Consider the following 72089-nt stretch of genomic DNA (forward strand, 5'->3'; position numbering starts at 1 on the left):
GCACGGATGGGAGTACCGAATGGGAGTACCGTCGGTTGATGATAATTATTTTCTTAATATAAGAGTGTTTTTGACACTATTATGGGACAGAGGGAGTATTTTTTCAAGTTGTATCCATCGAGGCGCACAAGCAACCGGGAAGGCGGGAACAGAGAAACTCCATGTCGTTCGGAATATGCATTGTAAATACTAGTACTTGGTCAATTGTTGAGTGCTGAAAACTGAAAAACACGTCTTTCACTTCAAAAACTTGACATGAAAGCTTTCTTTTCTTTTTCCCCAGAACAGCCAAAACCAGCTCCCTTCCTACGGGGCATCTCAATCCAGTCAAAACGGGCGTTTTGAAAAAAGAAACGGAACGGATAGTGACGCCGCGGTGTCTCCCCCTCGCCAAGTTTCATCCGTGACAAAACGTGCGAGCAATGGCAACGTGGGAAACTCCACTCCTGCAAAACAACCGTGCGTAGCCCAGACGCGCCGCTCCTTCCGGCGAGCCAACCGCCTCCTCCTCCACCCTATAAATCTCACGCGCCACCACGCGGCAGCCTCGTCCATATCCAAGTTCCAACCGCACCATTCCAGCTCCACCACGCGGTCAACAGCGAGAACACATCGGGAGATCCAAAGTTCCCACGGCTCCATCCCCATCGTTTCCATCGATTCATCTCGCCGTCTCGTGATCTCTTGGCGCGTGTGGGTACATACAGCCATGGCCACCAGAGGGGGAGTAGTGCTCAACCTGCGCGTCCCGTCGGCTTCAGTGGCGCCGGCGCGGCGGTGTGGGACGGCGTCGTCGTCGGTGAGATGCGGGAGCGCGCGCGGGGCGGCGCCGGCGAGGCATACGGGCGGGGCGCTGGAGGAGGACCACTACCGGACTCTGAGGCTGCAGCCGGGCGCCACCAGGGGCGAGGTCAAGAAGGCCTTCCACCGCCTCGCGCTGCAGTACCACCCGGACGTCGTGCGCCAAGAAAACAGCGTGGACTTCGAGCGGATCAACGCGGCGTACCAGAGGGTGATGAGCAACATGCGGGAGGCGGAGGCGACGCTCGAGTACTGGCGCCGCCGCTACGGCCTCGCGGACAAGGACCTCGACCGCTACCGCCACTACCCCAACGAGGAGGACGAGGACGACTGGTTCGCCGACCTCTGAAATCTGAAATGTGACGGAGGCAGCACTGTAAATAATTTCTGAAATGTGACTCTCTGCTTCTCTCCACTGTTTTTTGTGAAGGGGAGCTTAGAGACGCAGGGTTCTAGAGATTGTAATCTGAACATTATTATTTTGATTGTGAATATAACAAAACATAGCAGGAATTAATCTTGATCTGTGGCTCATGATTAACGCCTCTTCCCTTTGGATTTCGAAAGGAAGGGGCGCCTCTTTCGTTTTCAGTGATAGCGTCACACTGGCACCGACTGCTGAATGCTTTTAGGCGAATTGTTTTCAGTTTTGTAGTGTGAAATTTCAGCCATTTGTTTTGCTGCATCCTCCTTGCGTTTTCTTCCACATCAACTGTTCTCTTCTTCTCGTGAAACTCACTCTGCCTTGTGCAAGCTCAGCATGTGTTGCACAAAGATGGCATTTGAAATGCTTGTCATCTGCTGTTAGCCTGTTACACTATATGGGTAGAGAATTTCTGGAACATGCTTCGATTTAGATCTAAGAAGGCATATTGTTACTCGAATATGCATTTTTATTAAGGGAAAAGTATATTTTTCGTCCCTCAACTCTTTCGAAAGTTTAGATTCTGTCTTTCAACTTCAAAACCGGCAATGCTTAGTCCCTCAACTCTTCAAACCGGGTAAGTTTAATCCCTCAACTCTTCAAACCGGGTAAGTTTAGTCCCTCATCTCAGCCAAGCCAGTATTGCTGCTGACTTTGACCGTGTCTTCACTGACGTGGCAAAAGTTCTCTCTTCTATTCATCATATCTCTTCTTCCTCTCATCTCCCTCTAGTGGGAATTTGATCGAACAACTCGTGTGCGCGCCTGCACTTACACCACCGGCACCACTTCGTCGTCCGACTAGGCAAGACCAGCTAGGAACGCTGACGACACCGCCGACCAAACCTACACGCTCATGATACGACGACCATTAATATACTCCTTCTGTATCAAAATATAATACGAAGGGAGTGCATACCTAAATGCTCACAAACTATCATTATGGTCCTCCCAAATTCATATAAATTATTAATACTTATGACATGATAACCCTGATAGGACCTTAGATCAGAGTGGGCTAGGAGATCCGGTGAACCTACCTTCTCCTGGTGCAGATGAACTCGATCCAGCACCGGCCATGGTGGTGTGGAGACGGCGGCGATGTGGGCTGAGATGGTGGCGGCGGAGCTTCCCGTCACTATCAGCGCTAGACCTAGATCGGGTCGGGGTTTTCGGTGGGGAGCCTGGCAACGCGGTGAACCTCGTACTGTGTGCCGGCGGCCCCCACCTCTTTATGTAGCGCTGCGTGACAGGGGCCCGTCAACCATATTGTGGTTGGGCGCCCCCGATCAGGGCGCGGATCAGGGGGTCCATTGGGCCGTTGGGCCCACACGGGAGAGATCAACCTAACATTCTCCCCCTTGATCTCAACTTTACTTTTAACCTTATACTTTCTAGTTTATTTGTTTCATCACATATTGGTACATAGAGGTTTCATCGTCACAGCTTAAATGCCGGTAGAATCATACAGCTACAACATACGTTTTGTTCAGAAACAAATTCTGTTCCTTTTGGGCCTATCCAGGAATCATAAGGCTTTCCCTTAAACCCATGCCGGCTAAGTGTTCCTTGAACACATTGGGTGGTAAGCCTTTCGTTAGCGGATCCGCAAGCATATCTTTTGTCTTTATATGCTCGAGACTTATAGTTTGATCCTGGATTTCATCTTTCACAACATAATACTTTATCTCTATTGTTTTGGCAGCATTACTCGACTTGTTGTTGTGAGCGTAAAATACCGCGGGCTGATTGTCGCAGTACATCTTTAGTGGTTTGTGAATACAATCTACCACTTTCAAGTCGGGTACAAATTTCTTTAGCCATATCGCCTGCCCCATGGCTTCGAAGCATGCTATGAATTCTGCATACATCGTGGATGATGCAACTGTCGACTGTTTGGAGCTTTTCCACGAAATAGCTCCCCCAGCGATGGTGAATACATATCCTGACGTGGATTTTCTATCATCTTTGTCCCCCGCAAAATCTGCGTCTGAATACCCTTTTATCTGTAGGGAATCAGATCTCCTGTATGTTAGCATGTAGTCCTTCGTGCCTTGCGCATAACGCAATGCTTTCTTTACCATCTTCCAGTGCTCTATGCCTGGATTCTCTTGATATCTACCGAGTACCCCGGTGATAAAGGCTAAGTCAGGGCGAGTGCACACTTGTGCATACTGTAAGCTGCCAACTGCCGAAGCATATGGTACTCCTTTCATTTGATCGATCTCATACTGATTCTTGGGACATTGAAATTTCCCAAAATTATCGCCCTTAACTATAGGAGCAGGTGTGGCTTTACTCGCATGCATCTTATACTTTTTAAGAACCTTCTCCAAATATGCTTTCTGCGATAGTCCTAAGACTCCATTGTTTCTATCTCGGTGAATTTCTATGCCCAAAACATATGATGCTTCACCAAGATCTGTTATGTCGAAATTCGAGGATCAGAACTTCTTTGTTTCTTGTAGTAGACTAACATCACTGCTAGCAAGCAGAATGTCATCCACATACAAGATTAGGAAAATATATTTCCCATTTTTAAACTTTGCATAAATGCAGTTATCCTCAATATTTTCTTTAAATCCAAAACTTTTAATCGTTTGATTAAACTTTAAATACCACTGCCTAGAGGCTTGCTTTAATCCATAAATGGATTTCTTTAGGCGGCATCCCATATTTTCCTTGCCTTTCATGATAAAACCCTTGGGCTGTTTCATGTAGACATTTTCTTTTAAATCTCCGTTGAGAAATGCCGTCTTTACATCCATTTGATGTAACTCTAAATCAAAATGAGCAACTAATGCCATTATGATTCTGAAGGAATCCTTACATGAGACCGGAGAAAATGTCTCTTTGTAATCTATCCCTTCTCTTTGTGTAAATCCTTTTGCCAGGAGTCGTGCTTTATATTTTTCTATATTCCCTTTAGAGTCATACTTAATTTTGTAGACCCATTTGCAGCCTACTGATTTGGCTCCTTTAGGAATTTCCTCTAAGTCCCAAACATCTTTGGAACTCATTGATTTCATCTCGTCTTCCATTGCCTTCATCCACATCGATGAATGAGGGCTTCTCATGGCTTCTTCATATGAGGTGGGATCTTTTTCCATATGAACCATTTCTGTGTTATAAACTTTAAAGTCAGTAGAAATAGCTGACTTGGTCTTGTAGACCTTCTAAGGGCCTCAGTTTCTGGCACATTCTGTGCCTCAACTTCTGGCACTTCTTCTAAAATTTGCTGTTGCACCTCTCTTTCATGCCCAACAACGGGTTCAATCGGCTCCTGACGGACAGGTTTCGGGTCTGCCCCCATAGTTGTCATGGGTGGAGTTGCAACTGGTAGTGAGAAAAATGGCTCCTAGATCATCGGATTAGGTGCATGCACCCTCTTCTCCTCAAGATCAATTTTCCGAGCTACCAAGCTCCCCCTCATCATTTCGTCCTCTAAGAAGACTGCATGTCTCGTTTCTACAAACTTTGTATATCTGTTTGGGCAGTAGAAACGAAAACCCTTTGATTTGTCTGGATAGCCAATGAAGTGGCAACTCACTGTTTTGGGATCTAACTTTCCAATGTTTGGATTAAACATTTTGGCCTCAGTAGGGCACCCCCACACCCTAAAGTGTTGTAGGGATGGAACCCTTCCTGTCCATAGCTCGTACGGTGTTTTGGGCACCGACTTGCTTGGTAATCTATTGAGAATGTGAATGGCGGTTTTAAGCGCCTCCATCCATAATCCCAATGGCAAGTTGGAATAACTCATCATGCTGCACCATATCCATAAGTGTACGGTTGCGCCTTTCAGCTACTCCATTTTGCTGAGGTTCGCCCGGCATTGAATACTGGGCAACTATGCCAGTCTCCTGCAAGAACTTTGCAAAAGGTCCAGGGACTTGGCCATATGAAGTGTGCCGACCGTAGTACTCTCCCCCACGGTCGGACCTAACTATCTTTATTCTTTTATCATGCTGATTTTCAACTTTAGCTTTGAATATTTTAAATTTATCCAACGCTTCAGATCTTTCTTTGATTGGATAAATATATCCATAGCGAGAGTAATCATCTGTGAATGTTATGAACGAGTCATATCCATCCACACTCTTCACCGGAAATGGTCCACAAATATCAGTGTGGATGATTTCTAGTGTGCCTGTGCTATGGATTGCACCTTTTTTGATTTATTTTACGTACTTTCCTTTAACGCAATCTATGCATTGTTCTAAGTCTGAAAATTCTAACGCAGGAAGAATTTCACTTTTGACTAATCTTTCTATTCTCCCCTTCGAAATATGGCCCAGACGACAGTGCCATAGTTTCGATGAGTCGGATGTTCTTTTTCTTTTCTTTTGCTCTTTATTCGACGCGAAAACATTTTCTTTCACATTGCAAACGGAATAAACTTTTTCACGAAGTGATAACAAATAAAGCTCATCATGGAGTAAAGCATCACCCACATAAGCATTATTATACCAAATGGCACACTTGCCATGTCCAAAATGACATTCATAATTATCTTTGTCCAAACAAGAAACACTAATTAAGTTTCTATGACATGATGGAAAAAATAAAACATCTCTAAGTAGAAGATTGAATCCGCCAGCTAACTCCAAGGAGATGTCACCGACAGCTTCAACTTCTGCTTCAACTCCGTTTGCCACTTCAATGCGTCTTTCGCTTCTTAGCGTAGTTCGCGTCGAATGGAATCCCTGTAAAGTATTCGCAACATGAATAGTTGCTCCTGAATCAATCCACCAAGTGGATTTTGAAAACTGTGTATACAAGGATTCATTTACAAATGAAACTATATTGTTACCTCTTTTTGCCATGACTGACTTCAGCCAAGCAGCGCAGTCTTTCTTGTAATGCCCTTTCTGCTTGCAGTGGAGACACGTGTCTTTGTCCACTGAGAAAGGTTGTTGCTGATGCTGATGCTGATAGGGGCTTTTCCATTCTTTGAAGGAGAACTTTTGTTGTTTTGATTGTAGTTCTTTTTCATCCAATCCTTCACATAGTTGATTGAACCACCGTGTGCGGCTTTGAGTCTGTCCTCTTCTTGAACACACATTGCTATTGTCTTTTCAATGTCCCATGTTCTAGGTGACATATTATAGTTTACAACAAAAGTTGCAAACTCCTATGGCAGTGAAGCCATGACCAGGTGGACCAGGAGTGCTGGTTTGATCTCTAGATCCGCACCCATGGGCTTGAGCTTTGCTGCCATATTGCTCATCCTGAGGATGTGCTCTCTTATTCCACGACTACCACCTGTGTAGCGTTCTGTCACCAGTTGCTCTAACACCTGGGTGGCATAGATCTTTGAAGAGCCAGTGAACTGGCTCTTTATCTTTGTAAGCAACTCCCCTGCGGAAGTGCACTCTGGAATGGAGCCCACAATGGCACTCTCAATTGTATTCTTTATAAAAGCCATGCACTTTTTGTTTGCATTGACCCACTTTTGGTTATCTATGAGGTAGGACTGCTCCAAAAGAGCATAGTCCCCCTTCTTTTTAGCCCATGCAGCATCATCATCAGTGGCCTCTCTTACTGGCTCTGTGGGTCTGACCGGCTATGGTTTCACCACAACCCAGTCAAGATCAGCACAAATAAATGCCAGTTCAACTTTCTTCCTCCACTCAGTGTGGTTGTCACCTCTGAGTGTCGGAACTTCTTTTAGGCAACTCATCAAGTGAAAGCCTCCTGAAATCACAATTTAAGTGACATCAATAAAACAATCATATGCAATAATCTAACGTTGGTCAAATTAAACATACAATTGTCTATGCAATTAAATCTATATTACCGTTGGGCAAAATATTAGAAATAAATGCACCTTTAAATTTCAATTATAAAACACAATCATGTTATTAACAACGTTGGTCATAAAAATAACATAATCATATTCATTTCAATAATTACTTTAACATGCTCTTAAAACATAATTCTATCTAAACTTTTATTTTCTGTTAAAAGAGCACTAATAATTATTTACGCAGCGGAAAAACGTGAATAAAAAATTCACGAACTTTTTACTTTTACAGAAACTTTTCTTTGATAAAAAATAAAAATAAAAATTCATGAACGTTTTATTATCTCTGTAAAATTCATGAACATTTCTTTTTCTGAAATTTTTTTTTTCATTTTCAGAACTTTTTCTGTTTACTTTTCTATTTTCTAAACAAAAAAATTCGTTGGAAAAAATTGCATAGAAAACACTATTTGAAATCTGCCAAAAAACTGGACAAATAACAAAAACCTTAAAATAAAAACGAGCAGCACAGCGCCGGCCTGCCCTCTTGCCCGGTCCACGGCCTGCCGCAGCACGCTCGCGCGGGCCGACCTGGCCGCAGCGCAGTCCAGCCGCCCGGCGGGCCTCGGCCTTGCACCGCCCAGCCAGCCCAGTAGGCCCGCTTGGCTCTAGGTTTTGCATCTAAGCCGTCCATCGCGATCCAACGGCCATGCGCGTAGATCGGGGAAACAAAAATGGCACCGAGGGAAACCCTCGGTCACTTTCCTCCCGCGCGCGCCGCTCGCACCCCTCTCGCTCGCTGTCCCGACCGAGTCAGGGCCACCGCGCCACGGCACCAGGGCAGCCGCCGGCGACGAGCGCCACCGCACCACCGCGCGTCCGCTCCTCTGTTTCCCTTCCCCAAATTCTCTTTCCTCCTTCTTGCGATAGAGAGAGCGAGAGAGAGACGCGAGCAAGCCATCTACTCCCCTTCGCGCCCGCTCTTGCCCTTTTTGTGGACATCTACGGCAACGGCCCGGCGGACGGCGACGGCGCCGAAGGCCACCGCGCCGCCCCGCGCGGCCTTTCTCTTTCTGTTTCAATCCTCTTCATCCACCACCTCCCCTGAGAGAAGAGAGAGGCAGATGCCGACCGACGGCGACCTAGATGGACGGAGCAGCTGCGCCCCTGCTAATCCTTTCGCCGGTCGCGCGTTCCCCTTGCGGTGAGCGCGCCGCCGTTGAATGGATCGGTGGTGGTGCACTTTGCCCCTGTGGGGTTGGTTCTTCGTCCGACGCCTCGGCTTGCCGATGCGCGTCCGGATCGAGAGGAACAGGCGCGGCCGTGCGGCGGCGCTCTTTGCCGGTGAGGCCCAAGGCCAAAATCCGGTGGTTTACTTTGCCCTGTCTAGGGTTCTTGGGGGAGGGGATCTCTTTTTCTTTTTCTGTTTTTGTTTCTTTGTACCGAAATCATCTACTAGCCCGATCTGGCTAGCTCTCATACCATTGATAGGACCTTAGATCGGAGTGGGCTGGGAGATCCGGTGAACCTACCTTCTCCTGGTGCAGATGAACTCGATCCAGCGCCGGCCATGGTGGTGTGGAGACGGCGGCGATGTGGGCTGAGATGGTAGCGGCGGAGCTTCCCGTCACTGTCAGCACTAGACCTAGATCGGGTCGGGGTTTTCGGTGGGGAGCCTGGCAACGCGGTGAACCTCGTACTGCGTGCCACCGGCCCCCACCTCTTTATGTAGCGCTGCGTGACAGGGGCCCATCAACCATATTGTGGTTGGGCGCCCCCGATCAGGGCGCGGATCAGGGGTCAGTTGGGCCGTTGGGCCCACACGGGAGAGATCAACCTAACAAACGCTTGATCCACACAATTCAGTATTTCGAGGGTGATGTGACTTTAAATATGAAAGCGCTATGCGTCGACCGGCTAATAGCTCCTCATCCATGGTTGAATGAGGTAAATCAGAGCCATCCGTCCGTCTCCATTCGCTGCAACAATAGCCATGCTACAAAGCTGCGTTCACAACATCAACCATGTTGCAAAGGTTGCTGATGTTGCCGCACGCCAGCCGGACAATCTTTGCAACATGCGCTCTTGCATTGCAGCCGTGACATAATCCCCTTTATGGCTGCAACCGTGCTTGTAGATGCTCTAAGTGCTCGCAAGTTATTCAATTCTCCTCCTCCCAAGTTCACATCAATGATCAATGCTTATTCCCCGCAAAATAAAAAATGGTCAATGCTTATGACATGTCAAAAGCCTTGATCGACACAGTTGAGTATGTCGAGGGTGATCTAACTTCAAAAGAAAACTCATTTCCTTCTTTCTTTCTCCATTTCTCACGGTGGTTTATAGGGGCTCTTTTTTTTACACGCTATCCCATAACAAAAATGCTACACGTACAGGGCTTTACAGGCTCTTACAGACTCCTTCCAAACATAAAAACCACCCCCCTGATTTACATGGGGGTGGGCCCGCGTCCTCCCCTTACACCCAATGAAAAACTGCCACATCAAATCAATCCTGTAAAAATCTGTATGTTTAGCATTGCCGGTCCCATAATATAAGAACGTTTTGACACTACAGTAGTGTCAATCGCTGCGAACATAACTGTACGTGAGAGCCTGACAGTGGGGACGCACCACGCCCATGGACGCATGCATGCAACGGAACTCGGCATGGTCAACGTGGTCAAGGAACGACTTCCATCGGAAGTATACTATACATGGAGAGGCTGACAGCTGGGCCCACTAAGTTGACGGGGACGAAGGGCTTTGTCAACTTAGTCAATATGAACGATTCTAGCTGCAGTGATCGTACGATGTCCATCCAACGGCCATCGTGCTTCTTCAACCTCTGGTCTTCTTGCTCCAGCCGCCCAAAGCAGTGCCGGTCGTGTCGCCTGCTCCTGCCTCCCGTGGCCGGCTGTGATGCCGCGGAGGCCTCACCGCCCCCGACTACTCCCGCCGCTGGCCAGGCCACCTCTCCACTCACCCACACCCCCTGTTATTCTATGGCGACGGCAGCCTCACACCGCAGCCGAACGAGTGAACCCTCATACTCGGGCATCCACTGCCGCGTTTTCCCCGGCTCCACGTTGTCCCCTTCCTAGGCCTCGCCGTCGTCCACCGCCGTGGTGCTCTCGGCGCGGCGCGGTCAATGTGGTCAACGACCGACTTCCATCGGAAGAGTATTGTACGTGGAGAGGCTGACAGCTGGGTCCACAGCCACAGCCCAGTTTTTTTGTGATTTGCCAAGTAAGTTGCTTTGTCAGGCCTATTGGGCTGCAAATCTTTCAAGACGAGGAGAGCTTCATCCGGCTGGCCGAGAAAATGGCCTATCAGTAATGAGAAATGGGATGTACATTTTTAAAACACATCAAACCGGCAATTAGTTTCAAATTTCTTTTTTTCATTTCGAGATTTCAAATTGCATTGATTTTTATGCGTGGACAATTTGTTGGACTTTATATTGATATAAGTTTATTTTTAAAATTAGTTTGAATGTGACTCAAAATTTCGGGATTAAAAACAGTTCGGACCACACCGAAATATGCAAAATTTCGTATAATTTTTTAACCGTGGCCACAATATGGGTTGTAATGCTAACAAAAAGAATATGGGCTCCAAAAAAACCTTAAGAATTAGCAAATGGGCTGTAAATTATTAAAAATAATGGCAGATGGGTTGTATGCTGTTTTCCATAGATTTGAGGCTTTCCTAAAAAAAAGGTTGACGCACAAGTAGTGACTGTTGGATTTCCATCCAACGGCCATCGTGCTTCTTCAATCTCTGCTCTTCCTGCTCCAGTCGCTCAAACAAGTGCCGGCGGGACTGTCTGCTCCCTCCTCCCCACGGCCGGTTATGCTGCTACGCAGGCCTCACCGCCCCACCGTACTCCCATCGTTGCCCTAGCCATCCCTCTACTCACCCACACCTGCTGTTATTCTCCGGCGACGGCAGACGAACCAGTAAACCCTCATACAGTCGTACTCCCCTCCGCGTGGGAAACAACTGCCACGTCTTCCCTGCCTCCGTCTCGTTCCCTTCCTAGGCCTCGCCGTCGTCCACCACCCTGGTGCTCTCGGCGCGTCCTGGTCAACATGGTCAACGACCGACATGCGTCTGAAGTGGACTGTACGTGGAGAGGCTGACAGCTGGGTCCACGGCCGCAGCAAGGAAGTGCCTCCTTATTACGCGCAAAATAATTATTCCTCCACCTGACAGCAGGGACCCACCGGACGGGCCACCTTATTTCGCGAAAAAAACATTTCTTCCCTGACTGCTGGGACCCACCAGCTACATCTTCGCACACAAGGAAGTGCGTCCGGGCAAAAAAACGATTTGCCCCCCTAACTGCTAGGACCCACCACCTACATCTTCGCACGCAAGGAAGTGCCTGACAGTCGGGACCCACCTGGTCGAAGCGTACGTAGCATTGTCATTCTGGTCACGAACGTGTACATACATATATACTGGTCGATGTAGAGGCGCGCACGTGTCGTAGTAGAGGCGCGCACATAGCATGTACACATACGTACAGCGGCCAGTGCGCAAGAAAGAAAATATGGCCACGTATGTGTACATACGGGCGGGGTCTCGAACACCTACTCGCGCATATATACGTACGGCCAGGGCTCGTGTACATGGCTGGGTCGGAACGGAGAAACAGTGTCGTCGTCGTGTTCATGGGGAGCCAACCGGCTGGGTCGGAACGGAATGCGTGGTCGTGTTCATCGGGAGGGCTTGGACGGAACAGGCGATGGAAACAAGGCCTGGCGTACCGCAGAACAGAGAAAACGGCCTTGTGTTCGGCTGGCCACGTTCGGAACGGGATCCTGTTCATCGGGAGGGGTGTGGCATACCGCAAAACGGAGGAAATGGACCTCCTACGATCGTAACGGGGATCCTGTTGATCGGGAGTGGTGTGGCGTACCGCAAAACGGAGGAAACGGACCTCCTACGATCGAAACGGGGGTCTTGTTGATCGGGAGTGGTGTGGCGTATCGCAAAACGTACGAAACGGACTTGTGTTGGAGCGCTACGGTCAAAACGAGGGTCCTGTTCATCAGGAGGGGTGTGGCATACCGCAAAACGGACTCCACGGGATACTGTTCATCTCCATCGTCGACCTCCTCCAGCCTCCACGGGCTACTGTTCATCCATCGTCGACCTCCTCCAGCCTCCATGGGCTCCTGTTCATCCACGAGCTCCTGTTCATCCAGCCTCCACCGCGCGCTACTCCATCGGCTACTGTTCAATCACCCCTCTCCACGGGCTCCTGTTCAACCACCCCTCCACAGGCTACTGTTCATCCACCCCTCCACCATCTACTGTTCATCCAGCCCTCCATGGGGTCGTCCTATTCATCCAGCCCTCCACGGGGTCCTGTTCATCCAGCCCCAACCGGCTTGATCGATCGGGGTCCTCTTCATCCAGAGGCAATGCCACGGGTCCTGTTCATCCACTCCCACTGCTCACTGTTCATCCTACCCCCCCCCCCCGCAATGCTCACTGTTCATCCAGAGAGGCAGCATCGATCGGCTTCAGTTAGCAGCAGTAGCGAAGGAATCGATTGCTCGGGTTCAGTAACGCGTAGCCTGCAGTGCAATCGCTCGGGTTCAGTTAGAGCCCAACGCCTCGCTCGGGTTCAGTTAGAGCTAACGCCTCACACACACGCGCGTACGTGTACGAGAGAAACACGCATCGCTCGGCCCCCAACCACCCACCGTAACCGGGAACTCCCCGAAGTTTTCCTCGCCCTCGCTTCTACCACGGTTTTTTCCATCATGGACGGCCCAAAGAATGTCATGCAGCTGTGTCTCCGGCCCGCCCAGGATAAAAAGCCCATTTTCTTTCATGTTTTTTTATCATAGAAGTAGGAGCCCACCACATCTATGATGATACCGGGTTTTTTCACAATTATCATCATAGAAGTGGCATATGTATGATAGAGAAAATTTTCGTTCGACCCAAAATGTCACGGATGTGTCTTTTTTTTGTAGTGCATGGCTCCCCATAAGCCGTCCTCGTCTCCGATGCCGGTAAGCAGCACCCCCTCCCCCCTTTGTTAGCTCAGTGGTTAGGCCGTTAGGCTAGGTGTAGGATCGATTTCCCACTGAACGAACCATCTATCACTACTAGGGAAAAGCCTAGCAGTAGCGCAGATTTTAGGTATATCAGTAGCGCGGGTGCCCGTGCTACTGATACGGTGCTACAACTAACTGTTAGTAGTAGCGCAGGTGCCACCCGCGCTACTGCTACATTCGTTAGTAGTAGCGTGGGTCTGGACCCTCGCTACTGCTAACTAATTAGGAATTAAAAAAATCCAGCCATGGCTGCTGCTGCTAGCTAGGCGTCATCGTCCCATTCATCCATGGTCGATGTTGATCCTGGAGGGGATGAAGTCGTCCATGGTGATGGTGCTTCCCCATCCAACTCTTCTCCACACCTCCCATTTGTTGCCGCTACAAAGAAAGAGATAATGATTAGAAGAGGAAGTGAGAGATAGAGAGGAGTAGGTGCAGCAACTCACTAGTGGCCATTGGAGTTGCAGCTGAAACCCTAGATGAAGCCATGGGTTGCAACCATTAGAGATCTGGCCATTCTCATGGGTGGCGCTCTGTTGGATCTTCCTCTCCTTCCAGCAGCGGAGGAGGAGGAGGAGGAAGGAGGGGCGGCGGAGGAGGAGGAAGGAGGGGCTATGGTTGAAGAGGAGGTCGCCGGATTTGAGGGAGACGTCGAGGTGCGAGGCCGGCAGTTGCGGTGGGCGAGGAAGGGCGTCGCAGGTGGGAGGGAGAAGTGAAATCGAGAGAGTGTGTGGGTCTGGGATTGGGCCTCCGTGTGCTATGTTTATACATGTGTCGGTGGTTTGATAATAGTAGCGCTGGGTTTATACCCACGCTACTACTATGGCATGTCCCGGGGTGCATGGTGGAGACCGCTTAGTAGTAGCGTGGGGTTTATAACCCGTGCTACTATTATTAACTTAGTAGTAGCATGGGTTTATAACTCGCGCTACTACTATGGCTGGTCCCAGGAGGCACGGTGGAAATCACTTGGTAGTAGCGAGGGGTAAAAACTCGCGCTACTACTATCAACTTAGTAGTAGCGAGGGGTAAAAACCCGTGCTACTAGTAAGTAGCAGTAGCGAGGGGTATAAACCCGCGCTACTAGTAAGCGTCTGCCTATAAGCTTTTCCCTAGTAGTGGATGTCGACTAGGTTATGGACGCACGGATGAGGCTGGTAATCCAGGCAGCAACACTGATTAGTGTGATTCAGGCATGGTACATGTTCATGAACCAGAGAGCTGTTCGTTGTGCTGGGAGACCTTTGATCCGCTATGGTCCATTGTTTCCCCGGGAAAAGGAGAGGATCCAAAATCTGAACTACATCTACAACTGCAATGACGTCGAGGCTCTGTGGATGCTTCGAATGAAAAGAGCACCATTTGCCAGGCTTGTCGAGACTTCAGGAGCAGGGGGCTGCTACAAGATAGCATCAACACCAGTGTCGAATAGCAAGTGGCCATGTTCATCCATGTTGTTGGCCATAACCAGAGGTTCAGGGTCATTCACAACACGTTCAGGAGATCAATGGAGACCATCTCTAGGTACTTCAAGGAAGTGCTTTTTGCTATTGGGGAGCTTAGAGGAGAGATGATCAGGAGACCATCTGGTCAGACTCCATCCAAGATTCGCGGAAGCCCAAGATGATATCCATACTTCAAGGTGAGCATTGACAATGTACACTATTCATGGCTTGATATGCTTGTATTGTTCAAGTTGAGCACTAACACAGACTTGTGATGCCATTTTCAGGATTGCATTGGAGCAATAGATGGTATTCATGTCACTGCCAGAGTTCCTAGGTCACAGTCTGCAGCATACAGGGGGAGGAAGCACTACACAAGCCAGAATGTGCTTGATGCAGTTGACTTTGATCTGAAGTTCACGTATGTGGTGGCTGGCTGGGAGGGGCCAGCGCATGATGCTAACATTCTCACTGACAGCATGAGTCGACCTGATGGGATCAACATCCCCGACGGCAAGTTCTACCTTGGAGATGTTGGCTATGCATGTCGGCCGGGTATTCTTCCACCCTTCAGGAAAACCAGGTACCATCTCAACAAGTTCTCTGGTAGGAACTATCCTAGGACTGCACAGGAGCTGTTTAATCTCAGACACTCCAGCCTTAGAGTAACTGTTGAGAGGGCATTTGGAGCTCTGAAGAATAGGTTTAAGATCCTGGATCAGAAGTCATTCCACCCATACTCCACTCAGGTTAAGCTAGTTCTTGCTTGTTGCATTCTGCATAACTGGATCCTCTAGTGGGGCTTTGAAGAACACGTGCCTGAGGAGAAAGAGGTCAAGCCTGACGATGTTGTTAGCTCCGGCCGTGGTGTGGAGGCATTTGACAATGACGCTTGGAAGAACAAAAGGTTGGAGTGGGCAGAGGCGATGTGGCTTAACAAAGGTCAGTGCAGGGTTTGAAGAAGATGGAAGAAGAAGAAGAAGAAGAAGAAGAAGCAGTAGCAGAAGCACCAGCAGAAGCAGAAGAAGAAGAAGAGGAAGAGGAAGATCTGGTAGCAGCAATACCGATGAACTATCCCCTATTTAGACAATGGCTCTTAATAATTTGAACTATCATTTGATAGTAGTTAGGATGAACTGTCATTTGTTTAAGTAGCTGGCACTACATGTTCAAATTTTGTGGTAAGCTCACCACTAGTTAGAAGTGGTGACAACACCTTATGCAGGTTGCAACCAAACACCATGTCATATGTGCGCCTAATGCAATGCGGGCAACCAAGCGACGGTTCAAAAATTGTTGTCTCATGCAACTAGGGGCATGCAGGCAACCAAACTATGTGCATCTGAGTTTTTTTGGCCTGCATCCCCTCAAACCAGCTCAATAGAGCCAGGCTCGCCAGGCCAGGCTGGATTGGCAATGTAACCAAACACGCCCGTAGTTCCTTCCTGCTGAAATACAAATCCAGCACGAAGGGACAGTAATGTAGGTAGCTGTTGCATTATGTGCGTGTTTGGTTGCCTGCATGAGGCCCGTTCTGGCTCGCGCGGGACGCAAACGGGCCGTTTGGTTGCCTGCTTTTACTGTTCGGCCCGCATGGCATGAACCTTACAGTAGATCCGAGCCAGGCCCGCTGGAAACTACCGAATCGGCAGTTTCTCGCGAGTCAGGCCGAGCAGAAGCGCAGCGAGCAGGCCCCTGCATGAGGAGAAACGGGAGGGATGCGAGGTGATTACTTGGTGTCTTCTTCAACCTCGAGTGACCTTCTCTCTAATCTGCTCTCTCTCTCTCTTGCCCCTCTAATCTACACAACGATGCTTTGATTCGAGGTAACTCTACACGAAAGAAATGCACATCGATGCTACGGTTCCATTCAGGCGATCGGTTTGTAGTTTCGTGAAATGTACATGCTCAATTTCTTGTTCCCATTTGCAGCTATTTTGGATGAATTTTGTCAGATTCATCGCGCACAATCGATCGTTTGAAATTTCCTTTGACCAGCAGCCTACTCTCGCAGTTCCGCACAACATTCGTGTTGCAAGTTTCATGTTTCGACAATCGTAGACGAGAAAATCTACATATTTCTCATGGATGTACATATGGATATGTGTGCTGTGATTTAAGACACTGCTTAATCATTCCTCTAGCCGGCGTGGTTTCTCTTGGTCTCCTCTCTTGCATCTTGTTGCGGTAGCATCATCATCGCCGTCATTCATCTCGGCCTTCTCTCCATGATCCTATTGCAGTTAAGCCGCCATGGCGCGCACACTGACGGGGTTCTTCTCCTCTGTTCTCTGCCACCGACGGGGTCGATCATCTTGGCCTCCTCTCGGCCTCCTCTCTCGTCCCACTACACTAGAGTCATTTCCGGCGTCGATCATCTCGGCCTCCTCTCTTGTCCTACTGCACAGACGATATCATGGCGCGAGCACTGCATTCTCCTCCTCTGTCCACTGTCTTTGCGCGAGGACACCAACTAGTTCACCGACGGGGTTGCTCACCCATGACTTCGTGCTCGTCATGTCGGACACGGCGCCACGGTCACTGTCCACCGCAGTCGTCATGGTCCGGCGCACACTGCATTTCTTCTGCCCCTTCCTCTGCTAGCTCTTAACCCTGTGTGCTAAGTGCACGTGCTAGCTCTTAATCATACCCCATGCGGGCAACCAAACAATGTGTAGTTGTATGCGCCGAGACAATGTAGGCAACCAAACAACGTGCCAAAGTTGATCCCCTAATGCAGGAAGTCCATATGCAGGCAACCAAACAACTTGCAGATGTCGCATATGAGGCTATTTTTGCAGAGCCAGGCTGGATTGAGATGTGTATGCAATGCAGCTATTGTTCACTACTGCAACAGAACACGCCCTATGTGTGCATCCGGTGTGTTTGGAGCAATCCCGCTACACCTATGTACTGCTCCATACGGGAACAACGGGTAAGCTTTGGTGGAACTATTTGATTGGGATGGATGGAAATTAGGAGAGGGGACCCATCCAGTTGAATTCAAGGGCTGGGTAGTTAGGAGGATTTCAAAGCAATTCAGTAAATCACACGTAGGTGTAGCATTTTTTTTCTGCTCCTGTATCAATGATTTTCCTAATCATGTGCACATTTTAGGTAATTGTGTTGTGAGCTACGTTTAGTGGATACTTGGATACATATCAGATACGTGATACGGGGATACGTCCAACAAGACAACTTAAATCCATTTGTAAGAATGATATGTAGTAGACCCCCCCCCCCCCCCCCCCCCCCCACACACACACACAAAACCATGCATTTTCAAAAAGAATTATATCATCCAAACAATTAAGACATAAAAAAGTACGGAAATTTCATGATACTTGAGGGAGACATCATTTTGTTGTTGTTGTTTACTTTAAATCAAGTTTTTCTGAATCAACATCACCAACATTTTTATCTACATAATTCTCACTTCATGATGTGAGAGATCTTCTGGGGGGTTTCTAGAACTTCTCACATAACTGGAATTGATTATTTTGGTCATTTATCTTTCACATATTTTTAAATTTTTATTACATTTTTAATATTTACAAAAAACAAAAGGAAATGCATTTTCCTTGGACTTCAAAAATCTGACCTTTGTTTTTTCATCTTTCTTAATTGGTGTGGAAATAATGTAGCCATCATGACGTCAATTTGAACCTTTAAAGTTCTGGAAAATTCAAAAAGGAAAACAGTCCAGTAGGTAACACTTGTATCTAGCAGGTGGCAAAAAATCAAATGAAAATTCATAAGACACGGCGATAAAAAGATAAATATTTGGCAATACATAGTATTTAGTGTAAGTTGGGCTTTGTACTTGGCCCATTATCAGCATTGATGCCAATTTGTCATTTTTATTTTCAGTTATATTTTAAATTTTGACTTGAACTTTTTATATTATATATTGATGTTTTTCTATATTGCATGTATTTTTAAAATTTGGAACTTCTAAAAAATCAGAGCCATATGCACGAGTAGTTCTAATGCACCAGACGGGGGAGAGTTGTATTTATCCGGTTTTACAGAATAAAGAAGTAACTCATCCAGTTTTGGAGTTGAGGTTTGTAATATCGGAAGTACCATTATGCTCCCGGGTGCAAATGCAGCCGAGTGAACAGTAAATCCTGAAAATATTAAAAAACTCTGTTTTTTTTTTGTTGACAAACATTCTTGTGTATTCTCCCTAACGTTTAAATTTTCATGAAGTGGCCACATTCCTGATGCTTTAGGTAGCAAAACCAAAAACTGGCAGCCCAAAATGTTTAAAAAAGAGCTTTTTTAAGAGTACTGGTTTTGTTTTTTTGCCCTGAGCACATCAAATGTTGTTTCTTCACAAAATTTTGCACGGATGTAGAACATTCAAACATGTGCGCTGTAAAAAATAAAATTCAGAACTTTTAGATTTTTTTCTATTTTTTCGAATTGTACTGTTCATCAAGGTGCGCATGCAACCGGGCAGGCGGGAACAGAGAAACTCCATGTCGTTCGGAATATGCATTGTACTCCCTCCGTTCCAAAATAGATGACTCAACTTTGTACTAACTTTAGTATAAAGTTGAGTCATCTATTTTGAAACGGGGGAGTATATACTACTACTTGGTCAATTGTTGAGTGCTGAAGGCTGAAAAACACGTCTTTCACTTCAAAAACTTGACATGAAATATTTCTTTTCTTTTTTCCCCGAACAGCCAAAAACAGCTCCCTTCCTACGGGGTATCTCAATCCAGTCAAAACGGGGGATGAAAAAAACGGAACGGAACGGATAGTGACGCCGCGGTGTCTCCCCCTCGCCAAGTTTCGTTTCGTCCGTGCCAAAACGTGCGAGCAATGGCAACGTGGGAAACTCCGGCAAGACAAGACAAGCGTGGCCCAGACGCGCCGCTCCTTCCGGCGAGCCGACCGCCTCCTCCTCCACCGTATATATCCCACGCGCCACCACGCCACCACGCGGCAGCCCCATCCATTCCTAGTTCCAACCATCCCAGCTCCCCCACGTGGTCCATAGCGGGAACACATCAGGAGATCCAAAGTTCCCACGGCTCCATCCCCATCGTTTCCATCGATTCATCTCGCCGTCTCGTGATCTCTTGGCGCGTGTGGGTACATACAGCCATGGCCACCGGAGGCGGAGTAGTGCTCAACCTGCGCGTCCCGTCGGCTTCAGTGGCGCCGGCGCGGCGGTGTGGGACGGCGTCGTCGTCGGTGAGATGCGGGAGCGCGCGCGGGGCGGCGCCGGCGAGGCATACGGGCGGGGCGCTGGAGGAGGACCACTACCGGACGCTGAGGCTGGCGCCGGGGGCCACCAGGGGCGAGGTCAAGAGGGCCTTCCACCGCCACTGGTAGAAAAAGAGGCTTCCGTCCAGCCCCATTAGTCGCGAAACTGTAGGAACCGCGACTAATGAAGTCTTTAGTCGCGGTTCGGCAGACGAACCGCGACCAAAGGCCTGGGCCCAGGGCGCTCGGTGGCCAGCTGGTGCACGTGAGGGGATTTAGTCGCGGTTGGCCAGGCCAACCGCGACTAAAGGTGCCCAAAGGCCTTTAGTCGCGGTTGGCCAGGCCAACCGCGACTAAAGCTCCTCCCCTATATATACCAGTTCAGCACGCTCACTTAGCCATTTAGTGCCACTTCTCTTCACAAGCTTCACAAGGGGGTGTAGGTTTGCTTTTGGTTCCTCTTATGCACACAAGGTGTTTGATGAAATGCCCCAAGAGGGTGAAACAAACATGATATGAAGTGTTGGAGCCACACTTGAGGTTCCTCATTTATTTTTTCCTCCTCGATCGCGGTTAGCAACTTGAACCTTTCATGCATGTGTGTCATTGATAAAATATGCATGTGTGTTGTTCATTGTTTAATTTCTATTGTTTATAGCTAGTTAGTTTAACAAATGCATGATGGTTAATTATATATTTTATATTATAATAATGCAGATGAATCGGCAATGGATGTACGGTAACCGACTATCCCGCGAGTTCACTACGGGTTTGAAAGATTTCCTCGTAGTGGCTAATGCGAACAAGCAGAAGGGTTTTGTTATCTGTCCATGTGTTGACTGTAAGAATCAGAAGGGTTACTCTTCCTCAAGAGAAGTTCACCTGCACCTGCTTCGGCACGGTTTCATGCCAAGCTATAATTGTTGGACCAAGCATGGAGAAAGAGGGGTTATAATGGAAGAAGATGAAGAAGGGGATGATTTCATCGATGAAAGCTATCTTGCTCATTTCGGTGATACTTTCATGGAGGATGCTGAAGGTGAAGGGGAAGGTGAAGGGGAAGGTGAAGGTGAAGAAGAGGCACGTGATGAGACCGTTGATGATCTTGGTCGGACCATTGCTGATGCACGGAGACGCTGCGAAACTGAAAAGGAGAGGGAGAATTTGGATCGCATGTTAGAGGATCACAGAAAGTCGTTGTACCCCGGATGCGATGATGGTCTGAAAAAGCTGGGCTGCACACTGGATTTGCTGAAATGGAAGGCACAGGCAGGTGTAGCTGACTCGGCATTTGAAAACTTGCTGAAAATGTTGAAGAATATGTTTCCAAAGAATAACGAGTTGCCCGCCAGTACGTACGAAGCAAAGAAGGTTGTCTGCCCTCTAGGTTTAGAGGTTCTGAAGATACATGCATGCATCAACGACTGCATCCTCTACCGCGGTGAATACGAGAATTTGAATGAATGCCCGGTATGCACTGCATTGCGTTATAAGATCAGAGGCGATGACCCTGGTGACGATGTTGAGGGCGAGAAACCCAGGAAGAGGGTTCCCGCCAAGGTGATGTGGTATGCTCCTATAATACCACGGTTGAAACGTCTGTTCAGGAACAAAGAGCATGCCAAGTTGTTGCGATGGCACAAAGAGGACCGTAAGTCGGACGGGGAGTTGAGACACACCGCAGATGGAACGCAATGGAGAAAGATCGACAGAGAGTTCAAAGATTTTGCAGCTGACGCAAGGAACATAAGATTTGGTCTAAGTACAGATGGCATGAATCCTTTTGGCGAGCAGAGCTCCAGCCATAGCACCTGGCCCGTGACTCTATGCATCTACAACCTTCCTCCTTGGTTGTGCATGAAGCGGAAGTTCATTATGATGCCAGTGCTCATCCAAGGTCCGAAGCAACCCGGCAACGACATCGATGTGTACCTAAGGCCATTAGTTGATGAACTTTTACAGCTGTGGGGCAGACCTGGTGTCCGTGTGTGGGATGAGCACAAAAAAGAGGAATTTAACCTACGAGCGTTGCTTTTCGTAACCATCAACGATTGGCCTGCTCTTAGTAACCTTTCGGGACTGTCAAATAAGGGATACAATGCATGCACGCACTGCTTACATGAGACTGAAAGTGTACATTTGCCAAATTGTAAGAAGAACGTGTACCTTGGGCATCGTCGATTTCTTCCGAAAATTCATCCAGTAAGAAAGAAAGGCAAGCATTACAACGGCAAGGCAGATCACCGGCCGAAGCCTGCGGAACGCACTGGTGCTGAGGTATTTGATATGGTCAAGGATTTGAAAGTCATCTTTGGAAAGGGTCCTGGCGGACAATCAGTTCCGAAGGGAGCTGACGGGCACGCAGCCATGTGGAAGAAGAAATCTATATTCTGGGAGCTAGAATATTGGAAAGTCCTAGAAGTCCGCTCTGCAATCGACGTGATGCACGTTACGAAGAATATTTGCGTGAACCTCCTAAGCTTCTTGGGCGTGTATGGGAAGACAAATGATACAAAGGAAGCACGGCAGGACCAGCAACGTTTGAAAGACCCTGATGACCGGCATCCGGAATGGTTTCAAGGTCGTGCCAGCTACGCTCTGACCAAAGAAGAGAAGGTCATCTTTTTTGAATGCCTGAGCAGTATGAAGGTCCCGTCTGGATTCTCGTCCAATATAAAGGGAATAATAAACATGGCGGAGAAAAAGTTCCAAAATCTGAAGTCTCACGACTGCCACGTGATTATGACGCAATTGCTTCCGATTGCTTTGAGGGGGCTCCTGCCGGAAAATGTTCGAGTAGCCATTGTGAAGCTATGTGCATTCCTCAATGCAATCTCTCAGAAGGTAATCAATCCAGAAGATCTACCACGGTTACAGAACGATGTGATCCAATGTCTTGTCAGTTTCGAGTTGGTGTTCCCGCCATCCTTCTTCAATATTATGACGCACCTCTTGGTTCACCTAGTCGAAGAGATTTTCATTCTCGGTCCTGTATTTCTACACAATATGTTCCCCTTCGAGAGGTTCATGGGAGTATTAAAGAAATATGTTCGTAACCGTGCTAGGCCAGAAGGAAGCATCGCCAAGGGCTATGGAAATGAGGAGGTAATTGAGTTTTGTGTTGACTTTGTTCCTGACCTTAAGCCGATTGGTCTTCCTCGATCGCGGCACGAGGGGAGACTAAGTGGAAAAGGCACGATCGGAAGGAAATCAACGATATGTATGGACGGCCATTCTCTGACTGAAGCACACCACACTGTACTGACCAATTCCAGCTTGGTGGCTCCGTACTTTGAGAAACACAAGAATATTTTACGCTCGGACAACCCGGGGAAGCCTGAATCCTGGATTAGGAAGGCCCACATGGAGACTTTCGGCAGTTGGTTGAGAAAACATTTAATGAATGACAATGATGTTGTAGATCAGCTGTACATGTTGGCCAAGACACCATCTTCGACTATAACGACTTTCCAAGGGTACGAGATAAATGGGAATACATTTTACACGATCGCCCAAGATAAAAAGAGCACCAACCAAAACAGTGGTGTCCGCTTTGATGCAGCAACCGAGAATGGGCAAAAGGTCACATATTATGGTTACATAGAGGAGATATGGGAACTTGACTATGGACCCTCCTTTAAGGTCCCTTTGTTCCGGTGCAAATGGTTCAAGCTAACAGGAGGTGGGGTAAAGGTGGACCAGCAATACGGAATGACAATGGTGGATTTCAACAATCTTGGTTACCTTGACGAACCATTCGTCCTAGCGAAAGATGTCGCTCAGGTTTTCTATGTGAAGGACATGAGTAGCAAACCGAGGAAACGGAAAGATAAGAAAACGATCAGTACATCATGCGATGATCCAAAGCGCCACATTGTTCTTTCAGGGAAAAGAAACATCGTGGGAGTGGAGGACAAGACAGACATGTCAGAAGATTATAATATGTTTGCTGAAATTCCGCCCTTCAAAGTGAACACCGACCCAAGCATTAAGTTAAATGATGAGGATGCTCCATGGATACGGCACAATCGTAAGCAAGCAGGGACACAAGGGAAGAAATGATGTGTAATAATTTATTGTACCAAACTTTGTTGAATGGATCATGTGAATTATATTACCCGTGATGTGTTTGGTGTCCATTTTCGAATGATTCGAGATACCACTGATGATACATGAAATTTGGAGTGATTTAGTCATACTCCTGCCTAGGCGTATAATATGCATACTCGTAGTCTTCATAGCCGCCGCCGTTGTACTGGTAGTCGTCGCCTTCTAAGTTGCCGCCGTCGTCGTCGCTGCTGTCGTCGCTGTCGTCGGGCGGCGCTCGTGGCTCGAACTGAGGGTAGCGCAGGCGGGGATATCGCCGGCCGTGATGTAGTCCATGACGCTCTGCAGAGTCCGGCCGTACCACCATAGCCGACGGCCGGCCTCTGGTATATTATTTTGAATTGAATTAATTTTATTTTTCTTAATTTTTTGATATATTATTTGTATTTTTAGAATTTTGAATTGAATTAGTTTTATTTTTCTGAATTTTTTGATATAATATTTGTGTTTTTAACATATTGAATTGAATTAGTTCTATTTTTCTGAATTTTTTGATATATTATTTGTATTTTAACATATTGAATTGAATTAGTTTTATTTTTCTTAATTTTTTGATATATTATTTGTATTTTTAAGATTTTGAATTGAATTAGTTTTATTTTTCTGAATTTTTTGATATATTATTTGTATTTTTAACATTTTGAATTGAATTAGTTTTATTTTTCTTAATTTTTTGATATATTATTTGTATTTTTAGAATTTTGAATTGAATTAGTTTTATTTTTCTGAATTTTTTGATATAATATTTGTGTTTTTAACATATTGAATTGAATTAGTTTTATTTTTCTGAATTTTTTGATATATTATTTGTATTTTTAAGATTTTGAAAAAGAAAAAGTATTTTGAAAAATACCTTTAGTCGCGGTTGGCCTGCCCAACCGCGACTAAAGGTCGTTGCGCGCGGGAACGCAAAAACCCGCCAAAAACCCCTTTAGTCGCGGTTGGTCTGGCCAACCGCGACTAAAGGTTACCCTTTAGTCGCGGGTCGCCTCCCCAACCGCGACTAAAGGGGGGGGCTATAAATACAAGGGCCCGAACCGTCGCCTCCATTTCTCGTCTTCTCTGCCGCGCCGAAGGCCTGCCGCCGTCGCCCTCGCCCTCGACGCCGCCCGCCGTCGCCCTCGCCCTCGACGCCGCCCGCCGTCGCCCGCCGCCCCCTCTCGCCCACGTACGGCGCCCGCCGCCCCCTCTCGCCCTCGTACGCCGCCCGCCGGCCTCCCTCGCCCACCGCGCCGCCTCTCGCCCGCCCTCAACGCCGCCGGCCGGCCTCGCTGCCGCGCGCGCACGCGCGCGCCTCTCTACAGAGAGCGAGATCGTGGAGAGAGAGAGAGAATTTTTTCTTTTTTTTCTTTTTTTTGTTCTTTTTAATTTTAACTAGTTAATTAGTTTAACAAAAACGGTAAAATAACTTAAAACTTGATAATTAACAAAAAAACCGTAAAATTTGATAATTAACAAAAAAACGTATATACGGAGAGGGGGCGGCGAGGGGGGCGGCGATGCGCGCGGTGTTTTTTTAGGGATCGAGAGGGGGCGGCGAGGGTTATACATGTGTGTTGTCCTCGCCTCCCTCTCCGTGACGCCGTCGTCTGCCGCCCCGTCTCGCGCTCTACCGCGACACCCTCTCCCACCCCTTCCTCGCCCCCTCCTTTTGCCACCGCCCTTTCGCCACCGCCACCGCCACCGCCCCCCTTCTTCACTTAATTAATTTGTTTTTACTACATGTTTTCAGGACTGACATAATGGCGGACGATAGAGCTGACCCGATTATGGACAACTATGATCCGGACGGTGAAGCACATATGTTCGGCATCATAAACGGCGATATTCTATATGTGCCGACCGGACAAGAAGAAGATGATATCTCTTCTTATCTGAACCTTGACGGTGAAGATGAAGGGCGCCGTCAGCAAGATGATGCCGAACAAACGTCGATAAACGACGATCTTCAAATGGAAGTAGCAACCACCTCCGGCGCCGAGGTATATATATACATTGAGCCTCTGGTGATACAAACTAACTGATTTGAATAAATATGTGTGTACTAACGCGCGCGACTCTCTTTCTTATTTTAGCCCTCGGCCGGATCGTCGAAACAATCGAGTACGTCGTCAAAGCGTGGCGCAACCAAGACGATGAAACAAGGAGAAACATGCACCATCGAGGTTGTCGACAGTGCAACCGGCAGGCCGCTGGAGCCCCGCAAGAACGCCACCAAGTTTGTCAACCAATGCGGAGCCATTGTTAGAGACAACGTCTCGATCACCGTCCAGGAGTGGAATAAGCCAAAGAAGGCACGAATTGCTGGTTTCACTTTTGTCGATAAGAGAACAAAAAAAGATTGCTTCAAGAAGCTTATGGAACATTTCGTTCTACCTCCGGAATACAACAAATTCGATGAGGAGGGTAACAAGATTGAGGAAAACAAGGAGAGGAGGAGGCTAGTCAAACAGTTCGCTCTTCATAAGATGGCCGACGCATTCCGGAAATTCAAGCAAAATCTAGCCCATGACTTTGTCAAGCAGAACAAGACTCCGGATTTCAAAGGACAATATGAGAAACTGAAACATGATTGGCCAGAATTTGTGAAGCAAAAGAAATCGGAGCAGTTCATTCAAATATCGAAAAAAATAAGGAAAATGCGGCTAAGAAGGAGTACAATCATATTATGGGGCCAGGAGGGTATCGCCTTTGGGAGCCTAGGTGGGAGAAGATGGAGAACGAGCTGAGGGCGCGAGGAATCCGTCCAGGTACGGAGGGATGGGACCCAAGGGCCAAAAGCTGGTGGTACGGGCATGGGGGAACGCTGAACCCGGAGACAGGGGAGTGTGTTTACCGGGGCAAAATAATTAAACCCACCCAAGCCCTTATTGACGCAATGAGGGATGCTCAAGAGGGGAAGATCAAGTTCAACAGAGAGAACGACGCGCTGACAAAAGCCCTCGGGAATCCTGAACACGGAGGACGTGTACGAGGCATGGGGCACATTCCGTGGAAAATAGGGTTCCCCCAGAACGATGACCCGTACGGTTACAGAAGCCGGAAGAGAAAGATGGATCGGGAAGCAGATGTTGTGGCGCGGTTGGCATCGGAAATGGATGTGATGAAGAAAACCGTGAGTGTACTAGTAGCCGAAAGAGATGCAGCTCGGGCGCAGCATGAAGATCATCCAGCGGATCTCAGAAGCCAGCAGCGGAGAAGCAGTGTGGCTTCCACGGAGGCCCCATCGGCTGGTGCAGATGCACCGACGATCGAAATTACTGCACCGGAGCCTCTGGTGGTCGAAATTACTGCACCGGAGCCTCTGGTGGTCGAAATTACTGCACCGGAGCCTCCTCGCTACCCCGTGGACGATATAAAGGAGATGAAAGAATGTCATCTGTATTATCCTATCGGGAACATGTCCATGAAGGTAGCCATCGGCAGTGCTTTACCATGTTTACCTGGAGCACTCCACCACAACAACCCCATTCAAGATGGCTATGCTCGTGTCACGGTGGAGGACATAGTCCAAGGGTTTGAGGACCTGGAGATTGACATTGCTACACCTGAAGGGGAGAAAAGACTTGGAGATGTCAAGCGCCATTTCATTCTATGGCAAAAGAAGTTTATCAAGTTTCCAGGCGAGGCGCCAAGGACAACAAGTCCACCCCCCTACGGTGGTGGTGGTGGTGGCGGTTCACCTACACCTCCGTCACGTCAGCCGACGCCCCCCAGTCCACAACGTCCGGCGGGTGATCAGACGCCGCCCCCCAGTCCTCGTCCGGCGGGTGATCAGACGCCGCCCCCCAATCCACCTCCGGCAAAGAAGCAGAAGCAGTCCTGGATTATTAACCCGGACCCTTATGTACCTAAGACCACAAAGGTACCGGAGCCATCACTGAAGCCTCTCCCCACAAGGCCTTGGGAACGTAGTGCCGAGGAAACTGCCGCGGCCGCGGCTGCTGATCATGAGAAATGGAAGGCGGACTGCAAGAAGAAAAGAGAGCCCGAGCCCAAGCCAGTATTTTCTGATGAGCAAAAGAAGTGGGCTAAGTCATTTTTGAGCACACCGTCCCAAGCCGCGAAGAATCTGCCTGACGACTATGCACGTGAACTTCGTAGGCAGGCACTCATGTTGAAGGAGAAGAAAGAGCGGGCGGAGAACCAGGAGAACAAAGCCTTGGAGGAGGCCGAGAAAACGGAATTAGAAAGTAAAAAAAGCGGGAAACGAGTTGCCCAGCTCGGGGAACAAAGTAAACAATCGATTGCCCCGCTTATAGTGAAAGCCGCCGGTCCGGATGACCCCGATATCATAGCAGCTGCGGCAGCACATGGATTGACTGTAACGAGTGCCAGAGAACAAGCGGCCAACTTAGGTATTACTCTTCGTGAACTGTTAGGCCTTGATGAGGCGCCAGTGAAGGAGGTAGTAATTACATATGTGAAGAATGGGCCTCTCGTCGAGCCTGCGCAGGAAGAGGATCTACCTCCACAAATGAAAGGTCTGCTGAAATGGTACAAGGGTTACATAAAAAATAAAAACGCCAAAGAATATATTTATGCGGAAGTTAGATATGAGCATCACTTCAAACATTACTATGTACAAATTCATCTGAGTGAATTGTTCCAGCTTTTCAATCTGCGCGAGCTCGACAAATCTATCATCAGTTGCTACGTTCTGTAAGTGATTTATTTCTACCCCATCTCGTTCATATTGCCTGCACTATATATATGTCCTAACTATATTGTTGTGTCCGCTATTATACATGCAGAATGAAGATTAAGGAATGCAGAGTAAGGAACATCCATGATGTTGGGTTCATTGACCCACACATCGTTAATGGATATGTGTTGGAGCATCACCCCGCCGACATGGAGGCAGACCTGTGGCAGTTTCTTACAAAGCAGGAACTCAAAAGTGATATTCTATTTCCTTACCATTTTGGGTGAGTGTTTCTGTCTTGAGCACATTCTCTTTTGTTTACTCCATGCATGGTATGTGGCCGGCTAATCGATGAGTTATGCATGACGTACTGTGCATGTATCGTGTCCGCAGGTTCCACTGGATTCTGCTAGTAATTAAAGTTGACACCTCAGAATGTCTCGTCCACGACTCTCTGAATAAGGATCCAAAGCTTTGGGGCGGCATGAGAAGAATGCTGCAGAAGTAATTATTTTCATTCATTTGCGCTCTATATCGATCGGCCTATTTCGTTCATTTCCTAATATCAAGTAACTAATAACTCTCTTGTTCATTTAATTTTCTTTGCCTCGTAGGGTTTGGAGACGGTTCGTAGATACAAAGGTCGGTGAATTCAAAAAAGAGCTAGAATTCAAAAGGTCAAAGGCTAAGAATGGTGAGGATATTCAGCCAGCGGGGACCAATCTATGTGCATACTATGTCTGTGAGATGATCCGGAGATACACCTCTGAGCGGCGGGTTCCGAGTGATACCAATGCTCAGAGGAATAACCTCCGGATGATGCTTAGTCCAGAAGCTCGCTTCCGACCACTTCAAGAGGAACTAGCTGGATGGTTCAGGAGGGAAGTCCTCCATCCTAAAGGAGAACACCATTACGAGGACGTAGAACTTTATATGCATTAAATTATGTATGGAAACTTGTTCAAAATTGTATATGGTCATCCGATGATATTGAATATATATTGTATATTCCTTTTGAATTCTTTTTGGTTCTAATTTCAAATTTGTTTGAAATTGTACATTCATATGCATGTATGTAGTACCGTAGAATATGTGAAACTCCTTTAAAATTAAAATAAAGCACAAAAGAAATAAAACAATACAAATTAAACAGAAAACAGGTTTGGGGGGGGCTAAAACCCTAAACCTGCGGCGGCCTTTAGTCGCGGTTGGCCAGAAGAACCGCGAGTAAAGGTCCTCCGCCCCAACGGCCACCTGGCGCCCACGTGGACGGGCCTTTAGTCGCGGTTCTTAAGCAACCGCGACTAAAGGGGGGGCCTTTAGTCGCGCCTGTTTGGTCGCGGTTGCGCAACCGCGACTAATGGCAGTTGCGAACCGCGACCAAAGGCCCTTTTTCCACCGGTGCGCGTCGCGCTGCAGTACCACCCGGACGTCGTGCAGGACGGCCACCAAGACGACGGCGTGGACTTCGAGCGGATCAACGCGGCGTACCAGAGGGTGATGAGCAACATGCGGGAGGCGGAGGCGAGGCTCGAGTACTGGCGCCGCCGCTACGGCCTCGCGGACGAGGACCTCGACCGCTACCGCCACTACCTCAACGAGGAGGACGAGGACGACTGGTTCGCCGACCTCTGAAATCTGAAATGTGACGGAGGCAGCACTGTAAATAATTTCTGAAATGTGACTCTCTGCTTCTCTCCACTGTTTTTTGTGAAGGGGAGCTTAGAGACGCAGGGTTCTAGAGATTGTAATCTGAACATTATTATTTTGATTGTGAATATAACAAAACATAGCAGGAATTAATCTTGATCTGTGGCTCATGATTAACGCCTCTTCCCTTTGGATTTCGAAAGGAAGGGGCGCCTCTTTCGTTTTCAGTGATAGCGTCACACTGGCACCGACTGCTGAATGCTTTTAGGCGAATTGTTTTCAGTTTTGTAGTGTGAAATTTCAGCCATTTGTTTTGCTGCATCCTCCTTGCGTTTTCTTCCACATCAACTGTTCTCTTCTTCTCGTGAAACTCATTCTGCCTTGTGCAAGCTCACCATGTGTTGCACAAAGATGGCATTTGAAATGCTTGTCATCTGCTGTTAGCCTGTTACACTATATGGGTAGAGAATTTCTGGAACATGCTTCGATTTAGATCTAAGAAGGCATATTGTTACTCGAATATGCATTTTTATTAAGGGAAAAGTATATTTTCCGTCCCTCAACTCTTTCGAAAGTTTAGATTCTGTCCTTCAACTTCAAAACCGGCAATGCTTAGTCCCTCAACTCTTCAAACCGGGTAAGTTTAATCCCTCAACTCTTCAAACCGGGTAAGTTTAGTCCCTCATCTCAGCCAAGCCAGTATTGCTGCTGACTTTGACCGTGTCTTCACTGACGTGGCAAAAGTTCTCTCTTCTATTCATCATGTCTCTTCTTCCTCTCATCTCCCTCTAATGGGAATTTGATCGAACAACTCGTGTGCGCGCCTGCACTTACACCACCGGCACCACTTCGTCGTCCGACTAGGCAAGACCAGCTAGGAACGTTGACGACACCGCCGACCAAACCTACACGCTCATGATACGACGACCATTAATATACTCCTTCTGTATCAAAATATAATACGAAGGGAGTGCATACCTAAATGCTCACAAACTATCATTATGGTCCTCCCAAATTCATATAAATTATTAATACTTATGACATGATAACGCTGATAGGACCTTAGATCGGAGTGGGCTAGGAGATCCAGTGAACCTACCTTCTCCTGGTGCAGATGAACTCGATCCAGCGCCGGCCATGGTGGTGTGGAGACGGCGGCGATGTGGGCTGAGATGGTGGCGGCGGAGCTTCCCGTCACTGTCAGCGCTAGACCTAGATCGGGTTGGGGTTTTCGGTGGGGAGCCTGGCAACGCGGTGAACCTCGTACTGCGTGCCGCCGGCCCCCACCTCTTTATGTAGCGCTGCGTGACAGGGGCCCGTCAACCATATTGTGGTTGGGCGCCCCCGATCAGGGCGCGGATCAGGGGTCCGTTGGGCCGTTGGGCCCACACGGGAGAGATCAACCTAACATTCTCCCCCTTGATCTCAACTTTACTTTTAACCTTATACTTTCTAGTTTATTTGTTTCATCACATATTGATACATAGAGCATGTTTCATCGTCACAGCTTAAATGCCGGTAGAATCATACAGCTACAACATACGTTTTGTTCAGAAACAAATTCTGTTCCTTTTGGGCCTATCCAGGAATCATAAGGCTTTCCCTTAAACCCATGCCAGCTAAGTGTTCCTTGAACACATTGGGTGGTAAGCCTTTCGTTAGCGGATCCGCAAGCATATCTTTTGTCTTTATATGCTCGAGACTTATAGTTTGATCCTGAATTTTATCTTTCACAACATAATACTTTATCTCTATTGTTTTGGCAGCATTACTCGACTTGTTGTTGTGAGCGTAAAATACCGCGGGCTGATTGTCGCAGTACATCTTTAGTGGTTTGTGAATACAATCTACCACTTTCAAGTCGGGTACAAATTTCTTTAGCCATATCGCCTGCCCCATGGCTTCGAAGCATGCTATGAACTCTGCATACATCGTGGATGATGCAACTGTCGACTGTTTGGAGCTTTTCCACGAAATAGCTCCCCCAGCGAGGGTGAATACGTATCCTGACATGGATTTTCTATCATCTTTGTCCCCCGCAAAATCTGCGTCTGAATACCCTTTTATCTGTAGGGAATCAGATCTCCTGTATGTTAGCATGTAGTCCTTCGTGCCTTGCGCATAACGCAATGCTTTCTTTACCATCTTCCAGTGCTCTATGCCTGGATTCTCTTGATATCTACCGAGTACCCCGGTGATAAAGGCTAAGTCAGGGCGAGTGCACACTTGTGCATACTGTAAGCTGCCAACTGCCGAAGCATTTGGTACTCCTTTCATTTGATCGATCTCATACTGATTCTTGGGACATTGAAATTTCCTAAAATTATCGCCCTTAACTATAGGTGCAGGTGTGGCTTTACTCGCATGCATATTATACTTTTTAAGAACCTTCTCCAAATATGCTTTCTGCGATAGTCCTAAGACTCCATTGTTTCTATCTCGGTGAATTTCTATGCCCAAAACATATGATGCTTCACCAAGATCTGTTACGTCAAAATTCGAGGATAAGAACCTCTTTGTTTCTTGTAGTAGACTAACATCACTGCTAGCAAGCAGAATGTCATCCACATACAAGATTAGGAAAATATATTTCCCATTTTTAAACTTTGCATAAATGCAGTTATCCTCAATATTTTCTTTAAATCCAAAACTTTTAATCGTTTGATTAAACTTTAAATACCACTGCCTAGAGGCTTGCTTTAATCCATAAATGGATTTCTTTAGGCGGCATCCCATATTTTCCTTGCCTTTCATGATAAAACCCTTGGGCTGTTTCATGTAGACATTTTCTTTTAAATCTCCGTTGAGAAATGCCGTCTTTACATCCATTTGATGTAACTCTAAATCAAAATGAGCAACTAATGCCATTATGATTCTGAAGGAATCCTTACATGAGACCGGAGAAAATGTCTCTTTGTAATCTATCCCTTCTCTTTGTGTAAATCCTTTTGCCACGAGTCGTGCTTTATATTTTTCTATATTCCCTTTAGAGTCATACTTAATTTTGTAGACCCATTTGCAGCCTACTGATTTGGCTCCTTTAGGAATTTCCTCTAAGTCCCAAACATCTTTGGAACTCATTGATTTCATCTCGTCTTCCATTGCCTTCATCCACATTGATGAATGAGGGCTTCTCATGGCTTCTTCATATGAGGTGGGATCTTTTTCCATATGAACCATTTCTGTGTTATAAACTTTAAAGTCAGTAGAAATAGCTGACTTTCTTGGTCTTGTAGACCTTCTAAGGGCCTCAGTTTCTGGCACATTCTGTGCCTCAACTTCTGGCACTTCTTCTAAAATTTGCTGTTGCACCTCTCTTTCATGCCCAACAACGGGTTCAGTCGGCTCCTGACGGACAGGTTCCGGGTCTGCCCCCATAGTTGTCATGGGTGGAGTTGCAACTGGTAGTGAGAAAAATGGCTCCTGGATCATCGGATTAGGTGCATGCACCCTCTTCTCCTCAAGATCAATTTTCCGAGCTACCAAGCTCCCCCTCATCATTTCGTCCTCTAAGAAGACTACATGTCTCATTTCTACAAACTTTGTATATCTGTTTGGGCAGTAGAAACGAAAACCCTTTGATCTGTCTGGATAGCCAATGAAGTGGCAACTCACTGTTTTGGGATCTAACTTTCCAATGTTTGGATTAAACATTTTGGCCTCAGCAGGGCACCCCCACACCCTGAAGTGTTGTAGGGATGGAACCCTTCCTGTCCATAGCTCGTACGGTGTTTTGGGCACCGACTTGCTTGGTACTCTATTGAGAATGTGAATGGCGGTTTTAAGCGCCTCCATCCATAATCCCAATGGCAAGTTGGAATAACTCATCATGTTGCGCACCATATCCATAAGTGTACGGTTGCGCCTTTCAGCTACTCCATTTTGCTGAGGTTCGCCCGGCATTGAATACTGGGCAACTATGCCAGTCTCCTGCAAGAACTTTGCAAAAGGTCCAGGGACTTGGCCATATGGAGTGTGCCGACCGTAGTACTCTCCCCACGGTCGGACCTAACTATCTTTATTCTTTTATCATGCTGATTTTCAACTTCAGCTTTGAATATTTTAAATTTATCCAACGCTTCAGATCTTTCTTTGAGTGGATAAATATATCCATAGCGAGAGTAATCATCTATGAATGTTATGAACGAGTCATATCCATCCACACTTTTCACCGGAAATGGTCCACAAATATCAGTGTGGATGATTTCTAGTGTGCCTGTGCTATGGATTGCACCTTTTTTGATTTATTTTACGTACTTTCCTTTAACGCAATCTATGCATTGTTCTAAGTCTGAAAATTCTAACGCAGGAAGAATTTCACTTTTGACTAATCTTTCTATTCTCCCCTTCGAAATATGGCCCAGACGACAGTGCCATAGTTTCGATGAGTCGGATGTTCTTTTTCTTTTCTTTTGCTCTTTATTCGACGCGGAAACATTTTCTTTCACATTGCAAACGGAATAAACTTTTTCACGAAGTGATAACAAATAAAGCTCATCATGGAGTAAAGCATCACCCACATAAGCATTATTATACCAAATGGCACACTTGCCATGTCCAAAATGACATTCATAATTATCTTTGTCCAAACAAGAAACACTAATTAAGTTTCTATGACATGATGGAAAAAATAAAACATCTCTAAGTAGAAGATTGAATCCGCCAGCTAACTCCAAGGAGATGTCACCGACAGCTTCAACTTCTGCTTCAACTCCGTTTGCCACTTCAATGCGTCTTTCGCTTCTTAGCGTAGTTCGCGTCGAATGGAATCCCTGTAAAGTATTCGCAACATGAATAGTTGCTCCTGAATCAATCCACCAAGTGGATTTTGAAAACTGTGTATACAAGGATTCATTTACAAATGAAACTATATTGTTACCTCTTTTTGCCATGACTGACTTCAGCCAAGCAGCGCAGTCTTTTTTGTAATGCCCTTTCTGCTTGCAGTGGAGACACATGTCTTTGTCCACTGAGAAAGGTTGTTGCTGATGCTGATGCTGATAGGGGGCTTTTCCATTCTTTGAAGGAGAACTTTTGTTGTTTTGATTGTAGTTCTTTTTCTTCCAATCCTTCATATAGTTGATTGAACCACCATGTGCGGCTTTGAGTCTGTCCTCTTCTTGGACACACATTGCTATTGTCTTTTCAATGTCCCATGTTCCAGGTGACATATTATAGTTTACAACAAAAGTTGCAAACTCCTATGGCAGTGAAGCCATGACCAGGTGGACCAGGAGTGCTGGTTTGATCTCCAGATCCGCACCCATGGGCTTGAGCTTTGCTGCCATATTGCTCATCCTGAGGATGTGCTCTCTTATTCCACGACTACCACCTGTGTAGCGTTCTGTCACCAGTTGCTCTAACACCTGGGTGGCATAGATCTTTGAAGAGCCAGTGAACTGGCTCTTTATCTTTGTAAGCAACTCCCCAGCGAAAGTGCACTCTGGAATGGAGCCCACAATGGCACTCTCAATTGTATTCTTTATAAAAGTCATGCACTTTTTGTTTGCATTGACCCACTTTTGGTTATCTATGAGGTAGGACTGCTCCAAAAGAGCATAGTCCCCCTTCTTTTTAGCCCATGCAGCATCATCATCAGTGGCCTCTCTTACTGGCTCTGTGGGTCTGACCGGCTATGGTTTCACCACAACCCAGTCAAGATCAGCACAAATAAATGTCAGTTCAACTTTCTTCCTCCACTCAGTGTGGTTGTCACCTCTGAGTGTCAGAACTTCTTTTAGGCAACTCATCAAGTGAAAGCCTCCTGAAATCACAATTTAAGTGACATCAATAAAACAATCATATGCAATAATCTAACGTTGGTCAAATTAAACATACAATTGTCTATGCAATTAAATCTATATTACCGTTGGGCAAAATATTAGAAACAAATGCACCTTTAAATTTCAATAATAAAACATGATCATGTTATTAACAACGTTGGTCATAAAAATAACATAATCATATTCATTTCAATAATTACTTTAACATGCTCTTAAAACATAATTCTATCTAAACTTTTATTTTCTGTTAAAAGAGCACTAATAATTATTTACGCAGCGGAAAAACGTGAATAAAAAATTCACGAACTTTTTACTTTTACAGAAACTTTTCTTTGATAAAAAATAAAAATAAAAATTTATGAACTTTATTATTATCTCTGTAAAATTCATGAACATTTCTTTTTCTGAAAATTTTATTTTTTCATTTTCAGAACTTTTTCTGTTTACTTTTCTATTTTCTAAACAAAAAATTTCGTTGGAAAAAATTGCATAGAAAACACTATTTGAAATCTGCCAAAAAACTGGACAAATAAGAAAAAACTTAAAATAAAAACGAGCAGCACAGCGCCGGCCTGCCCTCTTGCCCGGTCCACGGCCTGCAGCAGCACGCTCGCGCGGGCCGACCTGGCCGCAGCGTAGTGCAGCCGCCCGGCGGGCCTCGGCCTTGCGCCGCCCAGCTAGCCCAGTAGGCCCGCTTGGCTCTAGGTTTTGCATCTAAGCCGTCCATCGCGATCCAACGGCCATGCGCGTAGATCGGGGAAACAAAACTGGCACCGAGGGAAACCCTCGGTCACTTTCCTCCCCCGCCCGCCGCTCGCACCCCTCTCGCTCGCTGTCCCGACCGAGTCAGGGCCACCGCGCCACGGCACCAGGGCGGCCGCCGACGACGAGCGCCACCGCACCACCGCGCGTCCGCTCCTCTGTTTCCCTTCCCCAAATTCTCTTTCCTCCTTCCTGCGATAGAGAGCGAGAGAGAGAGAGGCGAGCAAGCCATCTACTCCCCTTCGCGCCCGCTCTTGCCCTTTCTGTGGACATCTACGGCAACGGCCCGGCGGCCGGCGACGGCGCCGAAGGCCACCGCGCCGCCCCGCGCCGCCTTTCTCTTTCTGTTTCAATCCTCTTCATCCACCACCTCCCCTGAGAGAAGAGAGAGGCAGATGCCGACCGACGGCGACCTAGATGGACGGAGCGGCTGCGCCCCTGCTGATCCCTTCGCCGGTCGCGCGTTCCCCTTGCGGTGAGCGCGCCGCCGTCGAATGGATCGGTGGTGGTGCACTTTGCCCCTGTGGGGTTGGTTCTTCGTCCGACGCCTCGGCTTGCCGATGCGCGTCCGGATCGAGAGGAACAGGCGTGGCCGTGAGGCGGCGCTCTTTGCCGGTGAGGCCCAAGGCCAAAATCCGGTGGTTTACTTTGCCCTGTCTAGGGTTCTTGGGGGAGGGGATCTCTTTTTCTTTTTCTGTTTTTGTTTCTTTGTACCGAAATCATCTACTAGCCCGATCTGGCTAGCTCTGATACCATTGATAGGACCTTAGATCGGAGTGGGCTAGGAGATCCGGTGAACCTACCTTCTCCTGGTGCAGATGAACTCGATCCAGCGCCGGCCATGGTGGTGTGGAGACGGCGGCGATGTGGGCTGAGATGGTGGCGGCGGAGCTTCCCGTCACTGTCAGCGCTAGACCTAGATCGGGTCGGGGTTTTCGGTGGGGAGCCTGGCAACGCGGTGAACCTCGTACTGCGTGCCGCCGGCCCCCACCTCTTTATGTAGCACTGCGTGACAGGGGCCTGTCAACCATATTGTGGTTGGGCGCCCACGATCAGGGCGCGGATCAGGGGTCCGTTGGGCCGTTGGGCCCACACGGGAGAGATCAACCTAACAAACGCTTGATCCACACAATTCAGTATTTCGAGGGTGATGTGACTTTAAATATGAAAGCGCTATGCGTCGACCGGCTAATAGCTCCTCATCCATGGTTGAATGAGGTAAATCAGAGCCATCCGTCCGTCTCCATTTGCTGCAACAATAGCCATGCTACAAAGCTGCGTTCACAACATCAACCATGTTGCAAAGGTTGCTGATGTTGCCGCACGCCAGCCGGACAATCTTTGCAACATGCGCTCTTGCATTGCAGCCGTGACATAATCCCCTTTATGGCTGCAACCGTGCTTGTAGATGCTCCAAGTGCTCGCAAGTTATTCAATTCTCCTCCTCCCAAGTTCACATCAATGATCAATGCTTATTCCCCGCAAAATAAAAAATGGTCAATGCTTATGACATGTCAAAAGCCTTGATCGACACAGTTGAGTATGTCGAGGGTGATCTAACTTCAAAAGAAAACTCATTTCCTTCTTTCTTTCTCCATTTCTCACGGTGGTTTATAGGGGCTCTTTTTTTACACGCTATCCCATAACAAAAATGCTACACGTACGGGGCTTTACAGGCTCTTACAGACTCCTTCCAAACATAAAAACCACCCCCCCTGATTTACATGGGGGTGGGCCCGCGTCCTCCCCTTACATCCAATGAAAAACTGCCACATCAAATCAATCCTGTAAAAATCTGTATGTGTAGCATTGCCGGTCCCATAATATAAGAACGTTTTGACACTACAGTAGTGTCAATAACGTTCTTATATTTCCCTCAAAAAACATGTTCTTATATTATGGGGCGGAGGGAGTACCTACTAGGCTACGACAGGTAAGGCAACACGACCCGGTGATGTCTTGAATCGAAACTGAAATCCCATTCGGAGACACCTCGTCGTGATCGTTCCTAGGAATAGTAGGACCAATGCTATCCTCTTGTAACTGTAGCTGCGGGTTGGGAGAGGAGGTTCAGCAGGCGGAGGTGCTTCCCGCTAGATAGAAGAGATATTTGCCGTGATAATCCTCACTGTATTGGGCTGTTTATATAGTACATATATATGTTCAGTTACAAGTCATTAGGACGTGGAATATCAAGAGAGAGGTCTCTAGACCTTCTACATTCTAGCACTAAGCTGTAATTGCTAGGCGTTGCAACTCATTATGCTAGACAGCACTAAGTCGTAACGTTTGACACCGCTTTGACTCCGGCAGACTGGAACTGAACGACCACGACAGTATCCGGTGCAGCCCAGCGGCGCCGCCATTCACCGCGGAGAAGCCGATGGCGACCTCCTCCGGTAGAATTCTGCGGAGATTAACAGTTGCATTGACCTGGTACAACGCACCGTCGATGAGGAGAGCAACAGCCAGCATCCTGGAGTCGCTGTTGTATTCCACGGTGGCCTCCATGACACTGGACGTCGTGAGTTTCTTGCCCGTCCATGCCGCCTTCGTGTGCGCGGACGCCGTGGAGTTGATGTCGATGCCGACATGGTTGAGGAGAGCGTCGAACTCCACCGCCACGATCCGGGTGTTGCCTGTCCCGTCAGCGAGGCTGCTGCTGCGCGGGACGTCCGCCGAAGGGAGATGGCCGAGGAAGAAGGCCATCCTCCTGTCGCCGGTCTGCTGCGGCAGGCTGTCCTTCTCTGGGGTGATTTGGAAGGAGAAGGCGGTGGCGAAGCTAGCCATCTCGCCGATGGCGCCGTTCCATAGCGGCACCTTGTACCGGTACGACGCCTGGCTGTTTTTCGTCAGCTGGAGCGTTGGTGGACTGATGAGTGCGTCACCGGCGACAATGATCGACGAACCAGCACCGGCATCAGAGAAGTCGAGGCTGAAGGAGAGCGAGAAGGCCCTGTGCGGCACGTGGTAGAGGCATATCAAGGACGCCAGGACTTGGGCGGCGGTCGGACGACGGCCAGGGCCCATTTGCTTGGCCGTGGTGCTTGGGAAGGAGGAACCATGAGGAGCATCATGAAATAGGGAATGGGATTTAGTGGGGGAGTAGCTAGTTGTCAAGGTCAAATTTAGAGCATAAACAGTGCATGATGTAGCACACGAAAGGAACTAGAGAGGCCACAGATTGATTGATCGTGTTGTCGTTGAAATTTTCTAGTTAAGGACATTAGATTACACAGGATCAAGTCGCCATCGTACTATCATATAAGTAAAGTCTAATTGTTGTTCAACAAAGCGGTTGACACACTTGACTTTTTTCTTCTTCTTATCTTTTTTTATCTACTCAAGTTTTTTTGTCCTTGTTACACACCGAATATAAGAGGACACAAGCAGGTTGAACAAGTTCACAGCCATTCATTCAGAAGCAACGTATGTGAAGCTCACAGCTAACATACAACTAATACTCTAGGTCACAGCCACAACTTGCTATGGGGCAACAACTACAAGGTATTACAATGTACTGCTAAGCAAATTAACAAGAGAAATATGATTACCTGACTAAGGAAAGAAAACGAATGACGCCTTTTTGGTTAAATCATCGCCTTCATCAGGTCCGCAGAAAGACAAGGCCCGATGTTCTTTCCTGACAACAGGTGGAGAAAAGGAGTGAACTGATCTGATCACCTGGACGCCTCCAGAGGTTTAACCGGCATGGTGTAAGGAGAATCCCAATCCGCATCGAAGACGTCTTGCAGCTGCGAGACGATGGAGGGATCGTACGTTCCGAAGCTCACTCCAGCCGTGGTGTAGAAGTAGTCCCAGATGAGGTTGCTGGTGCCGATGTTCGCCCTCACATCGCTGACGGCGTACTTGCCATGGTTCACCCGGGTGAAGTCGGGGTAACGGTTTCCCGTCGCGGCGCCTTGAGACAGGGCGGGTCCAGTCTCGTTGTACCCAGGAACCACGTAGTACTTGACCTCGACCTTGCCACCGCAGTGGTTGTATTTGGAGGATGCGCAGAGGATGTTTGAGTAAAGAAGGCTCTTCAAGTATTTCTCGGTGCTCGGGATGAAGTGTGTCCAGTAGGCTACCAGCAGCCTAACAGTTGCATTTTTGGAGAATATTACCTACCAATGATCAGTTTATCTCCAATCAGTACATGAATTCACAATTGATGAGTAGAGATGACCTGAACGGAGACTTTTCTTTATAGGGCCACTCCGCTGCTTAAGAAGATCGACGTAGGATACAATTCTACAGAGTTCTGGCGTTAGCGGCCTTGGTGTTGAAGGTTGAAGCTACGGCCAATTTCCAGCTGGATAGTACTGATTTCGGTGCTGACGTAGTCATGATAGCGACAATTTTTTTAGTTGATCTACACATTTGATTCTGTATATTAAACGTCACCTTGCAGCCTAGGTAGGAATATATCCAAGTACACCAATTCTACTGAAACTAAAGGAGGCCCTGTGTTGCCTGCATAACTGGCATAACGAATGCAGCTTAAATACCTCTGATATCGCTGACGACAAAGATGGCCAGAACACAGTTTGAGAAGCATATTGCGATTGTCCAAGCCAATCCATAGTACTTATCCTCACCATTCCCCCAGAATTGACAGATTTGATAGTGTCAACCCAACCTTGCTCATCTGCCTGGAACTTGTCAAATGACAGCTGGAAAACATGAACAGTTTGAATCAGCAACAGAATATGTGTTATAACTTGCTAGATTATTCCTTGGAAAAGTGATCTACGTGTTTCAATTTCACATACCATGATAAAATGGACCGTTAACACCAAATGAACCATAGAGCTTGAAATAAATATTTTACAGACTTGCCAACTGTTATAGCAGACATTCTTCTTTTCTTCCTTAAGGCAGACTATGTGAGGCAGCCAGGCAAACAGGAAAACAAATTTTGAAAATGGTTTGAGCATTAGAAATTCAAGTGTATGGCTGTGTGCTAGAGGATAGGTTACTGCAGCGCCAAGTGACTGAAAATTGTATGGGTTAGTGCTATGATACTACTTCCGATATTCCATTCCTTGATACAAAAATGAAAGCTTTCTCTTCAGAAAGAACACAATATGTGACATTACCTCAGGTGGAGCAAACGAAAGATAGCTCAAGTGGTGTTCTCTAGTGGATCTCTTGAGCCCAGGGGTTTCAATTAAAACATCAAGCAGTTCAGGATTGGCAAGTGATGGATAACCGTCGACATATGGGACATCGACAGTAAGTGGCAGAGGTGACCTGATGCATAGTTTGAACATATTTCTATTATTCAACTCAGGGAAACTGTCAGAAGAATTAGATTACTAATGCCTAATAATATTGTTTAGAGAAATTTATGAAACTATAACATGGCTTCTTGTAAATAACAGCAAATATTGTATCCGTTAAACATCAAATAGCAATACACACATTACATTGATAGTGAACATAAAAGGAACACGGCAAAATGCTGTCAACAATTTGACCAGAATGTTAGCACAGGTACACAACATACAAAATACAACTGTCGGCAAATTATGGATAATATGCTGTCATGTAGGTGATAGTTTATATTTGTATAGGTTTTATACTGAGTAGTAACTTATTATCAATTACCGAGAAGGCTACAGACCTGCATCTTTGTTCGGGCTGTAGGAAATGTGACCAGCACGGCACCTTTCTATAAGTCTGCCACTGCTTATCCCAGGCAGTTTTGGTGTAAGTAGTTGAATTGAGTGTTGAAAGTGTCCAAAGATTTTGAAAATACACTTCAACAGTTTTTGCTATCTGTGGACAACCAACTAAATAAATCCCCAGCTCCTTCACCTGCAATAAAATGTCAAACTAGTATCAAGCAGATTCAACTGAACAAACTTATTTTTTCAGCATGAATTTTTAAACTACAATGTAAATACGCTACCAACTTCATTTACAACAGTTTACTTTCCAGTATACCTGGGTAAGGGACTTCCAATCATTGTTTGCAGATCCAATATACACATCCTTTTTGTCGGATATCCAGACCTTTGCATGCAGAACACCGGATCCCCACCAATCCTCAAAAAGTACGGTTACATTCTGAACATTTGGCCTTCCTGCAGCGAGGTTAGCACTCTCTTGGTCGAAATCAGGAGCAAATCCAGCGTGCTGCGCGATCCTGCAAAGATGATACAGTCATTAACAAAATGAATCAGACTTCTGTGCACACCTACTAAGTTTCCTTCTTATCGTTCTTTAACTCCTTTTGCTTGAATGCTCCCATGGCAGTTAACTGCACAGTGCCAAACCAGCATTATCACTGGCATGTACTACCTATGTTGCTATTCACTGATATAATCAGGACAACTAACTTACTATGGCACAAAAATCACTGTAATGGTACTAACACGTAACACTGGAAAATTTGACATCAATCCTTGCCTGATTTTGACCTTACGATCTGCCGCTTTCTCCAGTGCGTTGTAAACCCGGCGCCCCTCGTCAGCCCCAAACCTCGCCATGTCGCTCTCGGAGAACCCGTACTCCCCTGATTTCGGGTTCTTCGGGTGTGCTATGAACTGCCAGTACTGCGCAAGGATGTCAAGGCTCTCCGTCGTGTTCCCCGAGAGCCACTGGAGCACATCCGCTGCGGATCAGCAGCAAGAACAAAAAGTCAGACAATCCTGTATCAAACTATCAACAAGGCAAGTAGGAGTAACATATAAACAGATAAAATCCATTCCATTCCTCCACAACTTTTTCCGTGTCAAGTCGGACGGTTGACCGGACAGGCAAAGCCATCCATGGAATGTGTGTCCTGTTAATTCAGAACGCATTTGCATTCACAGCAAGCTGAAACAAAATGCCATCTTACACAACCCAGACATTTTTTCACCGTTCGGAACGCCTTATCCTACACATCGATGAGGAACGGCGTGGTGATCGAGGAACCGAAGCCCCAGGAGCCAAACCGCGAGGATCCACGGCGAGGACAGCCGCGCTGGCTCGGGGGAGGTGGGGAGGGGGAGCCGGTGGGTACCTGTGGCGAGGACCCCCGGGACGCGGCGGAGGTGGGGCATGTCGGTGGGGATGGACTGCACCAGCCACGCCTTGCACGACTCCGCGGCGCCCACGGCCGGCGGCGCTGCCCACAGCGCGGCGACGGCGAGGAGGAGCGGGGGCAGGAGGAGGTGCCGGCGGCGACGAGGCGGAGGAGCCATGGCGCGCGCGCTCTCTCTGTGCGGCGGCAGCGCGGGGTGTGAACGGAGCTGCCCAGTGGGGAGTGGGGAGTGGGGAGTGGGTCCCGGAGAGAATCCAAGGGAGCCAAGTCATCCTGCTGTGGTTCTACCACGGCCCTGTAAATTTTTGTGTCAAAATTCAAATCAAACGCTGTGAAGTTTGACTGAATTTATTGAAAAAATCGATTTCTTCAAATTTGATCAAATTGCGCCAGTTTACTTGAGATAAGAAACTACAGGCCTTTTTTCTTTAGAGCTTTCTGAGTACTACTCTGTGTCTAGGTTTCTTCCTTCGGCCTTCGAAGTCGGCAAATTTCAAATAAGATCCCCGGCACATTTTTGGAATATGCATTTCTCCTCAGGCAAAAACCAAAAAGCAAAGCCAAAGATGCATCTCGTGTCTTCCTTCCACTCTTTCATTTCTGAAAGTGACATGTTCTTCTTTTCCTTTCTTTCTTTGTTGAGAAACGAGTCAGGTTTTTTCTAAGCCCCAATATATTCTGAGAGCACATGGCGCATCTTTCGGATTGTTAGACTTTTTTCCGAGCTATATATGCTCCCCTCGCCTCAGGCGTGGCACGACATGATCGGCCCACTACTGTGGTAGTTTGTGCGGGTTTTTCCTGTGTTTTCTTTATCCTTTTTTTAATTTATTGGGTTGGTTTTCTTTTGTCCATTTTTCATTGTTTGGGTTGGGTTTTCGTGGTTTTTTTTTTGTTTTTTCTATGGTTTTCTTTCATTTTCATTAGTTTTCTTTGATTCTTTTCTTTGTTATAATTTGGTTTTCCTGTTTTTAACAGTTTTTTTTAGAAAACATAACTTTATTGATACTCATAACAATTACTTAAAATTCAAGAAATACAAAGTAACTCCTATGACTAAGAATTACAATGAAATCTCGTGTAAACACCTTCTTCGCGGTATCAATATCTGCTTGAAGAAATACTTCAAAGACTTCGGTAAAGAGGCTGCAATTAGACTGGAGGAACGATGTTGTCACTCTTTCATCCGCACGAACATTATCAATAATGGTTTTTGAAAGCGCACTGAGTTGCCCATCTAAAAAAATCTTGACACGGCAACATAAACTCATCGGATCCGAAAAATCGAATCTGCAAGGACAGAAAACTCTCTAACTTCATGACACCACCAAAAGAACAAGAGCAAATTTATTCTCACAAAACTATGATGATCACTAGGCGTTGATGAAGAACATAGAGGTCTTGAAGATCCGAGGTCCCCCCCACCTCGCAGTGTCAAGGTGGCAGCTGGAGGCCAGGGGACCAATATTTTCGGATGGCGGTGGCAACGGCGGCATGTGAAACCCTCTGCCTTCGATTGATTGGGGCAGGATCGCTGGGTATGTTTGGTTTTTAACTTTTTTATTCTTTGTTATACGCTGGGTTACTTTGTTTTTTCTTGGTTTTTTTTTTCAGTTCTTCGCCTTCTCTCTTTTGTTTTCTTTGTAGATTTTCTTTGTTTCTTTTTTTAACACAAAGCTGCACTTTTAGCACACAATATATATTTTCTAGTGTACACGTAAAAAATTGATACATGCTGAATTTTTTAAAAATGCACTATGTACATTTTATTAATACATGTTTGGAACACTTTTTTGAATACATGGCCAATACATTTTTTAAATACATGTGGATTTTTTATGGTAACAATTCTTTTCTAAAACTACGTGAACATTTCCTTACATTACATAAACACTTTTTATGTGTCACACACATATTTTTTGCAATGCGGAAGCATTTCTTTATATTTCCACTTAAAAAAATTTAATGGCACAAAACATTTTTAATACTACATATAACATTTTTTTTACATTGTATGCACATTTTCAAAAAGTCCATATAAATTTTTCCAATCGTAGGACATTTTTTTCATTGTTTGTAACATTTTCGTTGCAACATTGGCTTTTCTAATTTGTTTAAAAAAAATCAAAATCACTATTTTTTTTCTTTAAAAGTAAAATATGTTTTCGAGATATATTCATTTAAAATATAGACCTATATAATCAGAATGTTTATATCACATTGCAACACACGGTCATTGTTCTAGTAAAAAGAGAAAGCAAAAAAGGAAATTAGCGTGACGTCAGCAAGACGACCCATGTCCACGTCCCTGCTGGGCTGGCCCAGCACTGGTTGCGCTCGTTTTTCACTCCCTAAAACCTGTCCCTTAGTCGTGACCGGCCTCTCTACCGAGTCGGACCCGGCCCACGCCCGTCCGACCTGAGCTCAGCTCAGCGGGGCCTATTATATACGCAAAAATAGACGGCCGCACCGCACCCTCCCTCAATCATCGTCGTCGTTGAGGGAGTCCTGGATAAGGGGGTATCCGGACAGCCGGACTGTATACATTGTCCGGACTATAGAAGCGTCAAGATACAAGACTCAAGACTTCGGCTCGTGTGCGGATGGGACTCTCCTTTGCGTGGAAGACAAGCTTGGCGATCCGGATATTATATTTCCTTTCTTGTAACCGACTCCATGTAAACCCTAGCTCTCCGGTGTCTATATAAACCGGAGAGGATGGTCCTTAGAAGGCCGATCACAATTACAATCATACCATCATAGGCTAGCTCTTAGGGTTTAGCCTCTACGATCTCGTGGTAGATCTACTCTTGTATTCCACATATCTTCAATATTAATCAAGCAGGAAGTAGGATTTTACGTCCATCGAGAGGGCCCGAACTTGGGTAAACATTGTGTCCCTTGCTTCCTGTTACCATCAGTCTAAGACGCACAGATCGGGACCCCCTACCCGAGATCCACCGGTTTTGACACCGACATTGGTGCTTTCATTGAGAGTTCCTCTGTGTCGTCGCTTCGAGGCTTGATGGTGTCTTCAATCGTCAACAACACAGTCCAGGGTGAGACTTTTCTCCCCGGACAGATCTTTGTGTTCGGCGGCTTCGCACTGCGGGCCAATTCGCTTGGCCAGTTGGAGCAGATCGACAGCTTCCCCCATGGCCACCAGATCAGGTTCGGAAACTTGAACTACACGGCAGATATCCGCGGAGACTTGATCTTCGACGGATTCGAGCCTGCGCAGGAGCGCCGAACAGCCATGACGAGCACGACCTAGACCTGTTGTCGGACAGTGCCCGGGACATCATCCCCGAAGCATCCCCGGATCTAAATCCAGGGCAGGTTGCGTTGCCTATGGACGGAGGGCTGGACCCCGCCCCGCAGGCCGCACACTTATCGGTGGTGGAGCCGAACACAGGTCTCACCTCTGTGGAGGCATGTAACCCTGGGCCCCCGGACTCACATCCGGTTGTTGGTCCTGGTCCGCTCACTCTCGAGCCAGCCGAGCCAGGCTGGGCTCCGGTAATGGAGTTTACCGTTGTGGACATCTTTCAGCACTCGCCCTTTGACGACATGCTGAGCTCATTAAAGTCTCTCTCTTTGTCAGGAGGCTCCGGGCCGAACTATGTCCGGCCCGAGTGGGAAGCAGGCGACGAAGGAATTCGGCGCACACCCACCACCCACTTCGTTGCCACGATCGAAGAATTAACCGACGTGCTTGACTCCGAAGACATCGACGGTATGGACGAGATGCAGGAGAGGCTCCAGAGTCCCTGGGGCGCGGGACTACTACCTTGTCACACGATATATACATGGTTGATACGCCCAATAAGGACGACAACGATAATCCGGAAGATAAAACACCCGGGCAAAAGCCAAAAAGGCGGCGCAGACGCCGCTCAAAGTCCAGGAATTGCAAAAATAGCGACAAGAGCGCAAGAAGGGTCGATATACCCGCAAACTCCAAAAGCAACAACGATAACATGGACCCAGCGATGGAGCAGGATGATCCAGGTCATGCCAAATCAAGTTCGGAGCGAATACCCGATCACAATGATCCGGAGGGACGGGCTCATGAAGCCGCCCTAGAACAGAAAGACAGTCCGGACAACGATGCATTCATCATCCCAGACGAACAAGTGGAATGAGACAACCTCCACAGAAAGCTTATGGCCACCGCAAAAAGTCTAAAAAAGCAGAAGCAACGGCTCAAGGCCGCACAGGAAAAGCTAAGTCGCAGATGGAATAAGGTGCTAGACACTGAAGAAAGATATGGTGATGACCGCCATACGAAAAGCTATCTGAAGCGCAAGCTACTGCCAGAATTCGACGACGCAGCCGTTCCACCAAAAGAAAATTCGACCAAGAAACCAGACGTACCGCTTCACAACCATAACAGAGCGGCTGCGGACACCGCGCACGATCCACGCGAGCATTTGGATAAGAAGGCCGGTGCAGCCAGGTCCATATTGTTGGAAATATGCCCTAGAGGCAATAATAAAATGGTTATTATTGTATTTCCTTGTTCATGATAATTGTCTATTGTTCATACTATAATTGTATTAACTGGAAACCGTAACACATGTGTGAATACATAGACCACAACATGTCCCTAGTGAGCCTCTAGTTGACTAGCTCATTGATCAATAGATGGTTATGATTTCCTGACCATGGACATAGGATGTCATTGATAACGGGATCACATCATTAGGAGAATGATGTGATGGACAAGACCCAATCCTAAGCATAGCACAAGATCGTGTAGTTCGTTTGCTAAAGCTTTTCTAATGTCAAGTATCATTTCCTTAGACCATGAGATTGTGTAACTCCCTGATACCGTAGGAGTGCTTTGGGTGTACCAAACGTCACAACGTAATTGGGTGACTATAAAGGTGCACTACAGGTATCTCTGAAAGTATCTGTTGGGTTGGCACGAATCGAGACTGGGATTTGTCACTCCGTATGACGGAGAGGTATCTCTGGGCCCACTCGGTAATGCATCATCATAATGAGCTCAATGTGACCAAGTGATTGGTCACGGGATCATGCATTACAGAAGGAGTAAAGTGACTTGCCGGTAATGAGATTGAACGAGGTATTGGGATACCGACGATCGAATCTCGTGCAAGTAACGAACCGATTGACAAAGGGAATTGCATACGGGATTGCTTGAATCCTTGACATCGTGGTTCATCCGATGAGATCACCGTGGAACATGTGGGAGCCAACATGGGTATCCAGATCCCGCTATTGGTTATTGACTGGAGAGGTGTCTCGGTCATGTCTGCATGATTCCCGAACCCGTAGGGTCTACACACTTAAGGTTCGATGACGCTAGGGTTATAAAGGAAGTTTGTATGTGGTTACGGAATGTTGTTAGGAGTCCCGAATGAGATCCCGGACATCACGAGGAGTTCCGGAATGGTCCGGAGGTAAAGATTTATATATGGGAAGTCCAGTTTCAGTCACGGGAATAGTTTCGGGGGTTATCGGTATTGTATCGGGACCATCGAAATGTGTCCGGGGGTCCACCGGGTGGGGCCACCTGCCCCGGGGGACTTAATGGGCTGAATATGGGAGGGAACCAGCCCCTAGTGGGCTGGTGCGCCCCTCCCCAAGGGCCCAAGGCGCCTAGGGTTGAAAACCCTAGGGGAGGGGGCGCCTCCACCTTGCTTGGGGGGCAAGTCTCCCCCTCCTGGCCGCCGCCCCTCCCCTCTAGATGGGATATGGAGGGGGCCGGCCCCCTCTCCCCTTCCCCTATATAAAGTGGGGGTTTTGGGGCTGCCCAACACATGAGTTTCCATCTCTCCTGGCGCAGCCCTACCCCTCTCCCTCCTCGTCTCTCATAGTGCTTGGCGAAGCCCTGCTGGAGTGCCACGCTCCTCCATCACCACCACGCCGTTGTGCTGTTGCTGGACGGAGTCTTCTCCAACCTCTCCCTCTCTTCTTGCTGGATCAAGGCACGGGAGACGTCACCGGGCTGCACGTGTGTTGAATGCGGAGCCACCGTTGTTCGGTGCTTAGATCGGATTCGGCCGCGATCTGAATCGCTTCGTGAACGACTCCACCGACCGCATTCTTGTAACGCTTCCGCATCGCGATCTTCAAGGGTATGAAGATGCACTCCCCTCTCTCTTGTTGCTAGTCTCTCCATAGATTGATCTTGGTGTTGCGTAGAAAATTTTGAATTTCTGCTACGTTCCCCAATAGTGGTATCAGAGCTAGGTCTATCGCGTAGATTCTATGCACGAGTAGAACACAAGTTGTTGTGGGCGTTGATTTTGTTCAATATGCTTACCGTTACTAGTCCTATCTTGTTTCGACGGTATTGTGGGATGAAGCGGCCCGAACCGACCTTACACGTACACTTACGTGAGACAGGTTCCACCGACTGACATGCACTTGTTGCATAAGGTGGCTAGCGGGTGCCAGTCTCTCCCACTTTAGTCAGATCGGATTCGATGAAAATGGTCCTTATGAAGGGTAAATAGCAATTGGCATATCACGTTGTGGCTTTTCCGCAGGTAAGAAACGTTCTTGCTAGAAACCCATAGCAGCCACGTAAAACATGCAAACAACAATTAGAGGACGTCTAACTTGTTTTTGCAGGGTATGCTATGTGATGTGATATGGCCAAAAGAATGTTATGAATGATATGTGATGTATGAGATTGATCATGTTCTTGTAATAGGAATCACGACTTGCATGTCGATGAGTATGACAACCGGTAGGAGCCATAGGAGTTGTCTTAATTTATTGTATGACCTGCGTGTCATTGAACAACGCCATGTAATTACTTTACTTTATTGCTAACCGTTAGCCATAGTAGTAGAAGTAATAAGTTGGCGAGACAACTTCATGGAGACACGATGGAGATCATGATGATGGAGATCATAGTGTCATGCCGGTGACGATGATGATCATGGAGCCCCGAAGATGGAGATCAAAAGGAGCAAAATGATATTGGCCATATCATGTCACTATTTGATTGCATGTGATGTTTATCATGTTTATACATCTTATTTGCTTAGAACGACGGTAGTAAATAAGATGATCCCTCATAATAATTTCAAGAAAATGTTCCCCCTAACTGTGCACCGTTGCGAAAGATCGTTGCTTCGAAGCACCACATGATGATCGGGTGTGATAGATTCTAAGGTTCACATACAATGGGTGTAAGCTAGATTTACACACGCGAAACACTTAGGTTGACTTGACGAGCCTAGCATGTACAGACATGGCCTCGGAACACAAGAGACCGAAAGGTCGAACATGAGTCGTATAGTAGATACGATCAACATGAAGATGTTCACCGATGATGACTAGTCCGTCTCACGTGATGATCGGACACGGCCTAGTTGACTCGGATCATGTATCACTTAGATGACTAGAGGGATGTCTATCTGAGTGGGAGTTCATTAGATGAACTTAATTATCCTGAACATAGTCAAAAGGTCTTTGCAAATTATGTCGTAGCTCGCGTTTTAGTTCTACTATTTTAGATATGTTCCTAGAGAAAATTTAGTTGAAAGTTGATAGTAGCAATTATGTGGACTGGGTCCGTATACTGAGGATTGTCCTCATTGCTGCACAGAAGACTTATGTCCTTAATGCACCGCTCGGTGTGCTGAACCTCGAACGTTGTCTGTGGATGTTACGAACATCTGACATACACATTTTGATGACTACGTGATAGTTCAGTAATGTTAAACGGTTTAGAATTGAGGCACCAAAGACGATTTTGAAACGTCGTGGAACATATGAGATGTTCCGAGGGCTGAAACTGGGATTTCAGGCTCGTGCCCACGTCAAAAGGGATGAGACCTCCGACGAGTTTCTTAGCCTACAAACTAAGGGAGAGAAGCTCAATCGTTGAGCTTGTACTCAAATTGTCTGGGTACAAAAATCACTTGAATCGAGTGGGAGTTAATCTTCCAGATGAGATAGTGATGTTTCTCCAAAGACATTGCCACCAAGCTACTAGAGCTTCATGATGAACTATAACATATCAGGGATAGATATGATGATCCTTGAAATATTCGCAATGTTTGACACCGCAAAACTAGAATCAAGAAGGAGCATCAATTGTTGATGGTTATTGAAACCACTAGTTTCAAGAAGGGCAAGGGCAAGAAGGGATACTTCATGAAACGGCAAATCAGTTGCTGCTCCAGTGAAGAAACCCAGGGTTGAACCCAAACCCGAGACTAAGTGCTTCTGTAATGAGGGAACGGTCACTGAAGCAGAGCTACTCTAGATACTTGGTAGATGAGAAGGCTGGCAAGGTTGACAGAAGTATATTGGATATACATTGTATTAAATGTGTACTTTACTAGTACTCCTAGTAGCACCAGGGTATTAAGATACCGGTTCGGTTGCTAAGTGTTAGTAACTCGAAATAAAAGAGCTACAGAATAAACGGAGACTAGCTAAAGGTGAGATGACGATGTGTGTTGGAAGTGTTTCCAAGGTTGATGTGATCAAGCATCGCCTGCTCCCTCTACCATCGAGATTGGTGTTAAACCTAAATAATTGTTATTTGGTGTTTGCGTTGAGCATAAACATGATTGGATTATGTCTATCGCAATACGGTTATTCATTTAAGGAGAATAATGGTTACTCTATTTATTTGAATAATACCTTCAATGGTCTTGCACCTAAAATGAATGGTTTATTGAATCTCGATCGTAGTGATACACATGTTCATGCCAAAAGATATAAGATAGTAATGATAGTACCACCTACTTGTGGCACTGCCATGTAAGTCATATTGGTATAAATCGCATGAAGAAGCTCCATGTTGATGGATCTTTGGGCTCACTCGTTTTTGAAAAGTTTGAGACATGCGAACCATGTCTATTGGTATGTGCGCATGAAGAAACTCCATGCAGATGGATCATTTGGACTCACTTGATTCTAAATCACTTGAGACATGCAAATCATACCACATGGGCAAGATGACTGAAAAGCCTCGTTTTCAGTAAGATGGAACAAGAGAGCAACTTGTTGGAAGTAATACATTTTGATGTGTGCTATCCAATGAGTGCCGAGGCACGCAGTGGGTATTGTTATGTTCTTACTTCACAAATGACTTGAGTAGATGCTGAGTATATTTACTTGATGAAACACAAGTCTGAATTATTGAAAGGTTCAAGTAATTTCAGAGTGAAGTTGAAGATCATCGTGACAAGAGGATAAAATGTCTATGATATGATCATTGAGATGAATATCTGAGTTACGAGTTTGGTACACAATTAAGACCTTGTGGAAATTGTTTCACAACTAATACCGCCTGGAACACCATAGTGTGATGGTGTGTCCGAACATCATAGCTGCACCCTATTGGATATGGTGCATACCATGATGTCTCTTATCGATTTACCACTATCGTTCATGGGTTAAGCATTAGAGACAACCACATTCACTTTAAATAGGGCACCACGTAATTCCATTAAGATGACACCGTATGAACTATGGTTTAGAGAAACCTAAGCTGTCGTTTCTTGAAAGTTTGGGGCTGCGACACTTATGTGAAAAAGTTTCATCCTGATAAGCTCGAACCCAAAGAGGATAAATACATCTTCATAGGACACCCAAAACAGTTGGGTATACCTCCTAATTCAGACCCAGAAGCAAAAGTGATTGTTTCTAAAAACGGGTCCTTTCTCAAGGAATAGTTTCTCTCGAAAGAATTGAGTGGGAGGTGGAGACTTGATGAGGTTATTGAACCATCACTTCAACCAGTGTGTAGAAGGGCACGGGAAGTTGTTCCTGTGGCACCTACACCAATTGAAGTGGAAGCTGATGATAGTGATCATGAAACTTCGGATCCAGTCACTACCAAACCTCGTAGGTCGACAAGGATGCATACTACTTCAGAGTGGTACAATAATCTTGTCTTGGAAGTCATGTTGCTAGAAAACAATGAACCTACGAGCTATGGAGAAGCGATGGTGGGCCCAGATTTCGACAAATGGCTAGAGGCCATAAAATCCGACAGAGGATCCATGTATGAAAACAAAGTGTGGACTTTGGAAGAGCTACTTGATGGTCGTAAGGTTGTTGGGTATAGATGGATTTTAAAAGGAAGACGGACAATGATGGTAAGTGTCACCATTAAGAAAGCTCGACTTGTCGCTAAGATGTTTTCTGACAAGTTCAAGGAGTTGACTACGATGAGACTTTCTCATTCGTAGCGATGCTAAAGAGTCTGTTGGAATTATATTAGCAGTTACTGCATGATTTATGAAATCTTGCAGATAGGATGTCAAAACATTGTTTCCTCGATGTTATTCTTGAGGAAAGGTTGTATGTGATACAACCAAAAGGTTTTGTCAATCCTAAAAGATGCTAACAAGTATGCAAAGCTCCAGCAATCCTTCTAAGGACTGGAGTAAGCATCTCGGAGTTGGAATATACACTTTGATGAGATAATCAAAGATTTTGGGTTTATACAAAGTTTATGAGAAACTTGTATTTCCAAAGAAGTGAGTGGGAGCACTATAGAATTTCTGATGAGTATATGTTATTAACATATTGTTGATCAGAAATGATGTAGAATTTCTGGATAGCATATAGGGTTATTTGAAAAGTGTTTTTCAATGGAAACCCTGGATTAAGCTACTCGAACATTGAGCATCAAGATTTATAAGGATAGATAAAAAATGCTTAATAGTACTTTCAAATAAATACATATCGTGACAAGATTTTGAAGGAGTTCAAAATAGATCAGCAAAGAAGGAGTTCTTGGTTGTGTTATAAGGTGTGAATATTGAGTAAGACTCAAGACATGACCACGACAGAAGAGAGAGAAAGGACGAAGGTCGTCCCCTATGCTTTAGATGTAGGCTCTATAGTATGCTATGCTGTGTACCGCACTTGAAGTGTGCCTTGCCATGAGTCAGCCAAGGGGTACAAGAGTGATCCAGGAATAGATCACAGGACAGCGGTCAAACTTATCCTTAGTAGCTAGTGGACTAAGGAATTTTCTCGATTATGGAGGTGGTAAAAGAGTTCGTCGTAAAGGGTTACGCCGATGCAAATTTTGACACTAATCCGGATTATTCTGAGTAGTAAACCGGATTCGTATAGTAGAACAGTTATTTGGAATAGCTCCAAATAGAGCGTGGTAGCTGCATCTAGGTGATGTCTACTACACAATCTTCTTCTTGTAGACGTTGTTGGGCCTGCAAGTGCACAGGTTTGTAGGACAGTAGCAAATTTCCCTCATGTGGATGACCTAAGGTTTATCAATCCGTAGGAGGCGTAGGATGAAGATGGTCTCTCTCAAACAACCCTGCAACCAAATAACAAAGAGTCTCTTGTGTCCCCAACACACCCAATACAATGGTAAATTGTATAGGTGCACTAGTTCGGCGAAGAGATGAAGATACAAGTGCAAAATAGATAGTAGATATAGGTTTTTGTAATCTGAAATAATAAAAACAGCAAGGTAACAAGTGGTAAAAGTGAGCGTAAACGGTATTGCAATGGTAGGAAACAAGGCCTAGGGTTCATACTTTCGCTAATGCAAGTTCTCTCAACAATAATAACATAGATAGATCATATAACAAGCCCTCAACATGCAACAAAGAGTCACTCCAAAGCCACTAATAGCGAAGAACAAACGTAGAGATTATGGTAGGGTACGAAACCACCTCAAAGTTATCCTTTCTGTTCTAACTATTCAAGAGTTCGTAGTAAAATAACATAAAGCTATTCTTTCCGCTCAATCCATCATAGAATTCATACTAGAATAACACCTTAAGACACAAATCAACCAAAACCCTAATGTCACCTAGATACTCCTTTGTCACCTCAAGTATCCGTGGGCATGATTATACGATATGCATCACACAATCTCAGATTCATCCAACCAACATAAAAGTACTTCAAAGAGTGCCCCAAAGCTACTACTAGAGAGTCAAGAACGTGTGACAACCCCTATGCATAGGTTCCCAATGTCACGAAACCCGCAAGTTGATCACCAAAACATACATCAAGTGGCACATGATATCCCATTGTCACCACAGATAATCACGGCAAGACATACATCAAGTGTTCTCATAAAAGACTCAATCCGATAAGATAACTTCAAAGGGGAAACTCAATTCATCACAAGAGAGTAGAGGGGGAGAAACATCATAAGATCCAACTACAATAGCAAAGCTCGGGATACATCAAGATCGTGCCATAGAGGAACCCGAGAGAAAACACGAGAGAGAGAGAGAGATCAAACACAAGCTACTGGTACATACCCTCAGCCCCGAGGGTGAACTACTCCCTCCTCGTCATGGATAGCGCCGGGATGATGAAGATGGCCTCCGGTGATGGGATCCCCCTCCGACAGGGTGCCGGAACAGGGTCCCAATTGGTTTTTGGTGGCTACAGAGGCTTGCGGCGGCGGAACTCCCGATCTAGGTTCTGTTCTGGAAGTTTTTGGGTACGTAGGTATATATGGGTGCAGGAAGTACGTCGGTGGAGCTACGGGGGTCCCACAAGGCAGGGGGCGCGCCCAGGGGGGCGCCCCCACCCTCATGAGCATCTCCCGTATCTCCTGACGTGCACTCCAAGTCCATCGGGTGGCTTTCCTTCCAAAAATAACTTCTCCAGTTGATTTCGTTCCGTTTTGACTCCGTCTGATATTCCTTTTCCTCGAAACACTGAAATAGGCATAAAACAGCAAATCTGGGATGGGCCTCCGGTTAATAGGTTAGTCCCAAAAATAATATAAAAGTGGATAATAAAGCCCAATATTGTCTAAAACATTAGATAAAGTAGCATGGAGCAATCAAAAATTATAGATACGTTGGAGACGTATCAAGCATCCCCAAGCTTAATTCCTGCTCGTCCTCGAGTAGGTAAATGATAAAAAAGAATTTTTGATGCAGAGTGATACTTTGGCATAATTTTAATGCAAATCTTCTTAATTGTGATATGAATATTCAGATCCAAAAGATTCAAGACAAAAGTTCATATTGACACAAAAATAATAATACTTCAAGCATACTAATCAAAGCAATCATGTCTTCTCAAAATAACATGGCAAAAGAAAGTTCATCCCTACAAAATCATATAGTTAGGCTATGTTTCATTTTCGTCACACAAAGATGTTCCCAACTTCTATACCCCCGATGACAAGCCAAGCAATTGTTTCATACTTAAATAATCTCAAACTTTTTCAACTTTCACGCAATACATGAGCGTGAGCCATGGATATAGCACTATGGGTGGAATAGAATATGATGATGGGGATTGTGTGGAGAAGACAAAAAAGGAGAAAGTCTCATGTTGACGAGGCTAATCAACTGGCTTTGGAGATGCCCATCAATTGATGTCAACATGAGGAGTAGGGATTGCCATGCAACGGATGCACTAGAGCTATGAATGCTCAACAAAAGAAAACTAGTGGGTGTGCATCCAACTTGCTTGCTCACGAAGACCTAGGGCATTTGAGGAAGCCCATCGTAGGAATATACAAGCCAAGTTCTATAATGAAAAATTCCCACTAGTATAAAAAGGACAACTTATGAGACTCACTACATGAAGAACAAGGTGCTACTTTGAAGCACAATATATGAGACTCACTACATGAAGAACAAGGTGCTGCTTTGAAGCACAAGTGTGGAAAAAGAGATAGTAGCATTGCCCTTTTTATTTTCTTTTTTTTGGGCCTTTATTTTTTTCTTTTTGGCCTTTCTCTTTTTTTGGGCAATGCTCTAATAATGATGATCATCACACTTCTATTGATTACAACACAAGGATTACAACTCGAAACTTAGAACAAGATATGACTCTATATGAATGCCTCCGGCGGTGTACCGGGATGGTGCAATGAATCAAGAGTGACATGTATGAAAAATAATGCATGGTGGCTTTTCCACAAATACGATGTCAACTACATGATCATGCAATGGCAATATGACAAAAGTAATGTATGTCATGATGATGATGATGGAAGTTGCATGGCAATATATCTCGGAATGGCTATGGAAAGGCCATAATAGGTAGGTATGGTGGCTGTTTTGAGGAAGATATAAGGAGGTTTATGTGTGATAGAGCGTATCGTATCACGGGGTTTGGATGCACCGGCGAAGTTTGCGCCAACTCTCAAGGTGAGAAAGGGCAATGCACGGTACTGAAGAGGCTAGCAAAGGTGGAAAGGTGAGAGTGCGTATAATCCATGAACTCAACATTAGTCAAAAGAACTCATATACTTATTGCACAAATTTAGAAGTCATCAAAAATCAAGTACTACGCGCATGCTCCTAGGGGTATAGATTGGTAGGAAAAGACCATCGCTCGTCCCCGACCGCCACTCATAAGGATGCACAAGCCAGGTACACTTCATGTTTCAAATTTGTTACACAACTTTAACCATACGTGCATGCTACGGGACTTGCAAACTTCAACACAAGTATTTCTCAAATTCATAATCACCCAACTAGCACGACTTTGATATTATCACCTCCATATCTCAAAACAATTATCAAGCATCAAACTTATCTTAGTATTCAATTCACTCAAAAAGAAAGTTTCACATATCTTGAACACCAAGTATATTAACATTAAGCAAATTACCATGCTATTAACGACTCTCAAAATAATCTAAGTGAGGCATGAGAGATCAATAGTTTCTTTAAAACAAATCCACCATCTTGCTCTAAAAGATCTAAGTGAAGCACTAGAGCAAAAATTATCAAGCTCAAAAGATATAAGTGAAGCACAAAGAGTATTCTAGCAAATTCCAATTTGTGTAAGGCTCTCTCTCATTAAAGAATTTCAGATCTTGGTATTGTATTCAAGCAGCAAGCAAAACAAAAAAAATGACATTGCAAGGATAGCACAACTCATGTGGAGAAGCAAAAACTTAGGCTCAACCGATACTAACCGATAGTTGTTGAAGAAGAAAGGTGGGATGCCTACCGAGGCATCCCCAAGCTTAGATGCTTGAGACTTCTTGAAATATTATCTTGGGGTGCCTTGGGCATCCCCAAGCTTGAACTTTTGTGTCTCCTTAATTCCTCTCATATCATGGTTTCTCTTCTTTTTATCAAAAGCTTCATTCACAACAAACTCAACAAGAACTCGTGAGATAGGTTAGTATAAACCAATGCAAAACCTTATCATCTTCTACTGTAACAAATTACTAAGATTATTATTCAACATTTCATACTAAATGCCTCTTCATATTTAATACTACTATCCTCAAATAGAATCATTAAACAAGCAAACATATGCAAACAATGCAACCATAACAGCAATCTGCCAAAACAGTACAGTCTGTAAAGAATGCAAGAGTAAAAATACTTCCCTGACTCCAAAAATTATGAACTAAAACTCCCACTGTAGTAAATTTATCAGAGCTAAATATTCAAAAAAGATTCAACGTCATACCATTCTCTGACTTTTCTAAAGAATTTTTGCAACAGCGGTAAACTTTCTGTTTTCAAACAGCAACATGCAAACTAGCAAAATAAGCATGGCAAAGGCTATCCTTGACTTTTTTATTGAAACTAAAGATGAAAAACATTTATTATAACTAACAGCAAGCAAAAACTAACAAAATAAAATGACGCTCCAAGCAAAACACATATCATGTGGCGAATAAAAATATAGCTCCAAGTAAATTACCGATGGAAGTAGACGAAAGAGGGGATGCCTTCCGGGGCATCCCCAAGCTTAGTTGCTTGGTTGTACTTGAATATTACCTTGGGGTGCCTTGGGCATCCCCAATCTTAGGCTCTTTCTACTCCTTATTCCATAATCCATCGAATCTTTACCCAAAACTTGAAAACTTCAACCACACAAAACTCAACACAAAACTCGCAAGCTCCGTTAGTATAAGAAAATAAAACCACCACTTAGGTACTGTAATGAACTCATTATAAATTCATATTGGTGTAATATCTACTGTAATCCAACTTATCTATGGTTCATACCACCCGATACTACTCATAGATGCATCAAAATAAGCAAGCAACACAATGAAAACAGAATCTGTTAAAAACAGAACAGTCTGTAGTAATCTGTATCAAACGTATACTTCTGGAATTTCTGGACCTGAGGAATTTGTCTATTAATCACCTGCAAGAAGAATCAACCTAAAAGCACTCTCCAGTAAAAAATGGCAGCCATTCTCGTGAGCGCAAAAGTTTCTGTTTTCTACAGCAAGATCATATAAACTTCACCCAAGTCTTCCCAAAGGTTCTACTTGGCACTATATTGAAACAAAAGCTATAAAACATGATTACTACAGTAGCATAATCATGTGGACACACAAAAACAGTAAGGATAAATATTGGGTTGTCTCCCAACAAGCACTTTTCTTTAATGCCTTTCTAGCTAGGCATGATGATGACAATGATGCTCACATAAAAGATAAGAATTGAAACATAACGGGAGCATCATGAAGCATATGACTAGCACATTTAATCCTAACCCACTTCCTATGCATAGGGATTTTATGAGCAAACAACTTATAGGAACAATAATCAACTAGCAAAGGAAGGTAAAACAAGCATAACTTCAAGATTTTAAGCACATAGAGAGGAAACTTGACATTATTGCAATTCCTACAAGCATATATTCCTCCCTCATAATGATTTTCAGTAGCATCATGAATGAATTCAACAATATAACCAGCACCTAAAGCATTCTTTTCATGATCTACAAGCATAGAAAATTTACTACTCTCCACATAAGCAAAATTCTTCTCATTCGGAAAAGTAGGAGTATCATAAGAAACTTGAACACTAAAAATTGTTTCCACATTAAAAGAGTAATGTTCAGAAAAAGGGTAATCATAATCATGACAAGATTTATAAATATAATCCTCACTACTTTTTATAGCATAAGTTTCATCACAATAATCATCATAAGTAGCAACTTTGTTCTCATCATAATCGATTGAAACCTCTCCCAAGATAGTGGAATCACTAAATAAAGTTGACACTCTTACAAATCCACTTTCATATTCATCACAATAAGATTCAATATCCTCCAAAATAGTGGGATCACTACCTCCTAAAGTTGACACTCTTCCGAACCCACTTTCATCAATATAATCATCATAGGTAGGAGGCATGCTATCATCATAACAACTTTGCATATCAAAACTTGGGATGCTAAAAATATCATCTTCATTAAACGTAGCATCCCCAAGCTTGGGACAATCATTAATTTCAGCAAATATATTCTCAAATATTTCATCCCCATCAAACATAGCTTCCCCAAGCTTGGGCCCTTTCATATCATAAGCATAATCACTCTCATCATTAAAAATATGAATAGCACAAATAGTATAGCAATTATCATCATCACAAGTACTAGTAGGAGCAACATCATTTGAGAGGGATACCTTTTTACCTTTGTTGCTCCTTCTTTTCTTTTTCTTCTTCACATTATGTGTAGGTTCAACCTTCCTCTTTGAGCTCCTTATTGATGAGATTGGCTGAATAGAAAGCTCCTCCTTGTTACCTGATTCATCATAAGAAATAATAGGAGGAGATTGGGAAGCCTCTTCCCTTTCATTAGTATTCTCATCATCTTCTATTTGCTTTCTTTTCTTTAGGTAATTGGCAATATAAGGATTTTCAATACAATTCACCGCACAGTACATATAAATCTTCTCTAGATCAAAATGAAGAATTCTATCAAGGGCAAATTCTGGAATAATCTTAGTTATACGTTTTATTTCTTCATAACCCAAGAGCAAACTAAGTTCATTATGATGTGCAAGGGAAATCAAGTCATCACAATTTTTGGACACGATACGATCATGAAACAATTTGCATTGGGTACTAAAATGATCACGTTCATTGCAAAGTTCACAAGTATGGCTGAGAAAGTTTAAATTTTCAGCACACGCATCTAGCTCTTCTTGCAACAATTTAGTTTCTAAGTACTTATGCCTCTTGCAATATCTATCTTCCCTATTTGGTGTGTACTTACAAACCCAATCACTCCACAAAAATTGACATGTTTATAGGAGACATTTTCATCATAACTAGTGCAATCATCATTAGCATCATGGATATTCAAAGAATTCGTACTAACAACATTGCAATCATGCTCATCATTCAAAGATTTAGTGCCAAACAATTTAGAGATTTCTTCTTCTAGCACTTGAGCACAATTATCCTTTCCATCATACTCACGAAAGATATTAAAAAGGTGAAGCGTATGAGACAAACTTAACTCCATTTTTTTGTAATTTTCTTTTATAAAATAAACTAGTGCTAAAACAAGAAACAAAAAGATTCGATTGCAAGATCTAAAGATATACCTTCAAGCACCCACCTCGCCAGAAAAGATCTTAGTGACAGAGTGTGAGTACCCTTTACCTAGCCTCCCGGGCAACGGCGCCAGAAAAGAGCTTGATGTCTACTACACAACCTTCTTCTTGTAGACGTTGTTGGGCCTGCAAGTGCACATGTTTGTAGGACAGTAGCAAATTTCCCTCAAGTGGATGACCTAAGGTTTATCAATCCGTAGGAGGCGTAGGATGAAGATGGTCTCTCTCAAACAACCCTGCAACCAAATAACAAAGAGTCTCTTGTGTCCCCAACACACCCAATACAATGGTAAATTGTATAGGTGCACTAGTTCGGCGAAGAGATGAAGATAAAAGTGCAAAATAGATAGTAGATATAGGTTTTTGTAATCTGAAATAATAAAAACAGCAAGGTAACAAGTGGTAAAAGTGAGCGTAAACGGTATTGCAATGATAGGAAACAAGGCCTAGGGTTCATACTTTCACTAGTGCAAGTTCTCTCAACAATAATAACATAGATAGATCATATAACAAGCCCTCAACATGCAACAAAGAGTCACTCCAAAGCCACTAATAGCGGAGAACAAACGTAGAGATTATGGTAGGGTACGAAACCACCTCAAAGTTATCCTTTCTGTTCTATCTATTCAAGAGTTCGTAGTAAAATAACATAAAGCTATTCTTTCCGCTCAATCCATCATAGAGTTCATACTAGAATAACACCTTAAGACACAAATCAACCAAAACCCTAATGTCACCTAGATACTCCATTGTCACCTCAAGTATCCGTGGGCATGATTATACGATATGCATCACACAATCTCAGATTCATCCAACCAACATAAAAGTACTTCAAAGAGTGCCCCAAAGCTACTACCGGAGAGTCAAGAACGTGTGCCAACCCCTATGCATAGGTTCCAATGTCACGAAACCCGCAAGTTGATCACCAAAACATACATCAAGTGGCACATGATATCCCATTGTCACCACAGATAATCACGGCAAGACATACATCAAGTGTTCTCATAAAAGACTCAATCCGATAAGATAACTTCAGAGGGGAAACTCAATTCATCACAAGAGAGTAGAGGGGGAGAAACATCATAAGATCCAACTACAATAGCAAAGCTCGGGATACATCAAGATCGTGCCATAGAGGAACACGAGAGAGAACACGAGAGAGAGAGAGATCAAACACAAGCTACTGGTACATACCCTCAGCCCCGAGGGTGAACTACTCCCTCCTCGCCATGGATAGCGCCGGGATGATGAAGATGGCCTCCGGTGATGGGATCCCCCTCCGACAGGGTGCCAGAATAGGGTCCCGATTGGTTTTTGGTGGCTACAGAGGCTTGCGGCGGCGGAACTCCCGATTTAGGTTCTGTTCTGGAAGTTTTTGGGTACGTAGGTATATATGGGTGCAGGAAGTACGTCGGTGGAGCTACGGGGGTCCGACGAGGCAGGGGGCGCGCCCAAGGGGGCGCCCCCACCCTCGTGAGCACCTCCCGTATCTCCTGACGTGCACTCCAAGTCCACCGGGTGGCTTTCCTTCCAAAAATAACTTCTCCAGTTGATTTCGTTCCGTTTTGACTCCGTCTGATATTCCTTTTCCTCGAAACACTGAAATAGGCATAAAACAACAAATCTGGGTTGGGCCTCTGGTTAATAGGTTAGTCCCAAAAATAATATAAAAGTGGATAATAAAGCCCAATATTGCCTAAAACAATAGATAAAGTAGCATGGAGCAATCAAAAATTATAGATACGTTGGAGACGTATCACTAGGAGATGACATAGAGATTTGCAAAGCACACACGGATTTGAAAGGTTCAGATCCGTTGACTAATAACCTCTCTCACAAGCGAGATATGATCAAACCCCATGGGTGTTGATTCATTACAATCACATAGTGATGTGAACTAGATTATTGACTCTAGTGCAAGTGGGAGACTGTTGGAAATATGCCCTAGAGGCAATAATAAAATGGTTATTATTTTATTTCCTTGTTCATGATAATTGTCTATTGTTCATGCTATAATTGTATTAACTGGAAACCGTAATACATGTGTGAATACATAGACCACAACATGTCCCCAGTGAGCCTCTAGTTGACTAGCTCATTGATTAATAGATGGTTATCGTTTCCTGACCATGGACATATGATGTCATTGATAACAGGATCACATCATTAGGAGAATGATGTGATGGACAAGACCCAATCCTAAGCATAGCACAAGATCGTGTAGTTCGTTTGCTAAAGCTTTTCTAATGTCAAGTATCATTTCCTTAGACCATGAGATTGTGTAACTCCCTGATACCGTAGGAGTGCTTTGGGTGTACCAAACGTCACAAGGTAACTGGGTGACTATAAAGGTGCACTACAGGTATCTCTGAAAGTGTCTGTTGGGTTGGCACGAATCGAGACTGGGATTTGTCACTCCGTATGATGGAAGGTATCTCTGGCCCACTCGGTAATGCATCATCATAATGAGCTCAATGTGACCAAGTGGTTGGTCACGGGATCATGCATTATGGAACGAGTAAAGTGACATGCTGGTAACGAGATTGAACGAGGTATTGGGATACCGACGATCGAATCTCGGGCAAGTAACATACTGAATGACAAAGGGAATTGCATACGGGATTGCTTGAATCCTTGACATCGTGGTTCATCCGATGAGATCATCATGGAACATGTGGGAGCCAACATGGGTATCCAGATCCCGCTATTGGTTATTGGCCAGAGAGGTGTCTCTGTCATGTTTGCATGATTCCCAAATCCGTAGGGTCTACACACTTAAGGTTCGATGATGCTAGGGTTATAAAGGAAGTTTGTATGGTTACCGAATGTTGTTTGGAGTCCCGGATGAGATCCCGGATGTCACGAGGAGTTCCGGAATGGTCCGGAGGTAAAGATTTATATATGGGAAGTCCAGTTTCAGTCACCGGAATAGTTTTGGGGATTATCGGTATTGTACTGGGACCACCGAAAGGTGTCCGGGGGTCCACCGGGTGGGCCCACCTGCCCCGGGGGACTTAATGGGCTGAATATGGGAGGGAACCAGCCCCTAGTGGGCTGGTGCGCCCCTTCCCAAGGGACCAAGGCGCCTAGGGTTGAAATTCCTAGGGGAGGGGGCGCCTCCACCTTGCTTGGGGGGCAAGTCTCCCCTTCTGGCCGCCGCCCCTCCCCTCTAGATGGGATCTGGAGGGGGCCGGCCCCCTCTCCCCTTCCCCTATATATAGTGGGGTTTTTGAGGCTGCCCAACACATGAGTTTCCATCTCTCCTGGCGCAGCCCTACCCCTCTCCCTCCTCGTCTCTCGTAGTGCTTGGCGAAGCCCTGCTGGAGTGCCATGCTCCTCCATCACCACCACGCCGTTGTGCTGCTGCTGGACGAAGTATTCCCCAACCTCTCCCTCTCTTCTTGCTGGATCAAGGCACGGGAGACGTCACCGGGCTACACGTGTGTTGAACGCGGAGGCACCGTTATTCGGTGCTTAGATCGGATTCGGCCGCGATTTGAATCGCTTCATGAACGACTCCACCGACCGCGTTCTTGTAACGCTTCCGCATCGTGATCTTCAAGGGTATGAAGATGCACTCCCCTCTCTCTTGTTGCTAGTCTCTCCATAAATTGATCTTGGTGATGCATAGAAAATTTTGAATTTCTGCTACGTTCCCCAACATATATATGGATCTAGAAGACCCACCCCAGCGAAGGACCATGGTCACCCAAAAGCTCATAGAAGCCAGATACCAGTTCAGAATCAACTCCGGACACAAGAACAGCCGACTACATGCCACAACGCGCCCAGATATAGAGGGGCTGCTCACCCCTGTGCTTCACCGAAGAAGTACTGGACCATGAATTCACACAACGCTTTAAACCTGTGAACATAGAGGCATACGACGGCACGACAGACCCAGGGGTCTGGATCGAGGATTTTACCCTGCATATTCACATGGCTCGTGGGGATGACCTCCACGCCATCAAATACCTTCCCCTCAAGTTGAAGGGACCAGCTAGACACTGGCTGAAAAACCTCCCCGAAAACTCAATTGGGAGTTGGGAGGAACTCGAAGACGCTTTCAGGGCCAATTTTCAAGGGACTTATGTCCAGCCTCCAGATGCAGACGATCTAAGTCACATAATCCAACAGCCCAGAGAGTCCGCCTGCAAGCTTTGGAACAGATTCCTCACTAAGAAGAATCAAATTGTCGACTGTCCGGACACCGAAGCCTTAGCGGCTTTCAAACACAGCATCCGTGACGAATGGCTCGCCCGACACCTCGGCCAAGAAAAGCCAAGGACACTGGCAGCCTTAACAAGCCTTATGACCCGCTTCTGCGCGGGTGAGGATAGTTAGCTGGCCCGTAAAGGCACCAGCGACCCCAGCACATCCGAAATAAGGGATGGCAATGGGAAGCCACGGCGTAATAAAAACAAACGCCAAAACAAGGAAGAGAGCCCGGACAACATGACTGTCAACGCCGGATTCAGGGGCTCTCGACCTGATCAGCAAAAGAAGCCATTCAAAGGCAGTAAAGATGGACCGTCCGGTCTAAATAGAGTCCTGGACAGACTATGCCAAATTCATGGCACCCCGAAGAAACCTGCGAACCACACCCATAGAGAGTGCTGGGTCTTCAAGCAGGCCGGCAAATTCAATGCCAAACACAAGGGGAGGGACACACCAAGCGAAGACGAGGATGAACCTCACCAGCCGAACACTGGGGGACAGAAAAAATTACCGCCAGAGGTTAAAACAGTAAACATGATCCACACGACTCACACATCCACGAGAAGGCATGAACGCGCGCCCATAGAAGCGCACGATGCAGAGCCCGTCGTACCCACGTCTCACTACTAGATGTCTTGTCCGATCACTTTCGATCACATGGACGGCCAAACTACAATTCGGCGAGGAGGATCACAGGCCTTGGTGCTTGACCCAATAATCGACGGATGCCATCTCACCCGTGTCCTCATGGACGGCGGCAGTGGTCTCAATTTAATATATGAGGACATTGTCCGCAGAATGGGGATAGACCCATCTAGAATTAGACAAAGCAACACCACCTTTGAAGGGGTGATACTAGGCGTTGAAGTCTGCGCCAGGGGCTCCGTCGTGCTGGAAGTAACATTCGGCTCCCCAGGCAACTCCAGAAGCGAAGAGCTGCTCTTCACCGTCGCACCCTTCCAAAGCAGCTATCACGCATTGCTAGGAAGAACGGCCTTCGCTCGCTTCAACGCATTGCCGCACTATGTCCACCTTACACTCAAGATGCCCGGTCCCCGTGGCATCATCACTGTTAGCGGAATCATAGAGTGCCCTTCACGCGTAGAGGAACACGCGACGGCCCTGGCGGCCGGACTATAAGTGGCCTCCAGTAATAGAAAACATGACTGGTCATTACGACCACAGACACGGTTAGACGAGTCCGGTAGCCCGAATAAATTCAAACATGGCACTGTATATGTAATTCCATAACGGAAACCAGGGGCTGTCTATATTTAATACAACCCCACGCTCGGCTCGACCTTATTGGCAGGCCAACATCTTACACTTTTATTATTAATCGCATAATTACGTTGCACCCTCCTACGAGTTTTTCTTTTTTTTACAGACAAAGTTTGTGTTGGAAATATGCCCTAGAGGCAATAATAAAAGGATTATTGTTATATTTCCTTGTTCGTGATAATGGTCTATTATTCATGCTATAATTGTGTTATCCGAAAATCGCAATACATGTGTGAATACATAGACCACAACATGTCCCTAGTAAGCCTCTAGTTGACTAGCTCATTGATCAATTGATAGTCATGGTTTCCTGAATATGGACATTGGATGTCATTGATAACGGGATCACATCATTGGGAGAATGATGTGATGGACAAGACCCAATCGTAAGCATAGCACACGATCGTGTAGTTCGTTTGCTAGAGGTTTTCCAATGTCAAGTATCTTTTCCTTAGACCATGAGATTGTGTAACTACCGGATACCGTAGGAGTGCTTTGGGTGTACCAAACGTCACAACGTAACTGGGTGACTATAAAGGTATACTACGGGTATCCCCGAAAGTATATGTTGGGTTGACACGGATCGAGACTGGGATTTGTCACTCCGTATGACGGAGAGGTATCTCTGGGCCCACTCGGTAATGCATCATCATAATGAGCTCAATGTGACCAAGTGTTTGGTCACGGGATCATGCATTACGGTACGAGTAAAGTGACTTGCCGGTAACGAGATTTAACGAGGTATTGGGATACCGACGATCGAATCTCGGGCAAGTAACGTACCGATTGACAAAGGGAATTGTATACGGGATTACGTGAATCCTCGATATCGTGGTTCATCCGATGAGATCATCGTGGAACATATGGGAGCCAACATGGGTATCCAGATCCCACTGTTGGTTATTGGCTGGAGAGTTGTCTCGGTCATGTCTACGTGATTCCCGAACCCGTAGGGTCTACACACTTAAGGTTCGGTGATGCTAGGGTTGTAGAGATATTAGTATGCGGTAACCCGAAAGTTGTTCGGAGTCCCGGATGAGATCCCGGACATCACGAGGAGTTCCGGAATGGTCCGGAGATGAAGAATTCTATATAGGAAGTCCAGATTCGGCCACCGGGAAAGTTTCGGGGGTCACCGGTATTGTATCGGGACCACCGGAAGGGTCCCGGGGGTCCACCGGGTGGGGCCACCTATCCCGGAGGGCCACGTGGGCTGAAGAGGGAGGGGAACCAGCCCCTGGTGGGCTGGTGCACCCCCCCTTGGGCCTCCCCTGGGCCTAGGGTTGGAAACCCTGGGGGTGGGGGGCGCCCCACTTGACTTGGGGGGCAAGTCCCCCCCTAGGCCCCCCCCCCTTGAGATGGGATCTCTAGGGGCCGGCGCACCCCTAGGCCCCCTATATAAAGAGGGGGGAGGGAGGGCAGCCGCACCCTAGCCCCTGGCGCCTCCCTCTCTCCCCATACCACCTCTCCCTCTCGCTGAGCTTGGCGAAGCCCTGCTGAGATCGCCGCTGCTTCCACCACCACGCCGTCGTGCTGCTGGATCTCCATCAACCTCTCCTTCCCCCTTGCTGGATCAAGAAGGAGGAGACATCTTCCCCAACCGTACGTGTGTTGAACACGCAGGTGCTATCTGTTCAGCACTAGGATCATCGGTGATTTGGATCACGACGAGTACGACTCCCTCAACCCCGTTCTCTTGAATGCTTCCGCTCGCGATCTACAAGGGTATGTAGATGCACTCCTCTCTCTCGTTGCTAGATGACTCCATAGATTGATCTTGGTGAAGCGTAGAATTTTTTTATTTTCTGCAATGTTCCCCAACAGTGGCATCATGAGCTAGGTCTATGCGTAGTTTCTTTGCACGAGTAGAACACAAATTTGTTGTGGGCGTAGATGTTGTCAATTTTCTTGCCACTACTAGTCTTATTTTGCTTTGGCGGCATCGTGGGATGAAGCGGCCCGGACCGACCTTACATGTACGCTTACGTGAGACAGGTTCCACCGACTGACATGAACTAGTTGCATAAGGTGGCTAGCGGGTGTCTATCTCTCCCACTTTAGTCGGAGCGGATTCGATGAGAAGGGTCCTTATGAAGGGTAAATAGAAATTGGCGTATCACGTTGTGGCTTTTACGTAGGTAAGAAACGTTCTTGCTAGAACCCTATTGCAGCCACGTAAAACATGCAACAACAATTAGAGGACGTCTAACTTGTTTTTGCATCATATGCCTTGTAATGTGATATGGCCAAAAGGTTGTGATGAATGATATATATGTGATGTATGAGATCATGTTCTTGTAATAGGAATCACGACTTGCATGTCGATGAGTATGACAACCGGCAGGAGCCATAGGAGTTGTCTTAATTATTGTATGACCTGCGTGTCAATGATTAAACGCCATGTAATTACTTTACTTTATTGCTAAACCATTAGCCATAGTAGTAGAATTAATAGTTGGCGAGCAACTTCATGGAGACATGATGATGGAGATCATGGTGTCATGCCGGTGACGAAGATGATCATGGCGCCCTGAAGATGGAGATCAAAGGAGCTATGTGATATTGGCCATATCATGTCACTATTTGATTGCATGTGTTGTTTATTATTTTTTGCATCTTATTTGCTTAGAACGACGTTAGTAAATAAGATGATCCCTCATAATAATTTCAAGAAAGTGTTCCCCCTAACTGTGCGCCATTGCGAAAGTTCGTTGTTTCGAAGCACCACGTGATGATCGGGTGTGATAGATTCCAACGTCCACATACAACGGGTGTAAGACAGATTTACACATGCAAAACACCTAGGTTAACTTGACGAGCCTAGCATGTACATACATGGCCTCGGAACACAAGAGACCGAAAGGTCGAACATGGGTCGTATGGAAGATACGATCAACATGGAGATGTTCACCGATGATGACTAGTCCGTCTCACGTGATGATCGGACATGGACTAGTTGACTCGGATCATGTATCACTTAGATGACTAGAGGGATGTCTAATCTGAGTGGGAGTTCATTAAATAATTTGATTAGATGAACTTAATTATCATGAACTTAGTCTAAAAAACTTTGCAAAATGTCTTGTAGATCAAATGGCCAACGCTCATGTCAACCTCAACTTCAACGCGTTCCTAGAGAAAACCAAGCTGAAAGATGATGGCAGCAACTATACGGACTGGGTCCGGAACCTGAGGATCATCCTCATAGCTGCCAAGAAAGCATATGTCCTAGAAGCACCGCTAGGTGAAGCACCCATCCCAGAGAACCAAGACGTTATGAACGCTTGGTAGTCACGTGCTGATGATTACTCCCTCGTTCAGTGCGGCATGCTTTACAGCTTAGAACCGGGGCTCCAAAAGCGTTTTGAGCAACACGGAGCATATGAGATGTTCGAAGAGCTGAAAATGGTTTTTCAAGCTCATGCCCGGGTCGAGAGATATGAAGTCTCCGACAAGTTCTACAATTGTAAGATGGAGGAAAATAGTTCTGTCAGTGAGCACATACTCAAAATGTCTGGGTTGCACAACCGCTTGTCCCAGCTGGACATTAACCTCCCGGACGAGGCGGTCATTGACAGAATCCTTCAGTCGCTCCCACCTAGCTACAAGAGCTTTGTGATGAACTACAATATGCAGGGGATGGTGAAAACTATTCCTGAAGTATTTTCAATGCTGAAATCAGCGGAGGTGGAAATCAAAAAGGAGCATCAAGTGTTGATGGTTAATAAAACCACTAGTTTCAAGAAAGGTAAGGGTAAGAAGAACTTCAAGAAGGACGGCATGGGAGTTGCCGCGCCCGGTAAGCCAGTTACCGGGAAGAAGCCAAAGAATGGACCCAAGCCTGAGACTGAGTGCTTTTATTGCAAAGGGAAGGGTCACTAGAAGCGGAACTGCCCCAAATACTTAGCGGACAAGAAGGCCGGCAACACTAAAGGTATATGTGATATACATGTAATTGATGTGTACGTTACCAGCACTCGTAGTAGCTCCTGGGTATTTGATACCGGTGCGGTTGCTCATATTTGTAACTCGAAGCAGGAGCTGCGGAATAAGCAGAGACTGGCGAAGGACGAGGTGATGATGCGCGTCGGGAATGGTTCCAAGGTCGATGTGATCGCCGTCGGCACGCTACCTCTACATTTACCTACGGGATTAGTTTTAAACCTCAATAATTGTTATTTAGTGCCAGCTTTGAGCATGAACATTGTATCTGGATCTCGTTTAATACGAGATGGCTACTCATTTAAATCTGAGAATAATGGTTGTTCTATTTATATGAGAGATATGTTTTATGGTCATGCCCCGCTGGTCAATGGTTTATTCTTAATGAATCTCGAACGTGATGTTACACATATTCATAGTGTGAATACCAAAAGATGTAAGATTGATAATGATAGTCCCACATATCTGTGGCACTGCCGCCTTGGTCACATTGGTGTCAAACGCATGAAGAAGCTCCATACAGATGGACTTTTGGAGTCTCTTGATTTCGAATCATTTGACACGTGCGAACCATGCCTCATGGGTAAAATGACCAAGACTCCGTTCTCCGGAACAATGGAGCGAGCAACCAACTTATTGGAAATTATACATACTGATGT

At 45.8% G+C, this 72089-nt stretch overlaps 2 protein-coding genes and 1 pseudogene across 2 annotated transcripts; 2 read left to right on the plus strand and 1 right to left on the minus strand.

Annotated features, from left to right (window-relative positions):
• The first annotated feature begins 495 nt into the window (after positions 1-495).
• On the plus strand, positions 496-1322 carry LOC123161334 (chaperone protein dnaJ 8, chloroplastic-like). The gene has a single exon (XM_044579170.1). It carries the CDS (start codon positions 710-712, stop codon positions 1148-1150), a length of 441 nt encoding a protein of 146 aa, XP_044435105.1. The 5' UTR covers positions 496-709; the 3' UTR covers positions 1151-1322.
• An 18207-nt stretch (positions 1323-19529) lies between these two features.
• On the plus strand, positions 19530-30273 carry LOC123155594 (chaperone protein dnaJ 8, chloroplastic-like). Its single transcript, XM_044573754.1, has 2 exons — positions 19530-19835; positions 29875-30273. Exons 1-2 carry the CDS (start codon positions 19613-19615, stop codon positions 30099-30101), a joined length of 450 nt encoding a protein of 149 aa, XP_044429689.1. The 5' UTR covers positions 19530-19612; the 3' UTR covers positions 30102-30273.
• An 8638-nt stretch (positions 30274-38911) lies between these two features.
• Positions 38912-43938, minus strand: LOC123160518 (phospholipase D Y-like; annotated as a pseudogene).
• Between the last annotated feature and the right edge of the window lie 28151 nt (positions 43939-72089).

This window comes from Triticum aestivum, chromosome 7B, assembly GCF_018294505.1.
Source record: "Triticum aestivum cultivar Chinese Spring chromosome 7B, IWGSC CS RefSeq v2.1, whole genome shotgun sequence".
Lineage (NCBI taxonomy): Eukaryota > Viridiplantae > Streptophyta > Magnoliopsida > Poales > Poaceae > Triticum > Triticum aestivum.

Excerpts from the sequence above, each read along its gene's own strand:
- LOC123161334 (XM_044579170.1), top strand. The coding sequence starts at position 710 with ATGGCCACCAGAGGGGGAGTAGTGCTCAACCTGCGCGTCCCGTCGGCT.
- LOC123155594 (XM_044573754.1), top strand. The coding sequence starts at position 19,613 with ATGGCCACCGGAGGCGGAGTAGTGCTCAACCTGCGCGTCCCGTCGGCT. Across the intron at positions 19,836-29,874 it reads CAAGAGGGCCTTCCACCGCC|TCGCGCTGCAGTACCACCCG; the intron begins ACTGGTAGAAAA and ends CACCGGTGCGCG.